Source organism: Populus alba, chromosome 17, assembly GCF_005239225.2.
Source record: "Populus alba chromosome 17, ASM523922v2, whole genome shotgun sequence".
In the NCBI taxonomy this organism is placed as follows: domain Eukaryota; kingdom Viridiplantae; phylum Streptophyta; class Magnoliopsida; order Malpighiales; family Salicaceae; genus Populus; species Populus alba.
This window is the reverse complement of record NC_133300.1, coordinates 11190835-11262923: the sequence shown is the minus strand read 5'-3', so window position 1 is coordinate 11262923 and position 72089 is coordinate 11190835. Positions and strand designations below refer to the sequence as shown.

The window sequence follows — 72089 nt, the reverse complement described above, 5'->3', positions numbered from 1 at the left end:
CCGAGTTATTTATTACTTCGACACTCCTGCACTTGGGAGAAGACATCAAGCTTTTGGTCGTGTCATCATCCTACCTACAAAAAAGAAAGAAGATTTCATAATTAATTCCACCTTTAGATTTGATTCTCCTAGCTTATATAGGACTTTTAAAGGGCAACAAATTTGATCCTATCATATTTAGGATATTAAATTCAAATTTATTTATTTTATTGTTATTTTCTTTTTTTGGGTTTATTTATATTATTTGGGTTTAATTGTAAGTGGGCATCATATAAGTCCACATAAGGGGTCCATTAAGGTTGTATTGGGCTCCTCTTGCACATGGATAAGATATACTAGGGTCTCCTCTTGATACTCCAATGGAACTTTCAATTCTGACTTGGTTGAAACCTTCAAAACTTGGCATTCAATGCCTCTTTCACTGTCTTTGTCTTGGACCGAGTTATTGGACCATTTGGAACATGTAATGGGTCCTTGCTGGTGTTTCTGGGTTGGTGCACATCAAAAAGTGTTATTCTCTACTACTTGTCATCTAAAAATAAATGGTCAAATTAAATTAATGAGACCTTCACTGCATTGTTAAGAACTATCATTAACAAAAAATTAAAAATTAGGAAGATTGTCTAACATCTATTGAATTTGCATATAATTAAAGTATGTATTCTACTACTAATTATTCTAATTTTAAAATTATTTAGGGCTTTAATATTTTAACTCTTTTGGATTTGATTCCTTTATCCATTGATGAAATGGTTACTTAGTCTTGATGGGTTACTTTGTCTTGATGGTAATAGAAAAGCATAGGTTATGAAAGCTCTTCATAAGAGTGTACAAAGGCAAATACAGGAGCAATATACATTCAAATCTAATAAGAGCCAAAAAGAGTTATTTTCGAACCATGCGATTGGATTTGGGTGCATATGCATAAAGAGAGGTTTTCTGAATGTAAGAGATCTAAGTTGATTTCAAGAGGAAATGGTCCATCTAAATCCTTAAAAGAATTAATGACAATGCCTATAAAATAGATCTACTAGGTAAGTATGGTGTTAGTGTTACTTTTAATATTTTTTTATATCTTTGTGTTTGATGTTGATGACAATTTGAGGTCAAATTCTCTTGAGGATAGAGAGGATGATATGATCTAAACTATTTCTTAGAATTTCAAGTTAAGCCAATTACAAAAAAGCTACAACTTCAACAAGTAATGATCAGGCCTCAATCAACTTAATCTATATACAAGAGGGGTTTGATCCATCTACTTCATGAGCTAATTAATTTCAACATCATGAGTTATTCATAGGGGAGCATTTGACAATTATACGGTTATGCATTTTGTGTTTTTTATAGATTCCGCACTTTAGAAGGATTCCTTATTATGTGTGGAATCATAGAAGGTTATGGAAGAATTAATGGTAAGAGTTTTTCTTATATGTTTTGGACTTCAAGGGGTGGTACAACACATTTTTTGGACAAAGGTCCTTTTCAAGTAAAGATTTCATAAACAAATGTTTCTTCCACTCTATCATATGCAACACATTAGTTTATATGCAACACATTAGTTTTAGTTTTTATAATTTTTATTTTTATTTTTTATTATCTCTCTTATTTTGGGTCTTATTTTAATTTGGGTTGATGTTATCCCATTAGGTCAACTAGGGTTTAGTTTTTCTGAGTATAAATACTATTGTAAGACATTTTTTAAAGAAGTTGAAATGCATTATTGTTGTATATTGTGTTTGTACTGTGAGGGAATTCTCTTATTTTGGTTATTAATTGAAGTACTTTGGCTTATCAAAGAATCAACCAAACTTTATGGCATCTTCAATACTTCCCGTTCATGTATCTTAATAGGTGTTGGATAGGGGTTTGATTAGTTATAATCTTGTTACTTCGATACTGGTTTATCATTGTATCAAGCTCAATTACAAGCATGAATTTAACTTATTGGGAAGGGTCAATTTGATTGTGGGTTTTAGATCTTTATATCCATGGGATTTGCATCTTCACCTAGTAATTATAGGAAACTAGGAATCCAAAAGATTAGCATTGATTTTAGAGATTTAGAAAAAGGTTAGTTCAGCTTAAGGAAAAAATAAAATCACTCATAACGCATCATTTCTTAAGAAATGTTACCTAAACTATATATTTTCTGATGCGAACCTCGTGATCACGTGGTCACGCAACCCACAATCAAGATTGGGATTTGATTCCAGAAAGCCGAAAGAGTTCTGATAAGAGTGTGACACCATGGAAACCTGCCCCAAGGCACCAACACTATTGGAATGAGTAGAATGATGCCACGAAGCCAGTTAATCTTTGATAAGTCAGATTCAGTTCGTTTAAGAACTGAAGAATACAAGAATCACTCTCACACGTTAAAATTGAAAAATTCAGAATAATATTCATCAAAGCTGCTGAAATTTTGGCTTACATGAGTTTAAATAGTTCTTGAAAAATTAACCCTAATGGACCCCTTATGTGGACTTATATGAGGTCCACTCAAAACTGGCCCAAAACCCTAAACTGAAAAGCCCATAACCTGATCCAAACAAGCCTTGGACCCTAACTCAAAACAAAGTTTTAATTAAGCCAAGACATGAAAGAAAATAATAAAAATAACTAATCTGTCATTAAATACCACCAGCCCTTCTTTCCTTGTGTAGCTAGGATGAATAAGGAATCCTTATAAGAAAAGGATTCCGAAACATTAATGAATCACTGCCACACTTGTAGATTATATTGCAACTCATTAAAGATCCTTGTGGAACTAGAAAATTCCCAAAACGAGCTGCCACATCCTTGTAGGAAAAGAATCCTAACCAAATAGGAAGTCCACAACTCAAATGGAAGTAAATAACAAAATCCATACAGCCTCCGTTGACCAGTATTGGTAAAACTTTTGGTAAAAATTTTAACACCAGCCCTTAAAAATGAAGGCTTATCATTTAGGCCATATGCTAAAAAACTGACATTAGACTTGTCATTTTGGCAATACACAAAAAATGTGACATCATTCTCTTAAAAGAGAAAACTTGTTGATTTGGTCTTTCGTGAGAATTTTAACATCGGTCTCTTAAAACAAACTTGTCTTTCATAAAACTTTTGACACCAAACCATTAAAAAAAGAAAACTACTCTAAACATCCTATAGTTTGGTATATTGTTCACTTTTCAATCAATTTTTTTTTTAATATTACACTTTACATCCTAAACTTTGAAGTCAGTAACACTTCACATCCTCTAGAATTGGTGCCAAAAAAAGTCAACAAAAAATATATATTTATTTACAAGACTAACATTATATTATATATATAGGCAACACCTACCATAGTACATGTTAAGTAGCTCTATCTCTTACTTGGATCACATTGATCAAGGCTTAATCCTCCTTTGAACTTAGCTCTATGCTTAACACCACCTTAGAAGTAATTCTCGAAGCTTGTATAGCCCAAACATCTTGGATCAACCTATTGAATGCATTTTGATCTTCTTGACTCTTTCCCTTGTAATTGGTCCACTCGACATATGAAATGAATTATGTGGTGTTGCTTGTTGATTCTCATCACGATCGACCTAAATTGAAATTAAAATCAAAATTTTTAATCGATTCTCCCTTCTTGTGACATGTGTGTTTATAATACCAACAAACTAACCAAAATCAAAATTCAAGAAACCCATATCATTAATTGATCTAGTTTTGACCTTCCTTTTATTGATGGTCGTGTTTTGGTCCTGTGGTGGTGGAAAGAAATGGATGTTATTGCTTCAGTTTGGTGTTAAGGTGGTGAAGAGAAATAGATGCTCGTGGTTATTAGTCTAATGCCAATTTATCATTGTTTTCTTGCCAATTTTTAACTATCTATTCTAGGTAGGAGTTTCTTTGAGTTGGATGGTTTATATTACCTAGTTTTCAAAATAAATAATGGGTAAAAGTAGGTTTGATACCACAAAAAGCCTTTTGCATAGAAACAATAAAGGTGGTTTCTAGCTTCAAATGCTTAGTTAACAACTCTAATATGAAAGGAGCCAAAATCCTTTCTTGTATTAGTAGGATCTAAAATAGTTTGGCATTGACGTGAGAGAACATGAAAGAATTGCAAGTGTGAAATAGGAAATGTGTGAACTACTTGCAGTTTATCAAAAACTAAATATTTTGTAGATAAAAGCTATATACTCTCTGCCTTGAATGCCTTGTAGCTAATCGATTAGTTACATGTAGTATTGATTTTATTTGTGTAAAACATAATTATTATTAAAAAAAGTCTTTATTTATTTCTAATATTCAATTATATTTTATTAATGAATCTAATGTTTGATTAAATAATCTAGAGTAAAGATAAAGTCCATGGAACAAAAATGTTTTGCATAGAAAATTATAAAGTTGTTGTAGTTACAAGATTCCTAATGCATTAAAGCATTATTCCTGAATGATCCTGGTCAATGTTCTATTAAGACTGGATATGAATTAAAGTTGTTAAGATCGGTGCATATCATGTTTCTTCCTTTATAAAAGGAAACAAATGCTCACATAAACTAAGATATGAGAGATACTTGGAACTAATATGCAGATGTTTGTCAGATGATATGTACAATGAATTGACCTATAAGAGAATTTTATATGGAGAGATTACTTATGTCTATAGAAAGACTCACATAATAGTTGTGTAAATGATTCTTAGACTTAAGATCACTAAGTTATCTTATATAGAGAGTGTTATGCTTTGATCTTAACCATGTATTTTGTCTTGATCGATGGTAACAAACAAACAGATATTGGGTATAACATAAACTATATGAAGATATTTGAATAATCAAAAGAGAATTCATCACCCTAGTTGAATTAGAAAAAATATTTTATATGTTCTCAAATAGCATTGATTATGAAATCCTTGGCCTAGGTAGAATGAGTTTTGAAAAGAATTTCAAAATCATATTTAAAGAATCAACTATTATAATGCAGAGAACTAAAATGATTTAACAAAGAAAACATAATTCATGCTAATTTTTAAATCAAAATTTTCATGATGAAGGGATAAAAATTGCATTGAAAAAATAGTCACTGGAAATGTTAAGTTAAACCATATATGCTTTTTCTAATATTTTAGGGATCATGATAGGTTACTAGATATTGTACTGAATCTTCAAATATAAATCAATCCATTGTTGAATTGATAATAAATTAAATAGTTTAATTTATTTAATCTAATTTTATTTAGAATTATAATTTATATTTAGACCAACTTGTTAGGAAACATAGGTCACACATAGAAGAACTATTGGTCGAAATTAAAATAATATGATTAATCAAGTGTTACTTGATTGCATAAATATCTAAATTATCATAAAATAATATATGTGATATTATTTAAGGGATAAATTGATATATTTCATTTATATAATTTTTGGGTTCTTATAAATAGAATATTATACATCATATTTCCTAAGAAAAGGGGTGAGAAGAGGAAACATCTAAAATACAAAAGAAAAGAACTAGCATTCTAAGGTATATCAATCATTCTCTTCTAAAAAGGTTTAGAAGATTTCTTACTGGTGGTTCGTGTGGATTATCGTTAAAAGCTTGACACTTGGACGGTTTGTGGTTTATGACAACCCAGCTTTGAAGTGATTATTCAAAACTGAAAAAAAAAAAAAAAACAAAACATATGATCTTCAGGTAATCTTCGCATAAACCCTAAATAATTCTATATATATCTAATAGGGTTCTTGAGACTCTAAAAAATTTAAATTTATTGTTTTCGTTGTATGTATATATTTCAAAAACCAACATCTGCAACTCAATTATGAAGAGGCAGACTGCATGTTATAGGTGGTAGCAAGGAAATTCACCAAGCACCTAGAGTAGATCACTAGAGTATTGCAATAAAAGATGGACAAGCATTAGAGAAGGAGTGGCTCTCTAAAGTACTTGTTCCCCTTGGAGGGCCACAGGTCTGCTTGCTACCCTAATTTATGTTTGAAATTAGAATCAAGATTCTCTTTTGATGATTAATCTTCAATCATTCATCTCCTACGAAAAATCCCCCTCGGTTCTGATAATGTGGTAATTACCTTTTGTACTATAACTATGAATGTCATTTTGGTGACAAGGTTTTTAACAATAATTCACACGAACTACTAGTAATGATTATCTACTTGCTACTTCTACATTGCAGTCAATGATCATCCTTTTGTCATTGGAGGTCAAGAGGTGACTTCATGCCTAAACTTAGGTCCCTTATTTTCAAAAGTTCTCAAGGGAATGAGGTACACAGATTGATCTTTTTGTTTTGTTTGACAATAATGGATTTGAGCAAACTAATCTCTCTCATTGTCCATGTTACTGTATATGATATAGCTTTTAGATTCCGTAATGTTTCAGGTAGTGTATAGCGATGTTTATATGATAGATGATGAAATGAAGTGGAAAATTTTACCTTCAATGCCAAAACCCAACTCCCATATTGAGTGTGCTTGGGTAATTGTCAACAACTCAATTATCATCACTGGAGGTAAAAGCACCCGGTTACCAAAAGGATGATCTTGGTTGGAGAGGCGTTCTAATTCCATTTGGACTCAGGGGTACTGATCTTCTCCTTTCCCACACTTAAAAAGAAGGATTATGCTTACACACACACACACACACACTTTAGTCAGACATAGCTAATCGTTCTTGCGTAAAACTCAGAATGAGCCAACCTCTAACCACACAAGCATTTCCTACCATGGAAGGTAATGCGAGGACATCTCTATATTAAACCATTGTTGTTAGGTCCTAGCACAAATATTATGAAGGTCCTACCACACTTTTTTACTGAAAATATATTTGTCTTCTTATTAAAACTTTGTCTGCTTAAATAGCTAAAGTCAAGTACAAATAAAACTAAAATACAAAGGGAACAATAAAACCACTAATAACTTGGAATTAATTAGGATGTAACTGATGGCCATAAATGGTGCTATAACTGGTGTAACCCCTCCTTCCATTACTCTTTGATAGCCACGACCCATGTTTAATGGCTTCTTCTGTTATGTACGCATTAACTCACGTTTAGCTTATCCCAAATATTTGGGATTTGGTTTATGACCCCTTTTAGAATGACGTGGACTCTGAGAATCTTCAGATCGTGGCTTAACAATACCTCCCCCACCAAGCAGAACCTTGTCCTCAAAGTTTATGTGTGGAAATTGCTCAAGCAATGACTTAGTTGGTTCTCATGTGGCCTCCTTTACTGGTAGTCGTTGCCACTTAATCAAGCTCTCCTCTTCAAATTTGTTTCCCTGTTTGACCCAACAAGTGTCCAAAATCTGTTGTGGTTCCAGTATAATTAGGCCTTCATCAGTCACTGGTGGTAATTCTGTAGACGACACCACTAGGTCGCCCACATATTTCTTGAGTAGAGAGACGTGGAAGACCGGGTGAATACGACTGCCCTTTGGTAGTTGAAGTTTGTAAGCAACTGTGCTTATTTTTTGAACTACTGGATAAGGGCTATAAAATCGACTTGCAAGCTTTTTTAAACGTGTGCACCAAAAGCTTGCAAGTCGATTTTATGTCCACTGTAAAAGTCACCTCCCTTCTTTTTTTGTCCACTGTCTACTTCATACGATTACTGGATTTCTCAAAATTTGTCTTTAGGTGACGTAGTAACTCATCTCTAGACATGAGATTCTTGTCCACCTCATGCATCGACGCATCACCACCCTGGTAATTGGGAAGGAGAGGAGGCAGTCGACCATACAATGCCTGAAATGGAGTCATTCTAGTAGAGGCATGGAATGTGGTATTATACCAAAGCTCAGCCCAAGGAATATAGGTGTTCCACTTGCACGGCCATTGATGAATAAAGCAGCGAAGATATTGTTCGACACATCGATTTACCACCTCCGTTTGGCCGTCTGTTTGTGGATGATAAGCAGAGCTGAGTTTTAGTTATGTACCTGACATGTGAAATAATTGTTGCCAAAATTGGCTGATAAAGATGGGATCTCGATCGCTAATGATTGATTTAGGAATGCCATGCAGCTTGATAATCCTTTCCACAAATCTTTCAGCTACTCTTTTTGCAATAAATGGAAGGGATAAAGGCAAGAAATGGGTGAATTTACTTAACCTGTCAACCACTACTAAGATTATATCTTTTCCATGGGAGGTTGGCAATCCTTCAACGAAGTCAAGAGTAATATCATCCCAAACTTGGCAAGGAATGAGTAACGGTTGTAGGAGTCCAACAGGGAAAGTGTGTATGTTTTCATTCTTTGGCATACTTCACAGCGCCGAACATATTCTTGGACATCTTGTTGGATCTTAGGGCAGTAAAATTGATGAGCTAGTCGTTTGAATGTATATAAGACTCCAGAGTGCCCACCAATCCTTGGTATTGTGTGCTTTATACAATAACTTGGTGCATAGCAGTTCACATGTAGGAATTATCACTCTATGTTTAAATAGCCACAATCCTTGGTGTTGTGAATATGGTCCATTGGGTTGAGCCTTGGCTACCCGCTCTATTGACTGAATGTACTTATTCCTATTGTATTCTTCTTTAATTTCATCCCACAAGGTTACAGTGGCCAAGTGCAAATGATGAAGTGTAGGCCTGTTTGGCCTGCGGGAAAGTGCATTTGCAGTTGAGTTTTCACAACCTGGATGATAAAGAATTTCATAGTCATAACCTAGTAGTTTGGCTACCCACTTTTGTTGTTCGGGTGTTACTATTCGTTGATCCAGGAGATACTTTAAGCTACGCTGGTCGGTTTCAATGAAGAATTTTCTTCCCAATACATAAGGATGCCATAAACAGATGGCTTCTACAATTGCAAGCATTTCTCTGGCGTATGTTGACCAAAATTTTTTTGTGACTCCTAGTGCACGACTCATGTAGGCGATGGGTTTGCCTTGTTGTTTTAGAACTGCACCAATGCCGTCTCTTGAAGCATCTGTTTCAATTGTGAAAGAATCATTGAAATTATGCATGGCTAAAGTGGGAGTGGTTGTCATGGCTTGCTTGAGAGCCAAGAAGGTTGCCTCTGCCTCATCATGCCATCCAAATTTCCCCTTCTTTAATAAATTGGTAAGGGGTCGAGCGATGATGCTGTAATTTTGGATGAACTTCCTATAGTAACCTTTTAATCCTTAAAAGTCACGCAATTCAGAAATATTAGTAGGTCGAGGTCATGCAAGCATGGCTGTAATTTTTTTGTCATCAACTTTCACTCCTTGCGGTATAATGATATACCCCAGATACTCCAATTCTTGTTGGCCAAGAACACATTTGCTAGCTTTAGCAAAAAACTGATGTCGTCTTAAAATCTGCAAAGTTTGTGCAATGTGTTCCACATGTTTGTCCTATGTAGTACTATAGATGAGGATATCATCGAAGAAAGCTAGAATGAATTTTCGAAGGTGAGGTCAAAAAATAGTGTTCATGATGGTTTGAAATGTGAAGGGTACATTACATAGGCCAAAAGGCATAACGAGGTATTCATAATGGCCATTGTGAGTACGAAAAGCAGTCTTAGAAATATCAGAAGGATTGACCCTTGGTGATATCCAGCTCGTAAATCCAGCTTTGTAAAATATGCAGCTCTATATAGTTCGTCAAGCATATCCTTTAGTGTTGGAATGGGGAATCGGTCTTTGATAGTTGCATTATTTGGTGTGCGATAATCTGTGCAAAATCTCCAACTAGCATCCTTTTTTCATACGAGTAACACTAGTGAAGAAAAAGGACTGGTGCTAGTACGTATATGTCCTGATTTCAGCATCTCCTGCACTTGTTTTTCAATTTCTTCTTTCTGAAAATGAGCATATCTGTAGGGTCGTGCATTAACCGGCCCAATGCCCTCCTTAAGTGTAATGCAATGGGCAACCTCGCGCACAGGTGGTAAGCATAAGGGTTTTTGGAATACATCCTGATACTCCTCTATTACATGTTGTATGTCTTGATTGCCATAGTCTGTATTCTGAATTTTGTCCTCTATGGTTGAAAGGAAACATACTGCAAATAACATCTATTGCTGTCGACAATCTTTTGAGACTTGTTTTAAAGTAGCCTCTTGAATAGATTGCTCGCCCAATCCTTGCAACCTTCGAGCTTGATTATTCCAAATGAAGTCCATAGTTAAGTCTTTCCAATTACAAACCACTTATCCCAACAATTCTAACCATTGGATGCCCAACACTAGATCAAGCCCTAATAATGACAGAGAGAAAAGGGTGAGATAAAATTCAATGCCTTGTAAATTCACAGGTACCTTATCAAATTGTCCTTGGCAATGTAGACGTTGGCCATTAGCAACTCAAACAATGAACGGTTTGGTTGGTTTCACTAGTAGATGTAACGTGTTTGCTAAGCGATCACTGATGAAGTTGTGTGTGGATCCACTATCTATCAACACCATCACCGTGTGAGAGCCCACCTTCGTTGTCACTCATATTGTTCTTGGGGTGGTCCAACCTGTTAATGCATGCAGAGTGATTTCAGGTTCCAATTCTGGTTCATGTACCTCTCCTGTATCTTCCCTTTGCACAAACCCCCTGGTTTGTGGATAAGTAATATCTTCAAATGACATATTACCAACATCTATGTAACCTTCCAAGAGTAATAGCTGAGGTTGTTGACATTTGTGCCCGGTCGTAAACCTTTCATTACAATTGAAACAAAGGCCTTGCACTCTTCTTCTTTGCATGTCCTCCCATGACAAACACTTAAGTGTAGTAAACAAATTAGTAGGAGTTACCCGATTGGGTGGTCGAAGAGCTAGAGGATTTTTTGGAGGTGGTGGTCGTATGAATTGCCTCTGTCTTGTAAGTTGCTCGTCTCTCATTCTTGTTAAATTAATGACCTCCTTGAGGGATTATGTTTTAAACATCTGAATCCCTTCAGAAATCTCTGTCTTCAAACTTTTTTTTTTTTTGGTAAGCACTGTCTTCAAACCCCCCCCATGAATGTTCCCACTAATGCTTTCTATGTCCAACCCTGTACCTTATTTCCAAGCTTCTCGAACTCCCGTTTATAATCCCTCAATGTCCCTGCCTGTTTGATTTTTGAGAGAGATTCATCAAAATCTTCACAACCTAATGGTCCGAAACGAGCCCATAACTCTTCTTGAAATTTTTCCCATGAAATCACTTGCCCTTCTCCCTAGAACATCCTTCGAAGCCTTTGCCACCACTGGTTGGCCTCCCCTTCAAGGTGGTAAGCAGCCATGGCTACCTTTTGGTTTTCAACCATGCCCAAGTATTCAAAGAATAGTTCCACACGGTTCAACCATTCGGTTGGGTCATCCCCTAAAAATCATGGAAAGTCCAATTTTTGCTGTTTTGGAGGAGAAAATCTGCCAACCCCCATTGTTGCCTTCTATGTGATAATTGTCGCGGTTAGGATTCTCTTGATTTGCGCTCAACATATTGGAAAGTCGATTAAGAGTTTCTTCCAAATGTTGGAGTTTATCATTCACTCCCAACTCCATTCTCTGAAGACCATCTTGAACTATCCCAAGTCCAGATTCCAAGTGCTCAATACTGATACGATTCAGCCCTGTGATACGACCCAAGTAAGGTCAGATTCGGATTTTGGCATAAAAAGCACAACAGTCCAGGTTTACAGCAACAGTCATAATTCTCAATCCGACCGTTGGATCGGGCTAATATTTTATGTGGACTCTCCAGACATATCTTACTACCTTGGGTTAAAAATTCAGGTCAATCAGAGTTCAGTAAGGAATCGCAATACTGGTCAACGAAGGCTGTACGGATTTTGTTATTTACTTCCATTTGACTTGTGGACTTCCTATTTGGTTATGATTCTTTTCCTACAAGGATGTGGCAGCTCGTTTTGGGAATTTTCTAGTTCCACAAGGATCTTTAATGAGCTGCAATATAATCTACAAGTGTGGCAGTGATTCATTAATGTTTCAGAATCCTTTTCTTATAAGGATTCCTTATTCATCCTAGTTACATAAAGAAAGAAGGGCTAGTGGTATTTAATGCCATATTAGTTATTTTTATTATTTTCTTTCATGTTTGGGCTTAATTAAAACTTTGTTTTAAGCTAGGATCCAAGGCTTGTTTGGTAATGGTTATGGGCTTTTCAGTTTAGGGTTTTGGGCCACTTTTGATGCGAACCTCGTGATCACGTGGTCACGCAACCCATAATCAAGATTGAGATCTGATCCCGGAAAGCCGAAATAGGTCTGATATGAGTGCGACACAATGGAAATCTGCCCCAAGGCACCAACACTATTGGAATGAGTAGAATGACGCCACGAAGCCAGTTAATCTTCGATAAGTCAGATTCAGTTCGTTCAAGAACTGAAGAATGCAAGAATCACTCTCACACGTTAAAACTGAAAAATTCAGAATAATAATCATCAAAGCTGCCGAAATTTTGGCCTACATGAATTTAAATAGTTCTTGAAAAGTTAACCCTAATGGACCCCTTATGTGGACTTATATGAGGTCCACTCAAAACTGGCCCAAAACCTTAAAATGAAAAGCCCATAACTTAATCCAAACAAGCCTTGGATCCTAGCTTAAAACAAAGTATGAATTAAACTCAAACAAGCCTTGGGCTGTAGCTAACAAAATAAAATAAAGACCTTATCTCATGGCCCAAATAAGGTTGTATTAGACCCCTCTTGCACATGGATAAGATGTACTAGGATCTCCTCTTGATACTCCAATGGACCTTCCAATTCCGACTTGGTAGAAACCTTTAAAACCAATGCATTCAATGCGTCTTTCAATGTCTTTGTCTTGGACCGAGTCATTGGTCCATTTGGAACATGTAATGAGTCATTGCTGGTGTTTCTAGGCTGGTCCGCATCATCCCCTCTTTTCTCGAAAGGATTCGACCTCGAATCAAAATCTGTGTCAAACAAAGTAAGATCAACAACATTAAAGGTAGCACTAACACTATACTCACCTGGAAGGTCAATTTTGTATGCGTTGTCATTGATTCTCTCTAAAACCTGAAAAGGACCATCACCACAAGGCTGTAATTTTGATTTCCTTTGGTTAGGAAATCGTTCCTTATACATGTGCACCCATACCCAATCACCTGGTTGGAAAACAACCAGTTTACGTCCCTTATTTGCTTTAGAAGCGTAAAGTTTGTTCTTTTTCTCTATTTATAGTCGAACTCCCTCATGGAGTTCTCTCACCATCTTTGCCTTCTTTTCACCATCTAAACTTACCCTTTCTTCAAAAGGTAAAGGAATTAAGTCCATAGGAGTTAGTGGATTAAAACAAATAGCACAAGTAGCACGGGTACAACACACATCCTCCATGTTCCATCCTTCTTTGGCACAAGTAGCACGGGTACAACACACGGGCTCATACTCTCATGAATGTAGCTGATGCGGATCAGCCCAACACTAAGTGTAATCATGCCAACGATCCATTGGAGGTGCCAATTGGGCCAATCACAAGAGCTAGGGCAAAGAAGCTTAAAGAAGCATTGAATGGGCTTGTTCAGAACTTATGGAGCAAGATGGACCTAGAAGGGTTTGGGACATTTAAGGAGCATGAAGGACAGCCTTTAATTCATCTAGTTCAGGTCCAAGAAGAGCCCAATTCATGTGGAGCAAGGGGTTGATATGTCCAGCCCAATACCAACCTTGTTAGGTTTGTTTTGTTTCCTAATGCTACAAGGATAAAAAGCCAACAACTTATTATTCTCCTAATTAAGTAAGGAAGTTGGCCATATCTTATTCCTAAAGAGGGGAGGACTATTTAATGCTTTTCCTAACATATGAAGGAAAGTAATTAAATCAGCAACAAAGGAGGAAATTTATCCAAGCTAATCAAGGACATCAAAGGAAAGCGGGCAGCAACACAAATTTAATTCTAGCATATTTAGGATGGTAATTCTCGGATTTTTATTATTTTTATTATTTTCTTCTTAGTTTTTGGGTTATTATTACTTATTTGGGTCAATTGTAAGTGGGCTTCATATAAGTCCACCTAAGGGGTGTCCATTAGGGTTTCTTTAAGTCTAGAGTCAGTATAAATAGAGGCATAAACAAACATGTAAGGTTACGCAAATTTCATATCAATAAACTTCTTTGCTGCACTTGTTGTGTGTTGGTGGGATAATCTCCCTTCCTTGGTTCTCTAAAGAACTGAAAACGACTTATCGAAGAACAACTGGCTTCGTGGCGTCATCCTTATACTTCTCGTTCGCGAATCAATATTCGTTGGGTGGGGGTTTACGTTTCCAATAGTGCTGGTGCCTAGGTACAAGTTATCTTTGTGTCACACTCCTATCAAACCTGATTTACTTGGCTTTCCAGGAATTGGTGTCTTTGAATGTGGGTTGCGTGACCACGTGATCACGAGGTTCGCATCATTTGGTATCAGAGCTTGGCTCCATTAATCAGGTTATATCCTTCTGAAATTTTCATTTCATATTGTTTCCGCAGAAGAAAAAAAATTCCTTATTGTCCAATTTCTTCTTCTCTTGATTTGGTATCATATAAAAAAAAAAAAGGGTTATTTCATTTGGTTCCTGACCAAAATATATCAGTGGCATAAAAAAAAATAAAAAAAAATAAAAAAAAACTAAACAAAGGAAAATTTGACCAAATCAAGTCAGAATGAGCTCAAATTTTATTTTGTTATTACTGAGACCCTAATTGCACCACATATTGATTTTGGGGTCAATTGGATATTGTTTACTTTGGGTTTCAAATTCTGGTCTAATTAGGTCTGATTCATAACGTTTTTGCGTCAGTTTATCAAACCTTATCGTAAGTTGCTCAAATTTCATATTCTGTCTATTTGGGTTGGTAGATCACTATATCTGAAATTTTAGCTCAATTGGACATCATTGACTTTAGGTTCCAGATTAGGACTTAACTCGTCGTAAACAAGTCTGTTTTGCATTAACTTTTGAAATTCGATTTCTTTCTGTTGTTTTCATTTCTTGCCATTTATTTTCATCATATCCAACGTATTTGGGTGTTGTTTCATCATTTTTCATTTTTTGTTTCTGTTTTTTTTATTCGAGTCTTCAGTTTCGTTCATATTTCGGATAGACTCGCTTGCTACTTGTGAGACTATCATCGCAGTTTTGTTTTGCTTGTTTTCTGGTTTTTATTGCTTCTTGAGTCATATATATAGATATATTTGGATTGTGCTGCCAAGTTGGTTTTATTTGGTGTTGGTTTCAATTTCGCAAGAACCGTAAGAAGGTGAGACGAGAGGTGTGAGCGTGTGTGGACATTAAGAGTGTTTGAGCGAAACACGAGTGACGTGAGGATAATTTTTTTTACCACTAACCAATTTTTGCAGGTATTATCATGTCAGATCAAAACAACACGCCACCCCATCCCGAGGGAGAACTTACGTTCCAAATGCAAGTCATGACACAGATGATTGAGAGGATGAATTTTGTGATGGGAAACGTGTGTGACAGACTTGATAGGGTGGGGAAACGTGGTAATGAGGCTAGTACAAGCACCCAAAATATGAGGAAGCTTGGGGCTGAACTGAAAGCAAACAGTGGCAGTAGGGCTGAAAGGGCAAGGTGGGCTGATTATGAGGATTTTGAGGAGGCTATTGATGATATTGGTGATGGTGGTTTTGAGGATGAGGCCATACGCCATCGGGAAGGTTTTCGGCAGCCTAGAAACCGAAGGGATTTTGGGAATAGAACTAGGGGCCAATTCGGCCAAAGGGAAAATTTCCGTAGTGTTGGGGGACATGCTGATTTAGATGGTGATTTGGATTCTATCAAACTGAAAATACCTGCTTTTCAAGGTAAAAACGATCCTGAGGCATATTTGGAGTGGGAGAAAAAGGTGGATTGGATTTTTGATTGCCATAACTATTCGGAGGCAAAGAAAGTGAAATTGGTTGTCATCGAATTCACGGATTATGCACTGATTTGGTGGGATCAGAATGTTATTAGTAGAAGGAGGAGTGGAGAGAGGCCCGTAGTGTCGTGGGAGGAGATGAAAGTGTTGATGAGAAGGCGATTTGTGCCTAACCACTATTATAGAGATTTGTATCTGAAATTGCAGGGTTTAAATCAGGGTTCTAGGTTCGTGGATGAGTATTTCAAGGAGATGGAGATCGCCATGATTCAGGCCAATGTGATTGAGGATCGGGAAGCTACTATGGCTAGATTTCTAAATGGGCTGAATAGAGACATTGCGAATGTTGTAGAATTACAACATTGTGTGGAATTGGAGGACATGGTCCATATGGCAATGAAGGTGGAGAGGCAAATAAAGAGAAGGGGCAGTACACCTTTTTAGACCAATTTGGCATCATCTTCCTCAATATGGAGGCTGAATTTTAAGACAGAGGGGGCTGCCCAACCAAAGCCTTATGCAAGGGCCGAACCACCTAAGGCCAAAAAGGATACTCATACGGATGGGAAAGGTAAATCTGAATATCAACCTGCTCGTGATAGAGATATTAATGCTTTAAGTGTTTAGGGAAGGGGCACATTGCATCTCAGTGTCCAAACCGAAGAGTTATGCTTACAAGAGACAATGGGGAGGTTGAATCTGAAAGTGAAGAGATGCCACCTTTGGTGGATTGTAGTGATGAGGAGATTGCATATCCTGTTGAGGGAGAGGCCTTGGTTATAAGGCGTGCGCTGAACATGCAAATCAAAGAAAATGATGTAGACCAGCAACGGGAAAATATATTTCACACTCGATGTCATATCCAAAACAAGGTATGTAGCATGATAATTGATGGAGGTAGTTGTGCTAATGTTGCTAGTGATACCCTTGTGAAGAAATTGAATCTGAGTTGTATTAAGCATACAAGGCCTTATAGATTGCAATGGTTGAATGAATGTGGTGAAGTGAGGGTTACTAAGCAGGTTTTGATTGCGTTTGCTATTGGGAAGTATTCTGATGAGATTTTGTGTGATGCAGTCCCAATGCATGCTAGTCATTTACTTTTGGGGCGTCCATGACAGTTTGATCGGAAAGCAATTCATGATGGGTTTAGAAATAGGTTCACTATTGTAAAGGATGGTAAAACCATCACTCTTGTACCTCTTTCTCCAAAACAAGTGTATGATGATCAAATCAAATTAAAAAAAAGAATGTGAGGATGGGAAGAGTGAAAATTCACGTGAGGACAATGGTGAGAGAAAACCATCAGATTCGGCTAAACCTAAATCATTAATAAAACCAGTTGAGAGTGGAGGTAAAAACCGAGGAGTGAAGAAAGTAAGCTTGTGTGATGATAGTAGTGTGGAAAAATTAAAGAAACAACCTAATTTTTATGCAAAAGGATCTCAAATCAGATCTGTATTTTTCACTAATAAGCCAATGATCTTACTTGTATGTAAGGAGGCTTATTTTAACACTAACGATCTTGATTCTGCTATTCCTAGTGTGGCTATTTCTTTGATGCAGGAGTTTGATGATGTATTTCCTGAAGACATCCCTAATGGATTACCACCATTAAGGGGGATTGAACATCAAATTGACCTTATGCCTGGAGCTTCGATTCCAAACCATCCAGCCTATAAAAGCAACCCCGAGGAGACAAAGGAGCTTCAAAGGCAAGTAGATGAGTTGGTGATGAAGGGTTACATTCGTGAGAGTATGAGTCCTTGTGCTATGCCAGTGCTACTTGTGCCTAAAAGGGATGGAACATGGAGGATGTGTGTTGATTGTCGTGTCGTCAATAACATAACGGTAAAGTATCGACATCCTATTCCTAGGCTTGATGACATGCTAGATGAGTTACATGGATCATGTATTTTCTCTAAGATTGATCTAAAAAGTGGGTACCATCAGATTAGGATGAAAGAGGGTGATGAGTGGAAAACTGCATTTAAGACTAAGCATGGTTTGTATGAATGGTTAGTCATGCCATTTGGACTTACGAACGCGCCTAGCACGTTTATGCGTTTAATGAATCATGTATTGCGTGCGTTTATAGGTAAGTTTGTTGTTGTGTATTTTGATGACATTTTGATCTATAGCAAGAACTTAAATGAGCATCTTGATCATTTGCGTAATGTACTTAGTGTGTTGCGTAGTGAGCAATTATATGTTAATCTTAAGAAGTGTACCTTTTGTATGGAAAAATTTGTGTTTCTTGGCTATGTCATAACTGCACAGGGTATCGAGATGGACAAGAAGAAAGTTAAGGCCATCCAGGATTGGCCTACACCAAAATCAGTAAGTGAGGTAAGGAGTTTTCATGGACTTGCTAGTTTTTATAGAAGGTTTGTGAAGGATTTTAGTACTATTGCTGCACCTTTAACTAAAATTGTTAAAAAGTCTGTTGGATTCAAATGGAATGATGAACAAATAAGGCTTTTAATTTGTTGAAAGATGAACTTTGTTCGACACCTGTTTTAGCTTTGCCTGACTTTACGAGAGCTTTTGAAGTTGAATGTGATGCGTCAGGTATTGGTATAGGAGCCGTGTTAATGCAAGATAAAAGGCTCATTGCGTATTTCAGCGAAAAACTTAATGGGGCAGCTTTGAATTACCCTACATATGACAAGGAGCTCTATGCCTTGGTAAGATCTCTAGAGATGTGGCAGCATTACCTGTGGCCCAAGGAGTTTGTGTTACATTCTGATCATGAATCATTGAAGCACTTGAAAGGGCAAGGTAAGTTGAGTAGGAGACATGCTAAATGGGTGGAATTTATTGAAACCTTTCCGTATGTGATCAAGTATAAGCAAGGAAAGGAAAATATTGTAGCTGATGCACTTTCGCGCAGGTATGTTCTTTTATCAACTTTGGATGCTAGATTTCTAGGATTTGAACACACAAAAGAATTGTACAAGGATGATAGTGATTTTGCTAATGTTTACAATGCTTGCGAAACTTCGACTTTTGGGAAGTTTTATAGACTTGATGGATATTTGTTTAAAGAGAGTCGATTATGTGTTCCATTAAGTTATATGCGTGAATTGCTTGTACGTGAAGCACATGGGGGCGGGTTGATGGGGCATTTTGGTGTTGTTAAGACTTTGGATGTGTTGCATGAGCATTTTTTTTGGCCTAAAATGAAAAAAGATGTGCAACGCATATGTGATAAATGCATAACTTGTAGGAAAGCAAAGTCTAGGACTCAACCACATGGCTTGTATACCACTTTGCCTGTACCTAAGGAACCATGGGTAGACATTTCGATGGATTTCGTCTTAGGTTTACCTAGGTCAAAACGGGGTAGGGATTCAATCTTTGTAGTTGTTGATAGGTTTTCAAAGATGGCACACTTTATTCCATGTCATAAAACCGATGATGCCACTAACATTGTTGATTTGTTCTTTAGGGAGATAGTACGACTTCACGGGGTCCCTAAGAGCATTGTTTCTAATAGAGATGTTAAGTTCCTTGGCTATTTTTGGAAGGTGTTATGGGGAAAATTGGGTACTAAACTGTTGTTTTCAATTACTTGTCACCCCCAAACAGATGGACAAACCGAAGTAGTTAATAGGACCTTAACACAACTTCTGCGTGCTGTCGTTCAAAAGAACTTAAAGAATTGGGAAGATTGTTTGTCATTTATAGAGTTTGCATATAATCGTAGTGATGTGCCGTGAATGATTTGAAAATCGGCAACAATGATTCTAACGAAAATGGATGAAGGATGGGTCTGGTTGTGTTGTCTTTCTTTTGGTATTTAGGCTGGATTGTAGTGATTTGAAAAGTAAATAAAATGGAGGATAGACTAGAATGATACTTTGATAAGTCGATCTGGACGCCACAAAGATCAATCTAGGATTTCGACGCCACACTCTTTGTGATTGAAGAGTGATAAGTCAGGTAGGGTTCTTCACAAAACGAATTTGGAAGAACAGCTCTTAATTCTCTGAATTAAGTTTTTTCAAATCTTGGCTAAAAGTGTTTATTTCATATTCTGATACATATTTATCTTTGGAACATCCCTCCAAAGTTAGGTGAATTCAACATGACAGAAGTCAAGCCTAAAAACTAGACTTTTTAATAAAGCAAGTAGACATTTAACTAACACACGTTTTTTTGTTGACATTTCTAAAACATATGCAGACGAAATTTAAAACAGCCATAACTTTTGACACAAAAGTCCAATGCACTCATGGTTGGACAATATAGAAAGATCACGTTCTGAACTTGAATTTTTACCTACATAAATCTTGTTTTCACATGCATTGGATGACTTCAAATTCGGGTTCAAATCCATCTACTGTTCTGACCGTAAAACAGCATCAATTCCTTCACTTGCATTATCAATCCAAATACAAGTAGCCCAGCATGAAAAGAACCATTAAGGGCTTTTCCCATCTCCAAGTTCCAATTGTAGGCAAATAAGCACCCTTGAACCAATTTCAAACTGATTGCTAATTTTTAACTCCGACGCAGCTTCAATCATTGCAATTTGATTCGTCAAGGCCCGTTGTAGTTGTTTCGCTCTCGCTCTTGTCATTGGACCATCTGAATCCTCTTGCATATTAGATTCAGCTTTACGAGATGGATTATAATTCCCATGATGCACATCATCAGCCCCGGGTTGAAAATGATTTGTCCTCAAATCAGAATCGTCATCATCATCCAAGTACGGAGATAAGTCTTTCACATTAAAAGTAGCTGATACGTTGTAATCACCAGGAAGATCTACCTTATACGCATTGTCATTCACCTTCTCTATAATACGAAATGGACCGTCAGCTCTTGGCATCAACTTGGACTTACGTTTGCTTGGAAATCTGCCCTTGCTAATATGAATCCAAACAAGATCTCCAGGTTCAAACCTGACCATCTTTCGCCCCTTGTTAGCTTGTTTAGCATACTTTGTTGTTTTCTCCTCAATATGTAGTCGAACCTGCTCATGTAGTTTCTTCATCAATTCTGCCTTTCTAATTCCATCCATAGATGTCCTCTCATCAATTGGAATATGAACAAGATCAATAGGAACACAAGGATTAAAGCCATACACAACCTCAAATGGTGAAAATTTTGTAGCCCCATGCACACTACGATTATATGCAAACTCCACAATCGGCAAACAAGTATCCCAACTCTTCAAATTCTTATGTATAACAGCTCGTAACAAAGAAGATAAAGTTCGGTTTACTACCTCAGTTTGTCCATCAGTTTGTGGATGACATGCCGTACTGAAAAGTAACTTTGTTCAAGTTTCCTCCAAAGAGTCTTCCAAAAGTGGCTTAAGAACTTTGTATCACGATCAGAGACAATGCTTTTAGGAATTCCATGCAAACGAACAATCTCTTGAAAAAACAAATCAGCAACATGTACTGCATCGTCAGTTTTCGTACAAGGAATGAAATGGGACATTTTGGAGAATCGATCAACCACCACCATTATTGAATCCTTCCCACGTTGTGTTCTCGGTAGTCCAAGTACAAAGTCCATGCTAATGTCCATCCATGGTTGCTCTGGAATAGGCAGTGGCATATAGAGTCCATACGCATTCTCTTTACCTTTAGCTCTCTTGCAAATAGCACATCTTTCAATCACCTTGTGTACATCCCGTAACATGCTGGGCCAAAAAAAAATGTTCTTTCAGCAGCTCATAAGTCTTCTTCTCCCCAAAATGACCACTAAGACCACCACTATGAGCCTCTCGCACAAAGCAACTCCCGTAACGAACCTGAAGGAATACACATTCTGCCCATTTTGAACAAGTAACCTTCATGCATAAAGAAACCATCACAAGCTCCCTTTGCACATTCGGCAACCACATTAGCAAAGTAGGAATCATTGGCATACTGATCCTTCACCTGTTCAAAACCCATCAGCCTTGCATTCAACATAGAGATCAGTGCGTACCTCCTAGAAAGAGCATCAGCAACCACATTAAACTTGCCCTTTCTTGTACTTTATGACATAAGGAAATGACTCCATGAACTCCACCCATTTAGCATGTCTTCGATTCAACTTGTTTTGCCCCTTAAGATACTTCAAGGCTTCATGATCAGTATGTATAACAAATTCTTTAGGCAACAAGTAGTGCTGCCATACCTCCAGAGCCCGAATCAAAGCATAGAACTCCTTGTCGTAAATAGAGTAGTTCAAACGCGCTCCATTTAACTTTTCACTGAAGAATGCAATCGGTCTCTTTTTTCTTGCATCAAAACAGCACCAATTCCAACCCCGGAAGCATCGCACTCTATTTTCGAATGTTTTAGCAAAGTCTGGAAGTGCTAAAACTGGAGCTGTACACAACTTTTTCTTAATTAGCTCGAAAGCTTTTCTGCGCATCTTCACTCCATCTAAACTCCTTCCCTTTTTTCAAGCATTCTGTCATAGGAGCAACAATAGAGCTGAAGTCTTTTCACAAATCGCCTGTAGAAAGAAGCTAAACCATGGAAACTCCTCACATCAGTGATACTAGCAGGTTTTGGCCAGTCTCGAATTGCCTCAATTTTCTCCTCATCAACTCTAACTCCCCTGCTAGAGATAATATATCCAAGAAACACGACACTTTCTTTACAGAAGTAACACTTTGTGAGTTTCCCATACAACTTAGAATCTTGCAAAGTCTCAAACACAACTCTAAGATGCTTCACATGATCATCAAAAGGTCTTGCTATACACCAGGATGTCGTCAAAATATACTACAACAAACAGCCCAATATACTTCCTCAAAACATGATTCATAAGCCTCATAAATGTACTAGGCGCATTAGATAACCCAAACGGCATAACCATCCATTCATATAACCCCTGTTTAGTTTTAAATGTTGTTTTCCATTCATCTCCCTCTTTCATTCTAATTTGGTGATAGCCACTCATCAAATCGACTTTAGAAAACAATGCAGCACCATGCAACTCATCAAGCAAATCATCAAGTCTGGGTATAGGAAATCGATACTTAACTGTTTATTTTGTTGATAGCGCGGGCTATCCATGCACATCCTCATGGTACCATCTTTCTTTGGTACAAGCAAAGTAGGTACGGAACATGGACTAAGTGATTCTCGCACATAGCCCTTCTCTAAGAGCTCACCGACCTGCCTTTGAATCTCTTTCGCTTCCTCTGGATTACATCTGTATGCTGGTCTATTAGGAAGTGAAGCTCCCGGCACCAAATCAATTTGATGCTCAATACCACGAATAGGTGGTAATCCTTTAGGTAATTCATCTGGAAACACATCTTTAAATTCTTCAAGTAATTCCTTAATCTGTCTTGGTAAGTCAATCCTTCTACTTGTAGTAGTTTGCTTTGCCCAGACCATGAAAACAATCCCTGTTGTGGCTAATGCTTGTTTGATGTCTCCTTTTTTGGCTAACAACAGCCCCTTTCGTGATGTCACCTCCTTTTGTTGGCTTCGTAACTGATCCTCTCTAACTTGTTGAGAACTCAGTGGTAACAAGTTCACCTTCTTTCCATTCAGCATAAAAGAATAAGTGTTCTTTCGTCCATTGTAGGTTCACATCCTTATCAAACTGCCATGGACGCCCAGCAACAAATGGCTAGCTGACATTGGTGCAACATCACATAAAACCTCGTCATGATAGGTTTTAATGGAAAAAGGTACACGAACTTGCTTTGTCACCCGAATCTCCCCATTCTCATTCAGCCATCGCAAACTATAGGGTCTGGGATGTGGAAGGGTATTTAAACCCAATTTCTCCACCAAGGTAGTTGACGCAACATTAGTGCAACTTCCATTATCAATGATCATCCCGCACACCTTATCTCGAATCTGACATCGAGTATGAAAGATGTCTCTCGCGTTGCTCATCACTAACGTCAATTTGTGCATTCAGAACCCGTTGAACAACCAACAAATCTCCCTTCACTGGTTCGAAATCCTCTTCTTGTTCAGCCACTTGTACCTGATCTTCGCTTCAGTTTTCAACCTCATCTCCACTGATCAAGCTCTCCATGATCCCCATGCAAAATCATCACCCTTTTATTTGGACATTCCGAAAGCAATATGCCCATGTCCCAAGCACTTGAAGCACTTGATGTCCCGAGACCTCCTAGGGTGTTGAGGTTCTGTCACCTTCTCCTTTCCCTTCAAAGAATCAAAACTGGTATTCCCTTGCTAAACTCCACCTTCTTCATCTCGTTTAGGCGTGCTCCATGTTCGTGTAGGCGTAGAACAGCCCTTGTCGCGCTTGACGTAGTTACACTAGTTCGGACACCTCCTCAGTCTCTGCTGCCTCTCTACTCGGGTTGCAAGCTTTATAACTTCCTCAAGGAAGATGTACGGTTGTAACTCAACAACATTAGCTATATCCTTCCTCAACCCTCCAAGAAATCTAGCTATTGTTTGCTCTTGAGGTTCCATCAATTCACATCGAATCTGCAGCAATTCAAACTCTTTCACATACTCTTCCACAGTCAAAGATCCCTGTCGCCAAAGTCTGAAGTCTGATGTATAGCTCCTGTTTATAGTAATCAGGAACAAATCTCTTCTTCATCACTCTTTTCATAGTTGCCCATTGTTGTAATCTCCTCCTCTCCATCCCTTTCTCCTCTGAATCTTTACGTTTTCCCACCATAAAAGAGCATAATCTGTAAACTCAAGTGCTGCCACCTTGCACTTCCTTTCTTCAGAATATTCATACCATTCAACACCCTTTTCAACCTTCTGAATCCACTCCAAGTATTCCTCAGGTGAACTAACTTCCTCTAAACGGTGGAATCTTAAGTTTGAGACCATTAGGAGGATTATAATTCTGCCTTCTTGGTCTGACCCTATCATCAGCCTCATCATCCCCATTTGGATCTTCGTCATCTTCTATAATATCATTTCGTGGCACCCTAAGTGCTTGCCTTGGTTGGGGTTGCAAATTATTTCTTTGCATCCTTTGCATAAGGGTATTCAACTGTTCACGAATTCCAGTCATCTCATCCCGAATCTCAGCATGAGATCGTTGTAAGCCCATGACCTGTGCCTGTTCCAAAACTTAACCCTCTTGGCAAATCTTCTTTATCTCCAGCCATAGTTAAGTCTGTCAACCTCAATTCCAGCAAACCTTTCTTCTTGTTGTTGTTGTTGTTTTTGGCTCCTGTCTTAGATCACAACTGATGCTCTGATACCAGATGATGTGCCGTGAATGATTTGAAAATCGGCAACAATGATTCTAACGAAAATGGATGAAGGATGGGTCTGGTTGTGTTGTCTTTCTTTTGGTATTTAGGCTGGATTGTAGTGATTTGAAAAGTAAATAAAATGGAGGATAGACTAGAATGATACTTTGATAAGTCGATCTGGACGCCACAAAGATCAATCTAGGATTTCGACGCCACACTCTTTGTGATTGAAGAGTGATAAGTCAGGTAGGGTTCTTCACAAAACGAATTTGGAAGAACAGCTCTTAATTCTCTGAATTAAGTTTTTTCAAATCTTGGCTAAAAGTGTTTATTTTCATATTCTGATACATATTTATCTTTGGAACATCCCTCCAAAGTTAGGTGAATTCAACATGACAGAAGTCAAGCCTAAAAACTAGACTTTTAATAAAGCAAGTAGACATTTAACTAACACACGTTTTTTGTTGACATTTCTAAAAACATATGCAGACGAAATTTAAAAACAGCCATAACTTTTGACACAAAAGTCCAATGCACTCATGGTTGGACAATATAGAAAGATCACGTTCTGAACTTGAATTTTACCTACATAAATCTTGTTTTCACATGCATTGGATGACTTCAAATTCGGGTTCAAATCCATCTACTGTTCTGACCGTAAACAGCATCAATTCCTTCACTTGCATTATCAATCCAAATACAAGTAGCCCAGCATGAAAAGAACCATTAAGGGCTTTTCCCATCTCCAAGTTCCAATTGTAGGCAAATAAGCACCCTTGAACCAATTTCAAACTGATTGCTAATTTTTAACTCCGACGCAGCTTCAATCATTGCAATTTGATTCGTCAAGGCCCGTTGTAGTTGTTTCGCTCTCGCTCTTGTCATTGGACCATCTGAATCCTCTTGCATATTAGATTCAGCTTTACGAGATGGATTATAATTCCCATGATGCACATCACGTAGTGTGCACTTTACTACTGAATTTTCACCATTTGAAATTGTGTATGGATTTAACCCTTTAACTCCAATGGATTTGATTCCTTTGCCTGTTGATGAAAGGGTTAGTTTGGATGGTAATCGTAAAGCACAGGTGGTGAAAACACTCCATGAGAGTGTGCGGCAATAGATTGAAAAGAGGAATCGTGTGTATGCGACCAAAGCCAATAAGGGGCGCAAACATGTTGTCTTTCAGCCCGGCGATTGGGTTTGGGTGCATATGCGCAAGGAGAGATTTTCAGCCCATAGGAAATCAAAGCTACAACCCAAGGAGATGGGCCATTTCAAATCCTTGAGAGGATCAATGACAATGCCTATAAAGTTGATTTGCCAGGTAAGTATGGTGTTAGTGCTACCTTTAATGTTTCTGATCTTACTTTGTTTGATGTAGGCAATGATTCGAGGTCGAATCCTTTTGAAGCGAGAGGGGATGATGCGGATCAGCCCAACACTAAGCGTAATCATGCCAACGATCCATTGGAGGTGCCAATTGGGCCAATCACAAGAGCTAGGGCAAAGAAGCTTAAAGAAGCATTGAATGGGCTTGTTCAGAACTTATGGAGCAAGATGGACCGAGAAGGGTTTGGGACATTTAAGGAGCATGAAGGACAACCTTTAATTCATCTAGTTCAGGTCCAAGAAGAGCCCAATTCATGTGGAACAAGGGGTTGCTATGTCCAGCCCAATACCAACCTTGTTAGGTTTGTTTTGTTTCCTAATGCTACAAAGATAAAAAGCCAACAACTTATTATTCTCCTAATTAAGTAAGGAAGTTGGCCATATCTTATTCCTAAGGAGGGGAGGTGATACGGTTCAGCCCTGTGATACGACCCAAGTAAGGTCAGATTCGGATTTTGGCGTAAAAAGCGCAACAGTCCAGGTTTACGGCAACAGTCATAATTCTCAATCCGACAGTTGGATCGGGCTAATATTTTATGTGGACTCTCCAGACATATCTTACTACCTTGGGTTAAAATTGCAGGTCAATCGGAGTTCGGGAAGGCACCCCAATACTGGTCAACAGAGGCTATACGGATTTTGTTATTTACTTCCATTTGACTTGTGGACTTCCTATTTGATTAGGATTCTTTTCCTCCAAGGATGTGGGAGCTGGTTTTGGGAATTTCCTAGTTCCACAAGGATATTTAATGAGTTGCAATATAATCTCCTAGTGTGGCAAGGATTCATTAATGTTTCAGAATCCTTTTCTTATAAGGATTCCTTATTCATCCTAGCCACACAAGGAAAGAAGGGCTGGTGGTATTTAATGACAAGCTACTTATTTTTATTATTTTCTTTCATGTTTGGGCTTAATTAATAGTTTGTTTTCAGCTAGGATCCAAGGCTTGTTTGGATCAGGTTATGGACTTTTTAGTTTAAGGTTTTGGGCCAGTTTTGAGTGGACCTCATATAAGTCCACATAAGAGGTCCATTAGGGTTAATTTTTCAAGAACTATTTAAACTCATGTAAGCCACAATTTCGACAGCTTTGATGATTATTATTCTGAATTTTTCAGTTTTAACGTGTGAGAGTGATTCTTGCATTCTTCAGTTCTTGAACGAACTGAATCTGACTTATCGAAGATTAACTGGCTTCGTGGCGTCATTCTACTCATTCCAATAGTGTTGGTGCCTTGGGGCAGGTTTCCATTGTGTCGCACTCATATCAGACCTATTTCGGCTTTCCGGGATCAGATCTCAATCTAGATTGTGGGTTGCGTGACCACGTGATCATGAGGTTCGCATCAGTTGGTAATGATACGGTTCAGCCCTGTGATACGACCCAAGTAAGGTCAGATTCGGATTTTGGCGTAAAAAGCGCAACAGTCCAGGTTTACGGCAACAATCATAATTCTCAATCCGACAGTTGGATCGGGCTAATATTTTATGTGGACTCTCCAGACATATCTTACTACCTTGGGTTAAAATTGCGGGTCAATCGGAGTTCGGGAAGGCACCCCAATACTGGTCAACAGAGGCTATACGGATTTTGTTATTTACTTCCATTTGACTTGTGGACTTCCTATTTGATTAGGATTCTTTTCCTCCAAGGATGTGGGAGCTGGTTTTGGGAATTTCCTAGTTCCACAAGGATATTTAATGAGTTGCAATATAATCTCCTAGTGTGGCAAGGATTCATTAATGTTTCAGAATCCTTTTCTTATAAGGATTCCTTATTCATCCTAGCCACACAAGGAAAGAAGGGCTGGTGGTATTTAATGACAAGCTACTTATTTTTATTATTTTCTTTCATGTTTGGGCTTAATTAATAGTTTGTTTTCAGCTAGGATCCAAGGCTTGTTTGGATCAGGTTATGGGCTTTTTAGTTTAGGGTTTTGGGCCAGTTTTGAGTGGACCTCATATAAGTCCACATAAGAGGTCCATTAGGGTTAATTTTTCAAGAACTATTTAAACTCATGTAAGCCACAATTTCGGCAGCTTTGATGATTATTATTCTGAATTTTTCAGTTTTAACGTGTGAGAGTGATTCTTGCATTCTTCAGTTCTTGAACGAACTGAATCTGACTTATCGAAGATTAACTGGCTTCGTGGCGTCATTCTACTCATTCCAATAGTGTTGGTGCCTTGGGGCAGGTTTCCATTGTGTCGCACTCATATCAGACCTATTTCGGCTTTCCGGGATCAGATCTCAATCTTGATTGTGGGTTGCGTGACCACGTGATCACGAGGTTCGCATCAGTTGGTATCAGAGCTAGGCTCCGAAACAAGGTCATATCATTCTGTTATTTTCGTTTTTTTTTTTTTAGTGTCCCTTAAGTTTTTCAGTGTTTGCATCCATCTTCATGTTCTTCGTGTCTGTGTCATCTAAGCAAAAAAAAAAAAAAAAAGTTTATATTTCATCTTTTTACTATCTCTAATCATATCAGTTTGTTAAGAAGAAAAAAAAATCAGAAAGAAATAGAGAAAAGAGTGATTAGTTGAAATTTGAAGAATGATTCAATTTTTGCCGCAGAAACACAAATCTTGGTGAACCATAAGCAAACCACCTCAGAATCAATTTAAACTTCATATTCAGTCTATTGGGGGTGGGATCGCATGATATATCAAAGTTGGGCTTATTCTAATATTATTTGCTTGAGGTTTTAATTCGAGTTTCAATTCTGCCGCAAAACACTACTCTTAGTGAACCCTAGGTAAAACACCTTGGAATCTATTGAAACCTCATATTCTGAGTATTGGTTATGCGATTGCACCATATATAAAATTTGGGCTTATTCTAATATTATTTGCTTGAGGTTTGAATTCGAGGTTCGATTCTGCCGCAGAAGAACTACTATTAGTGAATCATAAGCAAACCACCTTAGAATCAATTGAACCTTAATATTATGTGTATTGGGGATGAGATAGCACTATATATTAAATTTGGGCTTATTTTGATATCGGCTTCTGGAGGTTTTAATTGGAGGATCAATTCTGCCGCAAACTGATCATACAAGGAGTTTGGGTACCTAGAAATAAGAGAACGACCTATAAATTGATTTTTTGGTGATTTCATAGTATTGTAATAATTCAAATTAAATTCGAGGTCATTTGGATATCGGTTTCTTTTGGTTTCCCGAATTAGGTCTTGTTTTGTCATAACGGGTCTGTTTGGTGTTATCTTTCAAAACTTGTTTTGTTTCTGTTGATTTCGTTCCTGCCATTATACTATCATCATATTTTGATATTCGGCTGTTGTTTGAGTCATTTTCATCTCCCTCGCATTAGTTTGTTTTTCGATAAGTTCTGGTCCAAACAAAAGTCAGATTTGTATTCTCGAGTCTAAATCAATGTTCTTCATGCTATAAAATCTATTCTTGTCATCGTCTTCTTGTTTTTTCCCCCTATTTGTGTCATGTATTCACTAAGGGAGAGGGAACAGAGGAGGATTGTAGATCAACGATGCGAAATACTAAGCCATGGTTTGGGGGTTCTAGAACGAGAAGTTAATAAGTGTAGAAGATTATTCTATGATCTTGAAGCTTCATGGGAAAAAGAGGTACAACGCCAAAAGGATGAAAGACGAAGGAGAGTCGCTGTGGTTATCATTCAAAAGTATGTACGCAAGTTGTTAGTACGGCGTGCTTATTTGAAATTCTTGTCAGTCACTACTTCTATACAGTGTTGTTGGAGAAAGGTGTTAGCAATAAGGGGATTCCGAAGGCTTAAACAAAAGGCTACTGAAGTCACCATTAATGCTATTCAAGATTCGAGGGCGAATCTTCTTGAAGAGGGAGGGAATGATACGGTTCAGCCCTGTGATACGACCCAAGTAAGGTCAGATTCGGATTTTGGCGTAAAAAGCGCAACAGTCCAGGTTTACGGCAACAGTCATAATTCTCAATCCGACAGTTGGATCGGGCTAATATTTTATGTGGACTCTCCAGACATATCTTACTACCTTGGGTTAAAATTGCAGGTCAATCGGAGTTCAGGAAGGCACCCCAATACTGGTCAACAGAGGCTATACAGATTTTGTTATTTACTTCCATTTGACTTGTGGACTTCCTATTTGATTAGGATTCTTTTCCTCCAAGATGTGGGGAGCTGGTTTTGGGAATTTCCTAGTTCCACAAGGATATTTAATGAGTTGCAATATAATCTCCTAGTGTGGCAAGGATTCATTAATGTTTCAGAATCCTTTTCTTATAAGGATTCCTTATTCATCCTAGCCACACAAGGAAAGAAGGGCTGGTGGTATTTAATGACAAGCTACTTATTTTTATTATTTTCTTTCATGTTTGGGCTTAATTAATAGTTTGTTTTCAGCTAGGATCCAAGGCTTGTTTGGATCAGGTTATGGACTTTTTAGTTTAAGGTTTTGGGCCAGTTTTGAGTGGACCTCATATAAGTCCACATAAGAGGTCCATTAGGGTTAATTTTTCAAGAACTATTTAAACTCATGTAAGCCACAATTTCGACAGCTTTGATGATTATTATTCTGAATTTTTCAGTTTTAACGTGTGAGAGTGATTCTTGCATTCTTCAGTTCTTGAACGAACTGAATCTGACTTATCGAAGATTAACTGGCTTCGTGGCGTCATTCTACTCATTCCAATAGTGTTGGTGCCTTGGGGCAGGTTTCCATTGTGTCGCACTCATATCAGACCTATTTCGGCTTTCCGGGATCAGATCTCAATCTTGATTGTGGGTTGCGTGACCACGTGATCACGAGGTTCGCATCAGGAGGACTATTTAATGCTTTTCCTAACATATAAAGGAAAGTAATTAAATCAGCAACAAAGGAGGAAAATTTATCCAAGCTAATCAAAGGACATCAAAGGAAAGGGGGGCAGCAACACAAATTAAATTCTAGCATATTTAGGATGGTAATTCTCGGATTTTTATTATTTTTTATTATTTTCTTCTTAGTTTTTGGGTTTATTATTACTTATTTGGGTCAATTGTAAGTGGGCTTCATATAAGTCCACCTAAGGGGTATCTATTAGGGTTTCTTTAAGTCTAGAGTCAGTATAAATAGAGGCATAAACAAACATGTAAGGTTACACAAATTTCATATCAATAAACTTCTTTGCTGCACTTGTTGTGTGTTGGTGGGATAATCTCCCTTCCTTGGTTCTCTAAAGAACTGAAAACGACTTATCGAAGAACAACTGGCTTCGTAGCGTCATCCTTATACTTCTCGTTCGCGAATCAATATTCGTTGGGTGGGGGTTTACGTTTCCAATAGTGCTGGTGCCTAGGTACAAGTTATCTTTGTGTCACACTCCTATCAAACCTGATTTACTTGGCTTTCCGGGAATTGGTGTCTTTGCGTGTGGGTTGCGTGACCACGTGATCACGAGGTTCGCATCAATAGCCCTTTTCCATCAGCTCATCAACTTGCCTTTGAAGCTCCTTCGTCTCCTCGGGATTGCTTCTATAAGCTGGTCGGTTAGGAATTGAAGCTCCGGGTACGAAATCAATCTGATGCTCTATCCCCCTCAATGGTGGTAATCCGCTAGGAGTATCGTCGGGGAACACGTCATCAAATCCCTGCAACAAAGAAATAGCAACACTAGGCACAATATGATCAAGATCATTAGTATTAAAGTAAGCCTCTTTGTACACAAGTAAGATCATTGGCTTGTTAGTGAAAAATATAGATCTGACCTCACCCTCTCTAGCATAAAAATTGGGTTGTTTCTTTAGTTTTTCCACACAATTCTCATCACACTTGCTGACTTTCTTCACTCCTCTTATCTTACCTCCACTCTCGGCCAGATTTGGGTGTTTTTGAGTTGTGGTCGAATGGTTTGATTTGTTTGGTGTGTTGGCCGAATATTTGCTTGTGTTTGGATGGGTGGCCGAATGGGTTGTAGTGGTTTGGGTTCTAGCCGAATCTGATGGTCTTCGCTCCCCTTGTTCCTCACCTTGATTTTCTCTCCCCATCGCCTCATGCTCACTTTTTAGCTTTATTTGATCATATACCTGTTTGGGTGTAAGAGGTACAAGAGTGATGGTTTTACCATCTTTTACAATGGTATACCTATTTTTAACCCCATCATGAATTGCCTTCCTATCATATTGCCATGGTCTCCCCAACAAGATGTGACTTGCTTGCATTAGTACCACATCGCACAGAACTTCATCAACATATTTCCCAATCGAAAATGGAACCACAACCTGTTTAGTCACTTTCACTTCACCACTATCATTCAGCCATTGCAATCTATATGGTTTAGCATGCTTAGCAGTACACAAATTCAATTTACTAACAAGGGTGGCACTGCAAACATTAACACAGCTTCCACTATCTATAATTAAACCACACACCTTTCTTTGTACGTAACAACGCGTATGGAAGATGTTCTCCCTTTGTTCATTAGTATCATCTTCTTTGACCTGAACCTGAAGTGTTCGCCTTATAACCAAGGACTCCTCAACCGGTAATGCTAACTCATCCCCATCACTATCCTCCAATGGTGGCATGCCTTCACAATCAGAACTGTCACTTTCAGATTCCACATCACCATTATCTCTAATCATCATGATTCTCTTGTTTGGACACTCTGAAGCATAATGTCCATGTCCCTGACACCTGAAACATTTAACATCACGAGTACGTTTAGGTTGAGTTTCAGATTTACCTTTGGCATCAGTAGGGACATCAACTTTAGCCTTTGGTGGTTCAGTTCTAGAAGGACCAAAGGATCTTGGGCGGACAGTGCCCTCTCTCTTTAGATTTGGCTTCCAAGATGATGACGAACCCGAATTAAACGCTGGCCGAGCATGCCCCCTCCTAAGTTGTCTCTCCACCTTCGTCGTCATGTGAACCATGTCCTCTAGCTCCACATAGTGCTGTAGCTCAACCACATTAGCAATGTCCCGATTCAACCCATTAAGAAATCTAGCCATGGTGGCTTCTCTATCCTCAACAACATTAGCCCGAATCATTGTTATCTCCATCTCTTTGTGATATTCATCTACTGTCTTATAACCTTGATTCAGAACTTAGAGCTTCAGATATAAGTCTCTATAATAGTGGTTTGGCACAAATCGTCTCCTCATTAAGACTTTCATCTCCCCTCAAGTCTGAACGGGTTGCTCGCCATTCCTCCTCCTACTGATCACAATCTGATCCCACCAAATCAATGCATACTCCGTAAACTCAATTATCACCAATTTCACCTTTTTTTGTTCAGAATAGCTATGGTAATCAAAAATCCAATCCACCTTTTTCTCCCACTCCAAATAAGCCTCTGGATCGTTTTTACCTTGAAAGCTAGGAATTTTCAGTTTAATGGTGTCCAAGTCCCCATCCATATCTTCATAAGTGCTCATGCCACAGAAATTCACATTCCTTCTAGCCCTGTTCGGTCCAGACCTGATTCCTTGGTCAGCTGATGCAAAATCATAGTCATCTTCACCCCCATCTACGTTTTCATCAACAAACTCTTCAAAATCAGATCTGACATTTCGTGCCGCCATACGAACCGTATTTCCCCGGCGATCAACCCCACTATTCTGTTGCTTTATCAAATTCACCTCATCTTTCATATCCTTGTATGTCCTAGACAACAGCTCAAGTTGTTGGCCTATGGATCGCAATTGGAAAGCTACGTCAACGTTTTGTGTCGTTGATTCGTTGTTTTCAGACATTCTTTGAATCTAAAAAATTTGGTCAGTAGCACAAATATATCCTTACACCTCTCGTGTATCACACAAAATAAAATCAAGGCTTTTCACTCTATTAAGCTCTCTACGCCTTTTATCTCACAACTTGCTTTCTTTTGGTTCTTTAGGAACTGAAATCAAAGTCAGTAACTTTCGCGGCGCACTCTAATTATAATTTTCAGACTCAAGAAGCAAAACAATATACTGAAAACAAACCAAAATGAAACTACGATTATGATTTTGCGGGTAGCAATGCAAATTCGTGCGAATTGTGGACGAAACGAAGACACGAAATAAAACAAAAATGAATATTAGCGAAAAAAATTACTTGACTCCTAGATAACCCAAATATAATAGAAATAAAAAGATTAAGACAAACCTAAACAGTATAGATCATGTTCTCAAACTTGACGCAAATCTATCCTATTACACAATTTTTACGTAACAGAATTGAAACCCAGACCAAACGATCTCGAAATGACCTCAAATTCAATATTTGGTAATACAAGACTATGAAAACACTAATACTCAATTTATAGGTCGTTCTCTTATGTCTAGGTACCCAAACCCCTTGTATGATCAGTTTGCGGCAGAATTGAACCTTCAATTAAAACCTCCAGAAACCGATATCAAAATAATCTCAAATTTAATATGTGGTGCAATCGCATACCCAATACTCATAATATGAAGTTTCAATAGATTCCAAGGTGTTTTACCTAGGGTTCACTAAGAGTAGTGTTTTGCGGCAGAATTGAAACTCGAATTAAAACCTCAAGCAAATAATATCAGAATAAGCCCAACTTTGATATATCATGCGATCCCACCCCCAATAGACTGAATATGAAGTTTAAATTGATTTCGAGGTGGTTTGCTTATGGTTCACCAAGATTTGTGTTTCTGCGACAAAAATTGAATGATCTTTCAAATTTCAACTAATCACTCTTTTCTCTATTTCTTTCTGATTTTTTTTTCTTTTTAACAAACTGATATGATTAGAGATAGTAACAAGATGAAATATAAACTTTTTTTTTTTTTTGCTTAGATGACACTGACACAAAGAACAAGAAGATGGATGCAAACACTGAAAAACTTAAGGGACACTAAAAAAAACGAAAATAACAGAATGATATGACCTTGTTTTGGAGCCTAGCTCTGATACCAACTGATGCGAACTTCGTGATCATGTGGTCACGCAACCCACAATCAAGATTGAGATCTGATCCCGGAAAGCCGAAATAGGTCTGATATGAGTGTGACACAATGGAAACCTACCCCAAGGCACCAACACTATTGGAATGAGTAGAATGACACCACGAAGCCAGTTAATCTTTGATAAGTCAGATTCAGTTCGTTCAAGAACTGAAGAATGCAAGAATCACTCTCACACGTTAAAACTGAAAAATTCATAATAATAATCATCAAAGCTGCCGAAATTTTGGCCTACATGAATTTAAATAGTTCTTGAAAAGTTAACCCTAATGGACCCCTTATGTGGACTTATATGAGGTCCACTCAAAACTGGCCCAAAACCCTAAAATGAAAAGCCCATAACTTAATCCAAACAAGCCTTGGATCCTAGCTTAAAACAAAGTATGAATTAAGCCCAAACAAGCCTTAGGCTGTAGCTAACAAAATAAAATAAAGCCCTTATCTCATGGCCCAAATAAGGTTGTATTGGACCCCTCTTGCACATGGATAAGATGTACTAGGATCTCCTCTTGATACTCCAATGGACCTTCCAATTCTGTCTTGGTGGAAACCTTCAAAACCAATGCATTCAATGCGTCTTTCAATGTCTTTGTCTTGGACCGAGTCATTGGTCCATTTGGAACATGTAATGGGTCCTTGCTGGTGTTTCTGGGCTGGTCCGCATCAAATTTTGAGTGGACCTCATTAAGTCCACATAAGGGGTCCATTAGGGTTAACTTTTCAAGAACTATTTAAACTCATGTAAGCCATAATTTCAGCAGCTTTGATGAATATTATTCTGAATTTTTCAGTTTTAACGTGTGAGAGTGATTCTAGCATTATTCGGTTCTTGAACGAACTGAATCTGACTTATCGAAGATTAACTGGCTTCGTAGCGTCATTCTACTCATTCCAATAGTGTTGGTGCCTTGGGGCAGGTTTCCATTGTGTCGCACTTATATCAGACCTATTTTGGCTTTCCGGGATCAGATCTCAATCTTGATTGTGGGTTGCGTGACTACGTGATCACGAGGTTCGCATCAAATACGCTCCTTGTTGGTTCTCATAACCTGCTCTGATACCAATGTTAGGTCTCAGCACAAATATATGAAGGTTCTTTTCGGGTGAGAACTGTACCACACTTTTTTACTGAAAATATGTCTTCTTATTAAAACTTTGGCTACTTAAATAGCCAAAGTCAAGTACAAATAAAACTGAAATACAAAGGGAACAATAAAACCACTAATAACTTGGAATTAATTAGGATGTAACTGATGGCCATAAATGATGATATAACTGGTGTAACCCCTTCTTCCATTATTCTTTAATAGCCACGACCCATGTTTAATGGCTTTTTTTATTATGCATGCATCAACTCACGTTCAACTCATCCCAAATATTTAGGATTTGGTTTATGGCCCCACTTAGAATGACGTGGAATTTAAAAATCTTTATATCGTGGCTTAACAATTGCACATTTCTTATGCTGCTTAACTAAAGTGCAGCCCTTCTTTAGCTTCTTCGTTAATGTGGCACCTAGGGCTTGAATCAAACTCAGTCCTTGCCGTATTGACTCGTTTAGGAGCCTATTCAACACTCATCTTCATTCGTCATATTTTGCTACCTCCGTGTCCTCCATAATCTAAACAAGAAAAGTGATTAGTACTTAAAAGTGCAAGTTTATCAAGGTTTTATATCATCATTTTGCACTTGAAGTATCAATAACTCCTTAACTAAAGCATGTTTTATAATAACAAGTTTGATACTATAAGATACCTTAATTTATGGTAAATGCTCATGTTAAATACAGGCCTATCACATAAATAAAAGGATTGATTGATGAGTTTAAGTATTGAAAGTGAAAGGACAAAGAGATGGCCAAACTTAGAAAAGAGATGCTGGTGCAGTCCAAACCGGAACATTGCTCGGTAATTGGATCATATCTGGAGTTCTAGATCTTGGATTTAGGTCCATTTTATATGGATGGAAAGGTAAGACATAGGCCTACAACTTTCATGGAAACTCAAGATTTAAAAAGGTCGTTTTGAAGTCCAAATTGTAGGAACAACGAAGAAGCCCGAAGCTGTCCTGCAACCTAGACACTGTTTAGTGTTCAGCCCATATCTTGAGTTCTAGAAGTCCAAATGACCTCATCTTTTTTTTTTGTTGGAAAGCTGAGATAATTCCCTACAACATTCCTAAGGATTCTGGGCAAATTATGATGTTAGCAATGACATCTTGTTTAGACAAGAAGATAAGGATTGTCGCCAAGTCAAGATGTAGCCACCCACTCATCAATTAGTCAACAAATCAATAGTTCCAAATTTTGGCCTATAAAAGGAGGCATTTACCATGTATTGAGGCATCTTGATTTTCAGATCAAGATCATGCTCTTGCTTTCTCTCTTTGTATTGCTTATGTTTTGCTTTCATTGATATCAAGTTTATGCACTTCATTTCCTTTCCTTTACTTAGTTAACTTCTTTCTCATTTATGTTCTTATCTTGTTCATTTATGTTTCTTTCTTTCATTATGTTTAGCTAAGTTTATTATGTCAAGGTGAAAAGGTTACATTAATGGTGTAAGAATAAGTATAGTGTAAACTCAACATGAACCTTAATGTTTAATATTAACATGTCTTATCTTTTTATCTTACTAATTATTAATACCTTGCTTGTTAAATGGTTAGTCTAGATTTGTGTTGTATAACACTTGGTACAACAAATGCTTGGCACTCTCATAGCCCAACCGTATGGTATTACCTGCACCTGAGTTATGAAAGGAACTTGATTTGTTGTTAACATCAATTAACATCATGAATTCCTGACAATATTTAAAAGTTTGATGTTATGTAAATAAGATAATTAATATGATCATGTTAATAATTTATAATGAGCTATTAATGACAAATCATCCGATTGGAACCTCCTCCGTGTGTGGTTTCCAAATTAAGTAATAAGAGTTTATACTATACTTGTTTGAAATACCATTGGTGGATCCTCTAACCTTGACATTTGTTTTTATCATTGTTTAATCTTTACATTAATCTTCCATCTCAAAGTTCTCATTAATTTCTTCCTCCTCTTCTTTTTACTACTACTACTACTACTACTACTACTACTACTATTATTATTACTTTATTATTATTATTATTATTATTTATATTCTGTTTATATTATATAATATATCTCTTTGATCTTTTCATAAACTCAGTGTATAGGCTGAAAACCTGTGACCCGATATTTTAGATCATTCTCAAGTATAACAACGTCACGTACTGAGTATTATTATTATTATTGTTGTTGTTGTTGTTGTTATTGTTGTTGTTGTTGTTGTTGTTGTTGTTGTCGTCGTCGTCGTCTTGTTATTTATAATTTATACAATTAACCTCTCTGTGGTTCGATCCCGGTTTTGCCGGATTATTTATTACTTCGACACTACTGTATTTGGGAGAAGATATCAATCTTTTGATTGTGTCAAAAAGTAAGCAGCTATTTATCGGAGGCGTTCTGTTGGCCTTTTATATATATAAATAAGCAATGTGTGATTTGTCATCATCAATCGCATAAAATGAGCAATGCCTAATAACCCCGCTTGCAAACAAGGCTACTCCGCGAATTTAAGCTAATCTTACTTTGTGTAATGACCTTCAGCTCAGTACAATCTAGACTTTAGGTATGAGGTATTGGTGGCATATTGATTCTCTTTTGAACAAGTACAAGAGAAGTCAATAATTATTAAGAAAAATTATGTTGTTTTTTTTAATATAAAAAAATATTCGGTATTATTAATGTTTTTCTAATTAAAAAAAATTAATTGCATGAAAATTAATTGGATATAATTTACGAATCTAATAATAACTTTGATAACTAATAAAAATAAAAATATAGTTTAAATGATAATAAATATTAAAAATAAAATTCTTTTAATAAGTGTTAAAACGATAGTATATATTAGAATGATTCAGTAATTCCACTGAATTGCAGACATGGTCAGTGAATGGAAAACTTCCTTTCCGCGTGAATATTATCCTTGCTGGTTTTTGGGATGGCTGGTTGTACTTTACGTCAGAGAAGCGGACAGAGGTCCAGATAATACACAGCCAAGGAAGGTCATTGGAGATTGTGGAGAACCAAATTGCACCAGTGATTAAGAACATGTTATTTACCTTTTTGAATGTTTTTTTATTTTAAAATAATATTTATTTTATTTTTTAAATTTATTTTTAATATTAATTTATCAAAACAATTTAAAGATAGTAAGATTTTAATTTTAAACAAAAAAATAATAAAAAATTTAAACTTTTAAAAAATATTTTTAAAACAAACAAATCATTTTATTCTTTCAACAGTATCACAGCTCATACAATTTTTTTTTCAGAGGATCAACTTTATCCTATTTGTGCGTTTCCCTTTCTATGTTTTGAGTTCGTATAGAGAAGCGGTCCAAGCAATCCAACCAGCATTTCTAATATATTTTTAAATTTATTTTAATAAAATTATTATCAAAAATAATTTTTTTTTTAAATATATATATCATAATATATTTTTAAATAAAAAAGTATTTTTAAACCACAATTGTTACTACAATTCCAATTGCACTTTCTGTCTAAATCCCATTTTGCGATTATGAAAATAATTACTATTTATTTTTATTTAGTTCATATTGCACTTTTGTTCACTCCGCTGGTAATTTGGATTTTCTACTGCCTAATTCTTGGACATCCTTCATCTTCCTGCAACATTGTACAAACTTCAAACTTTCAACGTGTTCTCTCGTATACATAATCTATAGTAGCCCGAACGAAACCAGACAATTGAAATGGATCCAAGACCACAGTGATAATAGAGGTTCTCAACTCAGAATATATAAAGCACGTTTCATAAAAAGAAAACGAATATACAAACACAAATCACCGAAACAAGGCTCAGTTAACTTTGTTCATCCAGCCCTGCATTTACAATTTACTCAATATGCCATGAATGGCCAAGTTATCTATAGACATACACGAAAATGCTGGGTTTTTTTTTTTTTTATTAGCTCTCCCCCCTTTACAAGTGCTAGTGCACTATAACTGGTCTGGAGACAAGGGAAAAAAACCAGGTGAAAAAATGTCCAAGTCAAAGTAGAAAGATGCAGTGGTTGATCTAGGCTTATGAACAAATTATTAAATGGACCCAATAGCTTCCAATCAGTTGAATAGAATAAACGTGACTACTTCTAAAAGGCATATGCTAGAGGCTGTAAAACAAGTTGTACTCATTGGTTACCTTGAGCAGTATCCAAAATGCGTCTACCTGTAAAACAGAAAAAACTGAAATAATTGAGGACACAAGGTCAAGCGATTAATAAGCCAGTTCTGACTTGCATGGGGAAATATATATATATATATATATATATATATATATATATATATATATATCAGCAAATGATGCAAAACATTCAAAATTCCCCTTTCACCCCATTTATCACTCCAGAAACTATAAATATAGGTTTTGCAATAACTTGTCCAAGATTCTTAAATTAAATTTTCATCCCTATAAGATATGTGATTTTCCATATTCAATAATTCTTTTGATTCTTTCCAAAATCATTTTTTTCGGTTAACATGCCATCACAAATTCAATAATTGCACAAGAAACCAAACAATTGAAATTGGCTTTTTGAGCTTTACCCTTAAAGACAAACAACAACTTATCACATACTTCACTAATAATAACTGTAACAGTTCAACCACTGTTTATGTTATCAGAATAATGATCCTCTGCAGAAAGACATGATATCCCTTAGTTTTAACAGTCACAGCATTATTCATGAAAGCATTCATCAAAAGCAATGTGTGGAGGCTCCATTCCACTAACCTGGTCTATATTCCTCATTTGGAATCCATGAGCCCGAGGACAGCAAAGTAACTTCTTATTCCACACAATCCATGCACAAATAATGTTATCTGCACCAAGTTGATCCAAGTTAAGATGGATACAATAAGCAAACATGTAAGAACTAAACATACAGCAGGGAGAGAGAGAGAAAGATGTACCTTTTTCATTTCAATAAAGGGGCATAAGGAGCTGGGCATGGAGGCATGGTGTGATCAGGTAACTGGTTTATCAAATCAACTGCAGCCTGCAAGCATGCATTCAGCATTTTCTTTTCCAATCTAACAAGCTGAGTAGCCACTCGCTTCTTGGGGTTCAAGTTAGGGTCTGCCAACTAGTGCAGCAAAATTATTACGGATTAAACCTCTATCACCAGCATATTAGACTATCAATGGGGTCGGTAAAGTCTTACCATCAACTCATCTTCACTTATGCTGGTACAATAGCCAGCAAGGCGTGTTCTAAAATAAACAGTAAGCTGATCTAACACTGCTTGTTCCATACAAGGGCTTACCTGTAACAGCTAAGCAATTTCAGAGTGAATCTTGGAAGATGGGAACCATGTTTCATTTAACTAGAGAAAGTCCATACGAATTTCATTAAAATATAGATCTCCAGAGTCATAGGCATGGGTAAAATCCATCACAATTTACCAGACCTTGCTCCATAATGCTCATATTGCAAGAATAAAAAGAAAGAAAAAAACTAAAAGACAGCTCTCCTCATGACATGGCAGCTGAGGTTAGCTCACGAAGCTTTGCCATACCCATACAATTCCAACCATAAATCCTAAAAATGAGATAATTGCATTATTAGGACACTAACTTTACACCTTTTCACAATTTAATACATGAACTTTGATTTATTTTTATTTTTAGGGTATACCAACTTTTTCAAAAATTTCAATCAAATACTTCGGATCTCTGTCAATTCTTCAATTATTTGATGATATGTAATTTGTCCTTAAATCGTTGTTGGTACTCCAACTTTTGTTTTACATCAATCAAGTATAACTTTAATATTTTTCATTTTGACACACCAACATTTTTTATTGTTCCAATAAAGTACTTCAGTCAATTTTTCATTTTCTAATGTGAGTTTTATTTAGTAAAAGAACCCTCTAAAATAAGATCATTTTAATAAATTAAATATTTTAAATTAAAATAAATGCTTGTAAAAAACTAAAATAAACTCTTTGGTAAATCATTTAAATAAAGAATAAAAACTATTTTATAATTAACTAGCATTAAAAAATAAATTATTGATTTAATTAAAATATTTATAATTTTAACCAAATAAATGAATAGCATATGATTGCAACATAAATGGAAAGTGGATGGAATCATGACAAAGAGAACACGTTAAAAAAAATTACCCAAGTAAAGGAACCTAGTCAATTAAAAAATGTACTTGATTGGAACAATAAAAATGTTGGTGTATCAAAATGAAAAGGATTAAAGTTGTTGTACATGATTGACATAAAATGAAAGTTGGAGTACCAATAACAATTTAAGAGAAAATGGCATGTCATCAAAATAACAGAAGAATTGATGGAAGGTGGACCGAATTACTTCACAGAAATTTTTTAAAAAGTCAGTACACTCAAACAAAAAAATCAAAGTTCATGTGCTTAATTGAAAAAAAGTGTGAAGTTGGTATATTAATAAGAGCAATTATCCCTCCTAAAAATCATTGATCTCTGCATAAAGCATGATTAACATGGTTTCCAAATTTTAGTAAAAATCAATTGACCAGAGCTTGAGAGTGATAAGAACAATATCGATGAATCCTGATTTCTTACCATAAAAAATGAATAAACAAAAGAAAGAAAATAGGGATGCATTCACCACACTAAACAACATCCAAAAATAAATAATATCACATATGATTTGAAAAAAAATGAACTTACTGGACAAACTGGACCTTGAGAAGAAATTACAGATTGCATTTCAGAAGGATCTGATACATATCCCAATCGCAAATAAGGAAGAATATCTGACACAGCCTCTTTTTCCTTTCCCGCGTATACCTGCAGCAAGGACAGATTAAAAGATCTGAAAGAAGGGACCTATGCAATAACCTACGCACGAAAATTTGTTTCATACTTGAAAAACTTGTACTGACAATTTCCCATTTCTTTGAGCAACCATTCTCTTGTCCTGATACTGAGGGTCCTCAGTGTTCAGTGCTGCCTGGATCATACAGTACATAATACATATCAATACAGATAACATCCAAACATATGAATATTTCAATACAGAAGGGGGAAAATTAAGATCACCTCAACTGCTATTCGGTCATAAGGATTATCTTCATCAACAAAGCCATAGTTTAAAAGCAATTTTGAATTCGGCTGTGGCCCACACCTGAAAATGCAAATTTCAAATTTCTTAATGAAAAAAAACGAGTCCTGCAGAACAAAATGAAATTAAGGCCATCAAAGCAATTTACATACCATACAACAATGGGCTCCCCGGCCTTGTATGGTCGATCAACCACCAATTCAACAGCACCATCAACAGCAGTTAACATTGCCTTGCAGTTGCTACTGTATGCTAGCAAAGGTGGTCCAAGAGGAACCAAAGCAAATCTTCGAGCCAAACTTACTTTCTGAACATTTAAGAGCACAGTAGATCAATCAGAATGACTTATTCAAAAATAGCTATATCTAAAAACCACCACAATAGACATCCTAAGCTTTCATAGCAAAGAAATGCAGCAAATTAGCAGAACTCAGAAGAGCAACAAAATCAGAATTAAAAACAACTTAAATGGCATACGCAGATTGCTTAACATTTACAATGAATACACTCCATGAAAAAACAACTGCGCTCATGATTTTGAGGCAGCCACAGTCCACATGGCATCCATCAAATTCTGTATGAATCAAGCATAATGTATGGCACAGAGCTAAGATGAAATGGCCCGAGAAAGAGCAAGGTAGTAACAACAGAGAAGAAGATGCACAAAGGCTAATGCTCAAGCCTTAGGAAGCAGCAATTGTAAGCTCAAAAGGAGTCCAAGATCACCCCATGATAATAGCCAAACTGACAGAAAAGAAGATGTAGAAGGATAGATAGAAAGAATTAGTACTTGTGAAAAGGAAAATATTACTTACTGTGAAGAAAAAGATATGGAAAAACATGACAATAGAATAACCACTCACAAAAAGAACAAATTTATGTACCAATTGTATCGTATTACCTATGCTACTAATCATATGTTGTTGTAGGATGTTTTAAAAGTAAAACACATATTATGTGCCTTCATAATTGGTGTATACTTTACTGTCAACCAATTCAAGCTGAACTAAGTCCTCCAGCATGATAATACAGGGGGGGGGGGGGCATGTGTTATCGCTCTGCTAGCAGGGCAAATATACCTGTAAATGCACCACACAGGATTGAATGGCTACAAAAGCTTGTTTGAAAATCTCAAAGGGAAAGGCTTCAGTAGGTATATCATATGGATATTGCTGCAATACGGACATCGATATCAAAAGAATGTCAGAAGATGACAATATTAAATCTCTTTGAAGAAAGTAGCAAGGACATATTGTAGAGCGCTTTCAAATTGGAAACAACAAAGGTATAACCTGAAATAGAGAACCAGCCATGAACCAAACAGTGTCTAGCTCCTCATATTCTCTTTTAATTCCATCTGCCCTGTCAAGAACTTCAGCCTACTTCACCAACATAAATCTAGTCTTAACCATGGAGCATAGCATCAATTTTATTTATAAAGGCGATCAATAAAATAATGTGCCAGAATTCAAATGATCACAAAGTATATAATACCTTAGTTGGGCTACCAGTCAGGTAAGCCAATTCAGCCTCAGACCATAAAAGTGGAGATTCCACAGCCAGCTGACCCCTACCTCGCTGACGATCAAGCTCCCTTATATATGGATACCAGAATGACTTCTTTCCTTGCTTCTTCTCATACATCAGGTATAAGGCCAAGCATGCCAATTCCGATAATTTGTTTGTGGTTAAGAGTTCCGCTATATGAAAGATCAAGCAGACAGAAAAAAATATCTTACAATTGGTTCAAGGTAAGTTTTTCATGGAAGCTGAACACCTAAATTAGTCACACTTACATTTATCATGGTTTCACTTATAGTATGCTGAGGGGTTTCACTATCTAGTCAAGCAAAGAAACAGATCACACAAACGCATACATTCCCTACCTGTTTGCTAATACTCTCGAAACTGAATAAGATGGCATAGAAGAGGCAAATCCCTCCCCACCAACACTCCCATAAAGTTGACAGTGCAGATTCAAAGCATTACGAGAAACCGACTGCATGAACAAACATGATTCCAAACACAATATCTTTGTTGTTTTATGGAGTTTCTCCTATGATTGAGAATTGAAAGCTTAAAACAGCTTGCACAAAAAGACTTGCACCATTTTTTAATAACGAATGTGGATAACTTCCGCATGCACCATGCATCAGAAAACTGTACGGATAAATGGTAACAAGCGCAAGAGCAGAATAGCAAGATTATAATCTATCTAGTATGAATGAAATTTACTATCTCAACCCATTTTAACCTTTCTAAGTTCACAACACACTATTTGACTACATGAAATCAACAATGAACATTCACCACTGCTAAATCCCCAGCACAATACACAATCCAAAACGAGCTTAAAACACTACACCTTACCAAGAGTCTCATTTCCCAAAACCCTCTCGAGTGTAACAACAAGCGAATTGGGCACTGAAACCGCCACATCACTGGCCTGCAAAAAGCTCAAACGCACACAACAATAAATAAAGAAAAAAAAACAAATTGATTTTCAAAAAAAAAAATTCACAAATTATAAAACCCTAAAAAGACCTGAAGATCCTCGCTAGCAGCAACATAATGAATAGGTCGAAGTTTCTTGTCATGAGAAGGTCTTTCTTTAAGCACAACTTTGCAAGGAGGCAATCCATTTTTATGCATCCACGACTTCAAATCCCCAAATTCGTCTTCTTCTTCTCCTCCTCTTTTGCTCACAACTTCACTAGTACGTTTCCCATCGACTAATGTTGCAAAGCACAAATTTCTCCGCCGCCGGTGAAATGAAACGGCGCGTTTAGGAAGATTGGAAAATGAAATTGAAACCCTAGAGAGAACAGTTAGAGAAGGTGAAATGCATTTGTTGTGTAAACAAGTGAATTCCATTTTCTTTTCTTTTAGGGTTTAGGATTGATTGCTGAGAGAAGCGAAAGATTGTGTGTTTGGAGATTTTCTTTCTTTTTTTCTGCTGTTTTTTTTTTTTTTTTGTGCTGTGGGGATAAGAGGATTACAAGAACTTGTTTTCTTTTGTCGATTTCAAGAATTGGATTGGAGGGAAACAAAAGTATACCTTTTGTTTTTTGGGTGGGGTTGCGGTTGATGGAGCTTCACCACCACTACACCCTGGATAATGTATATTTTAGTACCTAATTTGTATCAACTTTTACAGTTAAGTATTCATTTTGAATTGAGACGGTAATATTCCGATGTCTAAACTTTGATTTGTTGCTATAGTTGAGTGCTTGCTTTTAATATTTATGAGATTGATCATAGATGTGATAATTTTGAGTGCTCCCATTTAGTATATTGTTGGATGTTTGAATTCTTATGGAAGAACCTTTGCATTCACTATATATTTGATATTGTGGTGTAGAGTGTTTATTAAAAATAATTTTTATGTAAAAATATATTAAAATAATTTTTTTTATTTTTAATATCAACACTTCAAAATTATTGAAAAACATAAAAAAAAAATTACTTTGATACTTTTTTAAGCTAAACAGATTTTAAAAATACACTTAAACATAGTTTGAAATATAAAAAACAACAAGTGACACATGTTAATTTTTAATAATATGAGGAATTATGACAGATCTAGTAATATTGATGGATACAAGTAGACAAATTCTCAATATGATTTTGGAAATAAAGTTTACATCATCAACAATTTTATGACATGAACATGTGGCACATGTCAATTTTTAATAATGTTAGGAATATTAACTTACATAAAGGTGTAATGATAATAAAAATATAATGGTAGGGTTAATACTAAGAAAGAAAAAAGTAAAAGGATTTTTTAAACATAAACATAGAGTAAAGAAATGTATGGAAGAATGAATCCAATTTAAAATGGTTTCATTCACCCCTATTATCTTGAATTTGTATTTTAAATGAATTTGTATTTTAAGGTCTTTTTATTAATTTCATCCCCATCCCCATATTTTTGTTTTCTTTACTTGGTCATGTCTTTTTGTTTAATATACTTAGGTGATGTTTGATAATGTGACTGCGTATAAGGTTTAAAGTGAGCCATGAAAATATGTGTTTGGTTAGATTAAAATCGAGTTTTATTTTGGTGGTACCCACCAAGAATTGAGGTTACACCCAAGGTCAAACAAGAACAAGATACTTGAGCTTTGCAAACAGCAGCTCACCTTATTTTTTAAGAGCCATCGACAAAACACATCCTAAAGAGAAAAAAAAAAGCCATTGGAATATCAAACTTCCCAAAACCTCAACAATTCATCTAATAAATCAAGAGCAAAAATACCTTGCAATCTTTTCTTGATTGGTTAGATTCTTCATCTCTCTCACAAAAAAATTAAGAACTTTTTGTCTCTTTCGACCATCTTCTCTCCTTTACTGTCAAAAATGATTTCCCTTTCTTTTTTCTACTCAATACGCTTTTGCAACGTAAATGATCTTGTAATTTTTTTTCATTTTTTTTGTTGCTTCCACCGTGAACAGTTTTTTCTATCTTTTGTACTTGTCTTCCTCAAAATTAATACATGATCTGGCATCTTCTTGTTTTTTTTATTGTTTCTCACAATTTTATATTTATTGTTGATGAATCTATTTGTAGATTTGTTAGTTTGGGAGGCACAAGAACGAGGAGATCTTGAAAACTTGTCTAGGAACAAAAAGGGAAGGTGTTATAAAATTGATTATGTGTTTCTTTTTTTTTTACAAATATTTAACTAATTTCTTGTTTTAATAATACATTAATTAAAGTTTGGGTATTATATATTGTTCTTGTTTACAATATTGTGAACATATGGTGCTGTGAGGTAGGTTAATTAACCATTTGCATTACATGGTTTGCATGCCGATATGAAGAAAAACACTTTGGGTGTTGTGAAGTAGGTTAATTAACCATCTACATTTCTAGGTCATTTGCATTTCTAGGTCTACAATACTACAAACTTTGTTGACTGTTTTTATTTACAAGATGCTATGTTAGACCTTTTTTTTTTATTTATTTCATCATGTATTCTATTTTTGAAGATTTCAAGTAAGTCTTTTGCTAACATCAGAAAAACTTAGAGGGATTATACAATGAGAGAGAGAGAGATGATTTTTCAAGATCTGTAAATGTTGGACAACAGACCTGTTATGTAAGTTATGTTTAAGAGTATGGTTGCGGTTGCTTTTCATTTTGAAATGCATCAAAATGATATTTTTTAGTCATGTTTAAGAGTGTGGTTGCGGTTGCTTTTCATTTTGAAATGCATCAAAATGATATTTTTTTCATTTTAAAAATTATTTTTGAGATTAGTATATCAAAACGATCCAAAACATATAAAAAATAATTTTTTGGAAAAGTAGGTTAGCCCGTGTTTCCAAACGATCTCGTAATTAGAAAAGCAAAGAAATAATTATTTGAGTTAAAATTTTACTTAGACAAATACATACTCAATTATGGTTTTGTGCATGTGAATTGGCATAAATTAATATACAATTAGAAATTAATTTTCTAAGTTTGTATACTAACCAAATTAATATACAGAAATGTATGACACAAGGTTCTCTTCTTTAGCTAATCATTGTATGTTGACCAAATTGTTTGTCTCTAATGACCTATTATATTGCAATTGTACATTTGTTTTTCTAAGTTTTCACCCTCACATTCTCCATGCAACCGTGGCTTCTTCTAACCATTGACTTTTGATAGGATGTTAATTAATTTTAGTTGATGTCATTATATATTACATGTTTAATCTAACTACCATATATATATTTGATGGTCTAAGTTTATTTTTAGGACTAGAAGTCCTTTTTTTTTCTTTTCAATTTTGCCTACTTCTATAAAAGATTAGTCAAATTCTAAGCATGTTATAATTCATTATGTTTGCTTTCAAATATGTTATCCAACTAGAAATGGAAGGTCCTGAAATTATGGATAAAATTGCTTGAACTAAAGAAATGTTGTATACCTTTTATGACCTTTACATCAAGGCTATTCATATGAGAATATCGACTGAGACCAAATACTTATTTCAACAAAGCTAGTTGGAAATATTTATTGACGACATCCTTTAAAGAACAAATTAGTCATGCATTCACCAAGGCACAAATGAAGAACAAATGGGATGGCTTCAAAAAGAATTGGAGGATATGGACGAAGATCATTTCTAAAACTGGTGTGGGTTGAAGTAATGAATTAGGAACAATTTCTGCTAGTGATGAGTGGTAGAAAGCAAAAAATTCAGATTATTTATCATGATCCTTAATATTTAATTTGTTTAAATCTTAGTTCAGTAATTAATAAATTATTTAAAGTTGCATGAAATAATTTTATTTGTTTTGTGTAGGGAATAAAAAGAGCAAAAAAGTTTAGGCAAGCTGGTATCAAATTGTCTTTACATATGAAGTTTGACAGAATGTTTTCAAACATTGTTGCTACTGGAGAGTATGCATGGGCACCATTGTCTAGAGTCTTGTGTGATGATAATATTGGTGTTAATGGCAATCAAAATGCTAAGATCAACCTGATTTGGAAGAAGAAAGCGGTGATTTAAAAGATGATGAAATTTCAAATTTTATCAATGATATTTGTAACATGGTTAGTAGGGTTAATATGTCTAGCAATAGCAACACAAGCAGTAATGGCAAGAGAAAAGAAAGAGAAAGTTCTGAGGTTCAAACTGGGAAAAAAAAAAAAAAGGAATTTTGGAATTAGGTTATAACTATTGTCACATTAGTATCAATTAGTTGACAATATGTCAAACAATATTGATTCAACATCTATTTGCAAAGACAGGAAAGGGTATAGTATTCCCGAGGTTATGAGTGAGCTTCACTCAATTAAAGGATTTAATATCGGAGATGATTTTCATGGGTTTGTGACACAACCAAAAGATTGATGTCTTCTCCCAAGTGTAGGAGTATCGAAGTAATAAATACTCCGGCAAGATCGGGGTCGAACCACAAGAAGGTTAACTATATAAATTATAAATAACAACAACAACAACAACAACAACAATAACAATAACAATAATAACACCAATAATAATAATAGTAGTACTAATAATAATAATAATAATAATAATAATAATAATAATAATAATAAGAGTAATAATAATAATAGTAATAATAAAGAGGACTTTGAGATGTAAAATTAATGTGAGGATTAAACAATGATAAAAACAAATATCAAGGTTATATAATCCACTAATAGTACTTCAAACAAGTATAGTATAAACTCTTATTACTCAACTAGAAACCACACTCAAAGGAGGTTTCAATCAGATTATAAATTGTTAACATGATTACATTAATTATCTTATTCGAGTAATGCCAATACTTGTAAATATTATCAGGTATTCATGGTGATAACTTATGTTAACTAACATGACCAAAAGATTGATGTCTTCTCCCAAGTGTAAGAGTGTCAAAGTAATACATAACTCGGCAAGATCGGGTTCGAACCACTAGGAGGTTAATTGTATAAATTATAAACAACAACAACAACAATAATAACACTACTAACTACTAGTAGTAGTAGTAGTAGTAGTAGTAGTAGTAGTAGTAGTAGTAAAGAAGAAGAAGAAGAAGTTGATGAGAATTTTGAGATGGAAGATCAATGTGAGAATTAAACAATGATAAAAACAAGTGTCAAGGTTAGAGGATCCACTAATGATATTTCAAACAAGTATAGTATAAACTCTTATTACTCAACTGGAAACCACACATAAAGGAGATTTTAATCAGATTTTAAATTGTTAACATGATTACATTAGTTATCTTATTCGAATAATGCTAATACTTGTAAATATTGTTAGGTATTCATGATTATAACTTATGTTAACAACAAAATCAAGTTCCTTTTATAGCACAAGTGTAGGTTTTACCATACGGTTGGGCTATAAAAGTGTCAAGCATTTGTTGTACCAAGTGTTATACAACACAAATCTAGATTAACCATTTAACAAGCAAAGTATTAAGAGTGAACAAGATAACAAATACAAAACATGTTAGTATCAAACATTAAAGTCCATGTTGAGTTTACACTATATTTATAGGCATTTTGACTTCTAGAACTCAAGATATGGGCTGAACATTAAACAGTGTCTGGACTGCAGGATAGATTCGGACTTCTCTGTTGTTGCTATAATTTGGACTTGAAAATGGCCTTTTTAAATCTTGGACTCCACATGAAAGTTTTAGGCATATGTCTTATCTTTCCATCCATATAAAGCAGACCTAAATTTGAGATCTAAAACTTCAGATATGACCCAATTACCAAACAGTGTTCTAGTTTGGACTGAACCAACATCTCTTTTTTAAGTTTGGCCCTCTATTTGTCCTTTCAATTTCAGTACTTAAACTCGTCAATCAATCCTTTCATTTATGTGATAGACTTGAATTTAAGATGAATATTTACCATAAATTAAAGGTATCTTATATTATTAGATATGTTATTATAAAACATGCTTTAGTTAATGAGTTATTGATACTTTAAGTGCAAAATGATAATATAAAACCTTGATAAAAATGCACTTTTAAGTACTAATCACACCCTCCAACTAGCTTATTACCAATCCTTAGTAATCAAAGCGTTAAAATAGAAAAACAATTTGCAAATTCCACAAAGCAAGGCATTTATCATTTAACTTCCATTAATCTATCCAGATAAACAAACTCTTATTAAATTCATATATCTGCTCAAGTACCTATTAAACAAGATATTAATAAAACTTTTTTTTGTGCTCAAAATATGAACATATAGTTATGGGGCTTTACTTGGAAGAAAACAAAATTTTTGTTCTAATGTTTAAGGTTAACTTCCTTGGGTTGAAATTATTATCTTTTTTTTTTTAATATATATACATATAACTTAAAACATAATGCATCTTTAACCCATGTAACGAGCTTTCAGCTAATGACTCCCAGACCAGTTGGTCGTAGGGCATTAGGTGTTTAGACACCCCTACGAGCTTAGTAACTTGGGTTGCAGATACTGATACTTAGATAGTGCAATGTTTGATTCCCTTAAGCTTTTCTCCTTAACTCATGTAACAAGCGTTGGGCCAATAGCTCCCAAGTCAGTTGACTTTAGGGTATTAAGTGTTAAAACACCCATTCAGGCTTAATTACTTAGGTTAGGAAGGCTAAGAAACCAAACTTATCTACATTTTTATTATCATCATTTTTTTTTGTTTTTTTGCAAATTATATACTATCCCTTTTCCCATAGTTGTTACTTTTAACAAAAGAACATGAATAATGTAATAATCCAATGTGCAACCCACAATCATATGTTAAAGTATGAGTGTGAAAATGAAGGTTTAAGAATACTTGTTAAATAAGTATATAAGCAGAATTAAGTGATAACAATGTGAGAGTTTTTAAACCTGAATATTTCAAAGGAAGTATGTGATAGACCTTGTTATGATTATTGCAAATAACCATTGAAAAATATTTACTAAGATGCGTCTCAAGAGTCAATGAAATTCTCCCTTACTCTAGCATCCTAGTAATAATAGTTTTGTCAAATGGTTTTAATAATAGCAAAAATAGTTAGTAAGTTTTTTTTTTTAATGTCAACTACTACCCTCTCCCCCCAACCTAGGTTTATGGTGAATGTGCAGTTGGGCCCAAAGAGAAAATATGAAAGATCTCTTCAAATATGCCCATACCACTTGGTAAGGCCATGAAGGCATCAACATGGTTAAACATTATATTCATTCGATCAGACATTGTTGAGACTTGTAGTTCCTCTCCAATTGTTTTTCCAATGATGTCCCCTTTTGCTAAAATTTTTGGAATGATACCCAAAACTTGACTGCCTCTTAAGAATGCAGTTGTTGACACACTCCCCATTAACCCAAGGTTGCCTCCCTTATACACTAAATGAATCTTTCTCTTAGCTAGTACCTAACCAAGATGATTTACTGATTCTAAAAACTCTTTTTCTTTCCCAGGACTGGATCCACCAAAAACACAAATATTTTTGATGTGATGACTTGAGGAACCTGCCATTTCTACACACTTTTATATTTTTTGAATGTATGGGTTGAGTAGAAATGAAGGGAAAAAAGGTAAGATTTTATAGATGAGAAATTGAATATGCAATCATACCACCTATATGTAGGCCAGCTGGAGTCTCACTCTCTCTCTCTCTCTCTCTTTATTTATTTATTTATTTTTAAAAAAGCATGTGTATGTAAAGGTAGTTGTGATTGTGGCTCACATCTTCCCTTGGTTTTACGTCCAAGAACAGCTTAAACGCCCTCTATAGATCGGGGATAGGCTTCCTATTTAGTTTTCTTAAAAATTGGCAAACATGGTCTTTTTTAGTCAAATTCCCAAGACTATGATGAACATGTTTTTTATGAAAATAGGGCCATAAATCATGAATTGCACGATGCATATCTCCACTATGATGAGACTTAAAAGTCAATAGAAGATTATCCAAAGACTCCATGTTTTGAAAGAAATCCCACCTTTTGACAATTTTCACAAGTTTTGCAGAATGTATATGAGTCCTTGAACATGGTGGCCCAGTAAAATCCACTTTGTAAGATTTTTGCAATCATCGTTTTTGATGAAAAATGATCCTCACATGCTTCCGAGTGATAAAATTTAATAACACTACTTAGCATTTTGAAATATTTGATCAGGACAATATTTGAACAAGTAAGGGTGATGTGGACCAGCCCAGAAACACCAGCAAGGACCCATTACATGTTCCAAATGGACCAATGACGGTTCAAGACAAAGACATTGAAAGACACATTGAATGCCTTGGTTTTGAAGGTTTCCATCAAATCAGAATTGAAAGGTTCATTGGAGTATCAAGAGGAGATCCTAGTACATCTTATCCATGTGCAAGAGGGGTCTAATACAACCTTATTTGGGCCGTGAGATGAGGACAACAAAGGAAACAAAAGAATCTTACTACAACTTGGAAACAACATGGTGGCTACCTTTTCCATTTGTTTCTAGGATTAAGGGCTACATGGAAGGCTATAAATAAGCCTTCAATCAATTCTGTACTATTTTAGTTCATTCTCTTCTTCTCATGGCAGAACATGGATTTAATATTAGGGGCTTTATTTTATTTTGTTAGCTACAACCCAAGGCTTGTTTGGGCTTAATTCATACTTTGTTTTAAGCTAGGATCCAATGATTGTTTGGATTAAGTTATGGGCTTTTCAATTTAGGGTTTTGGGCCACTTTTGAATGTACCTCATATAAGTCCACATAAGGGATCCATTCGGGTTAACTTTTCAAGAATTATTTAAAATCATGTAGGCCAAAATTTCAGCAACTTTGATGAATATTATTCTGAATTTTTTAGTTTTAACGTGTGATAGTGATTCTTGCATTCTTCAATTCTTGAACGAACTGAATCTGACATATCAAAGATTAACTGGCTTCATGGCGTCATTCTACCCATTCCAATAGTGTTGGTGCCTTGGGGTAGGTTTCCATTGTATCACACTCTTATCAGACCTCTTTCGGCTTTCCGGGATCAGATCTCAATCTTGATTGTGGGTTGTGTGACCATGTGATCACAAGGTTCGCATCAAAGGGTCATCCCAATAAAAGTTTTGCACTTTGCTCAAAAACTTTCTTTTGTCTTGATTATCCAAATTAGCTGGCAAAAATACTGAAGCAAGAAAATTGATATTTTTACCAAACCAAGGCATTGAACTAAGAGAAAGTAAAGTTTCATTAGGAAAGTAATCATCGATTGGTGTGATGTCGGATGTCGAATCTATTGTCAATTTGACAAATGATCCGCAACAACATTTTTGGTGCCTTTTTCACCTTCGATTGCTTCCTATTTGGTCATGGCATGAGGAAATGAAACTGCTGGCGAGGAATCAATCTTTTCTTTGCAATGTTCGGATTCAACCCCTTCCTTACCCTTAGAGATTGACTTATCATCTTTCTCACAAGGTTCAAGAGTTGGTTTTTCAATAACCTTACCATTGCGAAGAGTGATGACTGATTTGACTTGATCCATGAGTTGGCTTCCGGAATTACTTGCATTTGCATTGTATTGCCCCTTTGGATTTTACTATGGTTGAGATGGAAACTTACCTTTCTCTTGAAAACTGAGAGCAGATGTGAATTTTGCAAAAGCATCTTTAAAATCTATCATGCTTTGAGCAAATTGAGTGTTGATTGTCTCTTGCTTTTTAATGAATACATGCAATGTTTCCTCAATATTTCTTCTAGGAGATGGAGCATAAGGAGGTGCATATCTATGAGAATTTTGGAAATTTTGGTGTGCTTGAAATGGTGGCTGTGAAGTTTGTGCATTATTGTTATCACTCTTCTAACTGAAATTTAGGTGATTTCTCCAACTAGGGTTGTATGTTTGCAAGTATGGGTTATGATTGGGCCTTTGAAAACTGTTTAAAGCATGGGCATGTTCATGGAGGCATTCCTTAAAAGAAGGCAAAGTTGGACACTCATTGGTTGCATGTTCATTTGTTTCACAGATTTGACACATAATGTCTTGAACAAATTTTAATTGACCATTCTTTTTTAATTCAAGTTCCTTGATTTTTTTAGCTAAAGATGCAAATGTGGCTTGGAGGTCATGATCTTTCCTAAGGTTGTACATACCTCCACTAGATGTATGAGGTTGAGTTTTACCCGGTGCCTCATAAATGCCTATAATGTCCCAATTTTGCGTATTTTCAGCTAGTAAGTCTAAGTACTCCATTACTTTATTAGGGTCTTTATCTTCAAAAGTTTCATTGCACATCAATTCAACCATTTGCTTATTTTTAAGTGTTAACCCTTTATAAAATTATGAAACCAATCTCCATGTTTCAAAACCATGATAAGGGCAAGTATTAAGCAAGTCTCGATACCTATCCCACATTGTTAAAATGTTTCTCCTGGTTTTTGAGTGAAAGTGGTGATTTGTCTTTTGAAAGAGTTTGTTTTATGAGAGGGAAAAAACTTCTTTAAAAAGCTTTAATTTGATGGTGTTCATGCTGTCATCATAAGTGTTACAAACTTCTTCAAATTCTCTCAAATGCAAGTATGGATTTTCTAGGTCTAAGCTATGAAAAGGAGGTAAAAGTTGAATAATGCATGGCTTAAAATTAGAATGAGATGCATTAGGAGGAAAAAATATACATGATTGTGCAATTGTTCTTATTGGATTCGTGTAGTCTCTAAGTGTTCTAACTCGATTATTCTCAATATTCTCATTATAAAGCGATTGATTATCCTCTTCAGCCATGTTTTCTAAAGAAGATAAGGATACCCTACAAAGTCTATCATTTAATGTACGTGACCAAACTCTCATACACGTGTAGGAAGAGAGTAAAAAGAAGAAAAGGAAAAGAAAGAGGAAAAAAAAAGGAGACAAAACACAAGAAACAAAAGTTAGATAAAAGAAAAATGAAAGGAGAAAAAATATAACAAAATTTATAATTTGTACAGAAATTTACCTCCCCAGCAACAACGCCAAAAACTTGACATGACCAAAAGATTGATGTCTTCTCCCAAGCATGATCTTGATTTGAAAACCAAGATGTCCAAATGCATGGAAAATGCCTCATTTTATAGGCTAAATTTTAGAACTATTAATTTGATGGATAATTGTTGAGTGGGTGGCCACATCTTGACTTGGCGACAATCCTTAACTTATTGTTTGAACAAAATGTGATACGATTTAGGAAAGGTCAAATTCGGATTTTGACGTAAAATGTGCAACTATCCAGTTTTACGGCAATAGTCATAATTCTCAATGCTACCATTGGATCGGGCTGACATTTTATGTGGAGGCTCCTGACATGTTTGCCTACCTTGGGTTAAAATATCATGCCAATCGGAGTTGGGCAAGGCATCCAAACATGGGTCAACAGAGGCTATACGCGTTTTGTTATTTACTTTCTTTCCTTATTCATCCTAGCTACAAAAAGGAAAGAAGATTTCAGAACTAATTCTACCTTTAGATTTGATTCTCCTAGCTTATATGGGACTTCTAAAGGGCAACAAATCTTATCCTATCATATTTAGGATATTAAATTCGGATTTATTTATTTTATTGTTATTTTCTTCTTAGTTTAGGGTTTATTTATATTATTTGGGTTTAATTGTAAGTGGGCATCATATAAGTCCACATAAGGGGTCCATTAGGGTTTATTTAAGTCTAGAGTTAGTATAAATAAAGGCATAACCAAACATGTAAGCTAGACAATTCAGATTAATAAAACTTCTTGTTTGCCGCACTTTATGTGTATGTGTGTGTGTTGGTGAGATAATCTCCCTTCCATGGTTCTCTAAAGAACTGAAAAATGACTTATCGAATAGCAAGTGTCTTCATGGCGTCATCCTTATACTTCTCGTTCATGAATCAATATTCATTGGGTGGGGGTCTCTGTTTTCAATAGTGCTGGTGCCTAGGTACAGGTTATCTTTGGGTCACACTCCTATCAAACCTGATTTAGTTGGCTTTCCGGGAATTGCTGTCTTTGCATGTAGGTTGAGTGATAATGTGATCATGAGGTTCGCATCAAAATGCATTGCTAACGTCAGAATTTAAACCAACTTTATGCATGAAAGTTCTAGGAAATTGTCTCAGCTTTCTAGGAAAAAAAATTAAGGTCATTTGGACTTTTAAAACTCTAGATATGGGCTAAACACTGAACAATGTCTAGGTTGCTGGACAAATTCCAACTTCTCCGTTGTTGCTATAATTTGGACTTAAATCTTGAACTCCACATGAAAATGCTAGGCCTAGGTCTTAGCTTTATATCCATATAAACCAGACCTAAATTCAATTTCTATAGCTCTAGTTATGATCCAATAACCGAATAATGTTTCAATTTGAACTCAACCAACATCACTTTTCTAAGCTTCACCTTCTCTTTATCTTCACAATTTCAGTAATTGAATTCATTAATCAATCCTTTGATTTATGTGATAGGCTTGCATTTAAGATGAACATTTACCATATATTAAGGTATCTTATAGTATCAAATTTGTTATTATAAAACATGTTTTAGTTAAGGAGTTATTGATGCTTCAAGTGCAAAATGATGATATAAAAATGCATTTTTAAGTACTAATCAGTTTGCTATTGAGCTTTTTGGTTTGAGAAGAAATTGAGAAATATGGTCAACTATGGGTAATCTTGAAAACAAGATAAAATGGTTGTAGAGAATGTATATGCGACATAAAGCACCTTAGACCGAGAGGTACATATTGATTTCAAATGCATGGTTTCATTTATTCTTTAGTAATATTGTTAAGAATATTATTTAACATGTTTTAAAAAATTTTGTCATTTAAATAAATTTGCAGATTAATGTTCTAGCAGCTTTCTCAAGATGAAATGGAGGAATGATTCCTTTGTATTGGTTCAAGAGTGTAAATAAATTTAACACTTGAATTTGTCAATTGTTTGTGGCTACAATTAGTTAGGTTATAAAGCATTAATATTTATTATGTTTATGTTATGGAATGTAGATTAATTTAGTTAAAGACTTAGGTGTTGTTTGACATTTGTTAAGTATGATGAGTTGCGATCTTGTGTTAGTAATTCTTGGAAAATTACTATTCAATTTTCATGAGATTGGTTAATGATGTGGACAATGTTTATAGTTTTATTTGACAAAACAAATTTGGCTTATGAATTCCACTGGTTGATGATGTCAACCAAGGTTGTCAAAAACGTTTTTTTGACATAACACGAAAAATATAATATAAACTCGGATTGTAAAATCATAAGTAATTTTTTTAAACTAATTATATATTGATAATTCTAGTCAAGAAATTAAATTACATTAAAATCTAATAAAATGAGTCAACAATATTATAATCTATGAGTGATCTAAATAAAATGTGAGAGATAGATAGCATGAATCAATAAATTAATGACATGGAGAAATAAAAAGTTTCAGAATAAAATTTCTCAATATAGAGAAATCACTGAAAGGTAGGAAGCATACATAAACCCAATGACAACCTGGTTGTTCCCATCACAATAAGTCTTGATAGATCCCTTTTAGGTTGCAAGTTAATGAGTTTAAATTAGTAATTAACTAACATAAATTTAATAATGAAATAAACCCCTAAATAATGTCTAATGTGCTAGAAAAATTCAAATTAAAAATAATTATTTAAAATTAAATAAATAAATAAAATAGAATAATAAAAAAAATCCTCATATTAAAATTCCACCATGTAGCCTGAATATTTAATTTTTGCATATTCTTCACAGATTTGAGTCCTAATTCCAAACATGTTCTCTCTTGATTTCAAACATGTCGTGATGCGAAGCAGCCCAGAAACACCAGCAATGACCCATTACATGTTCCAAATGGACCAATGACTCGGTCCAAGACAAATACATTGAAAGACGCATTGAATGCATTGGTTTTGAAGGTTTCCACCAAGTCAGAATTGGAAGGTCCATTGGAGTATTAAGAGGAGATCCTAGTACATCTTATCCATGTGCAAGAGGGGTCCAATACAACCTTATTTGGGTCATGAGATGAGGAAAGCAAAGGAAACAAAAGAATCCTACTACAACTTGGAAACAACATGGTGGCTACCTTTTCCTTTTGTTTATAGGGTTAAGGGGCTACATGGAAGGCTATAAATAAGCCTACAATCAGTTCTGTACTATTTTAGTTCATTCTCTTCTTCTCATGGCAGAACATAGATTTAATATTAGGGGCTTTATTTTATTTTGTTAGCTACAGCCCAAGGCTTGTTTGAGCTTAATTAATACTTTATTTTAAGCTAGGATCCAAGGCTTGTTTGGATTAAGTTATGGGCTTTTCAGTTTAGGGTTTCGGGCCAGTTTTGCGTGGACCTCATATAAGTCCACATAAGGGGTCCATTAGGGTTAACTTTCTTAGAACTATTTAAACTCATGTAGGCCAAAATTTCGGCAACTTTGATGAATATTATTCTGAATTTTTCAGTCTTAACGTGTAAGAGTGATTCTTGCATTCTTCAGTTCTTGAACGAACTGAATCTGACTTATCGAAGATTAACTGGCTTCGTGGCGACATTCTACTCATTCCAATAGTGTTGGTGCCTTGGGGCAGGTTTCCATTGTGTCACACTCTTATCAGACCTCTTTCAGCTTTCCGGGATCAGATCTCAATCTTGATTGTGGGTTGCGTGACCATGTGATCACGAGGTTCACTTCAGTTGGTATAAGAGCTAGGCTCTGAAACAAGGTCATATCATTCTGTTATTTTCGTTTTTTTTTTCTTTAGTTTTCCCTTAAGTTTTTTAGTGTTTGCGTCCAACTTCTTGTTCTTCGAGACTGCGTCATCTAAGCAAAAAAAAAAATTTATATTTCTTTTGGTTACTGTCTCTGATCATATCAGTTTATTAAAAAGAAAAAAGAAAGAAAGAAAGAAATAGAGAAAAGAGTGATTAGTTGAAATTTGAAGGATCATTCAATTTTTGCCGCAGAAACACAAATCTTGGTGAACCATAAGCAAACCACCTCAGAATCAATTTAAACTTCATATTTAGTGTATTGGGGGTGGAATTGCATCATATATCAAAGTTGGCTTATTCTGATATTATTTGCTTGAGGTTTGAATTCGAGTTTCAATTATGCCGTAGAAACACTACTCTTAGTGAACCCTAGGTAAAACACCTTTGAATCTATTGAAACTTCATATTCCGAGTACTGGGTATGCGATCGCACTACATATTAAATTTAGGATTATTTTGATATCCATTTCTAGAGGTTTAAATTGGAGGTTCAATTCTGCCGCAAACTGATCATACAAGGGGTTTGGGTACCTAGACATAAGAGAACGACCTATAAATTGATTTTTGGTGTTTTCATAGTATTCTTTTACTAAATATTGAATTTGAGGTCATTTGGAGATCGTTTGGTCTGGGTTTCAATTCTGTTACTTAAAAATTGCGTAATAGGATAGATTTACGTCAAATTTAAATACAAGTAATCCTCTATGAACCCTTTGGTTAGAACATGCATCGTTACAACATCTTGATGCAAAAAATTTTTATTTTTACACTTCCTGGATGGACACCTAATACCGCCATCAGTAAAATTCTTCGGGATAGATGTTGTGAAATTAATAAAACCTTGAACCCTGTTACAATAATCCATCCTCCGCAATCCTTAGGGTGAGTCCTGATACATCCATAAACGATCATCCATGACTTCTATCAAAAAATTATGATGACAACATATATTAATTAACTATGTTACATAAATAAACATAACAAAAATATTAGTTTGCCCCAACATTATCCAACAAACTAAAAAAACACTTAATTTAAATATTCATTATCAATTATCAATTATCAATTATCAACGTCCATACAAATTTATACATATTTCAATTTACAAAAATCACAACTTCGCAATAGAATTGATAAAAATTAAAACAGACTCGTTATTAAGTTATGGGTTTCAGTTTAGGGTTTTGGGCTAGTTTTGAGTGGACCTCATATAAGTCCACATAAGGGGTCCATTAGGGTTAACTTTTCTAGAACTATTTAAACTCATGTAGGCCATAATTTCAGCAGCTTTGATGATTATTATTCTGAATTTTTCAGTTTTAACATGTGAGAGTGATTCTTGCATTCTTCAATTCTTGAACGAACTGAATCTAACTTATCGAAGATTAAGTGGCTTCGTGGCGTCATTCTACTCATTCCAATAGTGTTGGTGCCTTGGGGTAGGTTTCCATTGTGTGACACTCATATCAGACCTATTTCAGCTTTCTAGGATCAGATCTCAATCTTGATTGTGGGTTGCGTGACCACGTGATCACGAGGTTCGCATCAGTTGGTATCAGAGCTAGGCTCCGAAACAAGGTCATATCATTCTGTTATTTTCGTTTTTTTTTTTCTTTAGTATTCCCTGAAGTTTTTCAGTGTTTGCGTACATCTTCTTATTCTTCGATTCTGCGTCATCTAAGCAAAAAAAAAAATTATATTTCATTTGGTTACTATCTCTAATCATATCAGTTTATTAAAAAGAAGAAGAAAAAAAACAGAAAGAAATAGAGAAAAGAGTTATTAGTTGAAATTTGAAGGATCATTCAATTTTTACCGTATAAACACAAATCTTGGTGAACCATAAGCAAACCACCTCAAAATCAATTTAAACTTCATATTCAGTCTATTGGGGGTGGGATCGCATGATATATCAAAGTTGGGCTTATTCTGATATTATTTGCTTGAGGTTTGAATTTGAGTTTCAATTCTGCAGCAGAAACACTACTCTGTGTGAACCCTAGTAAAAACACCTTGGAATCTATTGAAACTTCATATTCTGAGTACTGGGTATGCGATCGCACCACATATTAAATTTGGGATTATTTTGATATCCGTTTTTGGAGGTTTTAATTGGAGGTTTAATTTTGCCGCAAACTGATCATACAAGGGGTTTGGGTACCTAGACATAAACGAATGACCTATAAATTGATTTTTGGTGTTTTCATAGTATTCTATTACTAAATATTGAATTTGAGGTCATTTGGAGATCGTTTTTGGTCTGGGTTTCAATTCTGTTACATAAAAATTGCATAATAGGATAGATTTGCGTCAAGTTTGAGAACATGATCTATACTGTTTAGATTTGTTTGAATCTTTTAATTTCTCTTATATTTGGGTTATCTAGGAGTCAAGTAATTTTTTTCGCTAATATTCGCCTTTTGTTTTATTTCATGTCTTCATTTCGTCCACAATTCGCACGAATTTGCATTGCTACTCGCAAAATCGTAATCGTAGTTTCGTTTTACTTTGTTTTCAGTATATTTTTTTGATTCTTGAGTCTGAAAATTATAATTAGAGTGCGCCGCGAAAGCTACTGACTTTGATTTGTTGATTTCAGTTCCTAAAGAACCAAAAGAAAGCAAGTTGTCAGGTAAAAGGCGTAAAGAGCTTAATAAAGTGAAAAGCCTTGATTTTTGTTTTGTGTGATACACGAGAGGTGTGAGGATATATTTGTGCTACTGACTAAATTTTGCAGATTCAAAGAATGTCTGAAAACAACGAATCAGTGACACAAAATGTTGACGTAGCTTTCCAATTGCGATCCATAGGCCAACAACTTGAGGTGTTGTCTAGGACGTACAAGGATCTGAAAGATGAGGTGAATTCGATAAAGCAACATAATAGTGGGGCTGATCACCGGGGAAATACGGTCTGTATGGCGGCACGGAATGTCAGATCTGATTTTGAAGAGTTTGTTGATGAAAACGCAGATGGGGGTGAAGATGACTATGATTTTGCATCAGCTAGCCAAGGAATCAGGTCTGGACCGAACAGGGCTAGGAGGAATGTGAATTTTCGTGGCATGAGCACTTATAAAGATATGGATGGGGACTTGGACACCATTAAACTGAAAATTCCTACCTTTCAAGGTAAAAATGATCCCGAGGCTTATTTGGAGTGGGAGAAAAAGGTAGATTGGATTTTTGATTGCCATAGCTATTCTGAACAGAAAAAGATGAAATTGGTGATAATTGAGTTTACGGAGTATGCGTTGATTTGGTGGGATCAGATTGTGATCAGTAGGAGGAGGAATGAGGAGCGACCCGTTCAGACTTGGGGGGAGATGAAAGTCTTAATGAGGAGATGATTTGTGCCAAACCACTATTACAGAGACTTATATCTGAAGCTCCAAGGTCTGAATCCAGGTTCTAAGATAGTAGATGAATATCACAAAGAGATGGAGATAACAATGATTCGGGCTAATGTTGTTAAGTATAGAGAAGCCACCATGGCTAGATTTCTTAACGGGTTGAATCGGGACATTGCTAATGTGGTTGAGCTACAACACTATGTGGAGCTAGAGGACATGGTTCACATGGTGACGAAGGTGGAGAGACAACTTAGGAAGGGGCATGCTCGGCCAGCGTTTAATTCGGGTTTGTCATCATCTTGGAAGCCGAATCTAAAGAGAGAGGGTAATGTCCGGCCAAGATCCTTTGGTCCTTCTAGAACTAAACCACCAAAGGCTAAAGTTGATGTCCCTACTGATGCCAAAGGTAAATCTGAAACTCAACCTAAATGTACTCGTGATGTTAAATGTTTCAGGTGTCAAGGACATAGACATTATGCTTCAGAGTGTCCAAACAAGAGAATCATGATGATTAGAGAAAATGGTGATGTGGAATCTAAAAGTGACAGTTCTGATTATGAAGGCATGCCACCATTGGAGGATAGTGATGGGGATGAGTTAGTATTACCGGTTGAGGAGTCCTTGGTTATAAGGCGAACACTTCAGGTTTAAGTCAAGGAAGATGATACTAATGAACAAAGGGAGAACATCTTCCATACGCGTTGTTATGTACAAAGCAAGGTGTGTGGTTTAATTATAGATAGTGGAAGTTGTGTTAATGTTTGTAGTGCCACCCTTGTTAGTAAACTAAATTTGTGTACTGCTAAGCATGCTAAACCATATAGATTGCAATGGCTGAATGATAGCGGTGAAGTGAAAGTGACTAAATAGGTTGTGGTTCCATTTTCGATTGGGAAATATGTTGATGAAGTTCTGTGCGACGTGGTACCAATGCAAGCAAGTCACATCTTATTGGGGAGACCATGGCAATATGATAGGAAAGCAATTCATAATGGGGTTAAAAATAGGTATACCATTGTAAAAGATGGTAAAACCATCACTCTTGTACCTCTTACATCCAAACAGGTGTATGATGATCAAATAAAGCTAAAAAGGAGAGCATGAGGTGATGGTGAGAGAAAATCAAGGTGAGGAACAAGGGGAGAGAAGAACTTCAGATTCGGCTAGAACCCAAACCACCACAACCCATTCGGCCACCCATCCAAACACAAGCAAATATTCGCCCAACACTCCAAACAAATCAAACCATTCGACCACACCTCAAAAACACCCAAATCTGGCCGAGAGTGGAGGTAAGACAAGAGGAGTGAAGAAAGTCAGTAAGTGTGATGAGGATTGTGTCGAAAAACTAAAGAAACAACCCAATTTTTATGCTAGAGAGGGTGAGGTCAGATCTGCATTTTTCACAAACAAGCCAATGATTTTACTTATGTACAAAGAGGCTTACTTTAATACTAATGATCTTGATCATATTGTGCCTAGTGTTGTTATTTCTTTGTTGCAGGAGTTTGATGATGTGTTTTCTAACGATACTCCTAGCGGATTACCACCATTGAGGGGGATAGAGCATCAGATTGATTTCATACCCGGAGCTTCAATTCCTAACCGACCAGCTTATAGAAGCAATCCCGAGGAGACGAAGGAGCTTCAAAGGCAAGTTGATGAGCTGATGGAAAATGGCTACATTCTTGAGAGCAAGAGCCTGTGTGCTATACCCGTGCTACTTGTGCCAAAAAAGGATGAAACATGGAGGATGTGTGTTGATTGCCGAGCCATTAACAACATAACGGTAAAGTATAGACATCCCATTCCTAGGCTTGATGAGATGTTAGATGAGTTACATGGATCCTGTATTTTCTTTAAAATTGACTTGAAAAGCGAGTACCATCAAATTAGGATGAAAGAAGGTGATGAGTGGAAAACAACATTTAAGACTAAGCATGGTTTGTATGAATGGTTAGTAATGCCGTTTGGACTTATAAATGCACCTAGTACGTTTATGCGTTTAATGAATCATGTGTTGCGTGCATTCATAGGTAAGTTTGTGGTTGTGTATTTTGATGACATTTTGATATATAGCAAGAACTTAACTGAGCATCTTGATCATTTGCGTAATGTACTTAGTGTGTTGTGTAGTGAGAAATTGTTTGCTAATCTTAAAAAGTGTGCCTTTTGCATGGAGAAAATTGTGTTTCTTGGCTATGTTGTAACTGCACAGGGTATTGAGATGGATGAGGAGAAAGTTAAGGCCATCCGGGATTGGCCTACACCCAAATCGGTAAGTGAGGTAAGGAGTTTTCATGGGTTTGCTAGTTTTTACAGGCGTTTTGTGAAAGATTTCAGCACAATAGCTGCACCCTTGAATGAAGTTGTTAAAAAGTCAGTTGGGTTTAGATAGGGGGAGGAACAAGAGTTGGCTTTTGTTTTTTTAAAAGACAAATGATGTTCTGCACCTGTTTTGGCTTTACCTGACTTTACGAAAGCATTTAAAATAGAATGTGATGCGTTTGGAATAGGAATAGTGTTGTTTTAATGCAGGATCAGAGACCTATTGCGTATTTTAGTGAGAAGTTAAGTGGAGCGACCTTGAACTATCCCACTTACGACAAAGAACTCTATGTTTTGGTAAGAGCACTTGAGACATGGCAGCATTACTTGTGGCCAAAAGAGTTCATAGTCCATTCGGATCATGAGTCCTTGAAACATCTGAAAGGACAAGGTAAGTTGAATAGGAGGCATGCAAAATGGGTTGAATTCATTGAAACTTTTCCTTACGTAATCAAGTATAAGCAAGGGAAAGAGAACATCGTAGCTGATGCACTCTCGCGCAGGTATGTTCTTTTACACACCATGAATACTAGATTGTTAGGTTTTGAATATGTGAAGGAATTGTACGATAATGATTCTGACTTTGCTGAGATTCGGCTTTTGGTAAGTTTTATTTGATGGATGGTTATTTGTTCAAAGAGAATAGATTGTGTGTTCCTGCTAGTTCTTTGCATGAATTGCTTGTTCGTGAAGCATATGAGGGTGGTTTAATGGGTCACTTTGGGGTTGCAAAAACCTTGGATGTATTGCATGAGCATTTCTATTGGCCAAAGATGAAAAGAGATGTGTAACGAATTTGTGAACAGTGCATTGCTTGTAGAAAGGAAAAATCTAGAGTACAACCGAATGGACTATATACACCATTACCTGTGCCTACTGAACCTTGGGTAGATATCTCTATAGAATTTGTTTTAGGTTTACCTAGGTCAAAGAAAGGTAGAGACTCTATTTTTGTTGTGGTTGATAGGTTTTCTAAAATGACGCATTTCATTGCATGCCATAAAACAGATGATGCATCTCATATCGTAGACTTGTTCTTTAGGGAGATTGTACGTTTGCATGGCATTCCTAAGAGTATAGTGTCAGATCGTGATGTTAAGTTTCTTAGTTACTTTTGGAAGACCTTATGGGAAAAGTTGGTAACTAAACTCTTATTTTCGAGAATATGCCATCCTCAAACAGATGGACAAACTGAGGTAGTGAATAAAACATTATCCCAACTTTTACGTGTTGTAATTCAAAAGAATTTGAAAAGTTGGGGAAGAATGTTTGCCTTTTGTTGAGTTTGCTTATAATAGAACTGTGCATTCGAGTACTACTTTTTCTCCTTTTGAAATTGTTTATGGTTTTAATCCACTAACTCCAATGAACTTAATTCCTTTATATTTTGAAGAAAGGGTAAGTTTAGATGGTGAAAAGAAGGCAAAGATGGTGAGAGAACTCCATGAGGGAGTTCGACTACAAATAGAGAAAAAGAACAGACTTTATGCTTTTAAAGCAAATAAGGGATGTAAACTGGTTGTTTTCCAACCCGGTGATTAGGTTTGGGTGCACATGCGTAAGGAACGATTTCCTAACCAAAGGAAATCAAAATTACAGCCTCGTGGTGATGGTCCATTTCAGGTTTTAGAGAGAATCATTGACAAGGCATACAAAATTGACCTTCCAGGTGAGTATAGTGTTAGTGCTACCTTTAATGTTGCTGATCTTACGTTGTTTGACACAGATTTTGATTCGAGGTCGAATCCTTTTGAGGAGAGAGGGGATGATGCGGACCAGCCCAGAAACACCAGCAATGACCCATTACATGTTCCAAATGGACCAATGACTCGGTCCAAGACAAAGACATTGAAAGACGTATTGAATGTATTGGTTTTGAAGGTTTCCACCAAGTCAGAATTGGAAGGTCCATTGGAGTATCAAGAGGAGATCCTAGTACATCTTATCCATGTGCAAGAGGGGTCCAATACAACCTTATTTGGGTCATGAGATGAGGACAACAAAGGAAACAAAAGAATCCTACTACAACTTGGAAACAACATGGTGGCTACCTTTTCCTTTTGTTTCTAGGATTAAGGGGCTACATGGAAGGCTATAAATAAGCCTTCAATAAGTTCTATACTATTTTAGTTCATTCTCTTCTTTTCATGGCAGAACATGGATTTAATATTAGGGGCTTTATTTTATTTTGTTAGCTATAGCCCAAGGCTTGTTTGGGCTTAATTAATACTTTATTTTAAGCTAGGATCCAAGGCTTGTTTGGATTAAGTTATGGGCTTTTCAGTTTAGGGTTTTGGGCTAGTTTTGAGTGGACCTCATATAAGTCCACATAAGGGGTCCATTAGGGTTAACTTTTCTAGAACTATTTAAACTCATGTAGGACAAAATTTCAGCAGCTTTGATGATTATTATTCTGAATTTTTCATTTTTAACATGTGATAGTGATTCTTGCATTCTTCAGTTCTTGAACAAACTGAATCTGACTTATCGAAGATTAACTGGCTTCGTGGCGTTATTCTACTCATTCCAATAGTGTTGGTGCCTTGGGGCAGGTTTCCATTGGTAGGGTCAATGTGAAAATAGAAGTAAATATAGGGGGCAAGATGCAAATAAGGAAAGAATATAATTATAAATAACTAGAAATCTCTAGAAATTCCTAGAATAATGGCCGGCCAAAGAGAGGAAGAAAGCGGAAAAAAGAAAAATTAAGACGAAATCTTGTAAATTCATTATTTAAATCCAAAGAAAAGTGAGAGTAAGTAAATTAAGAGTGCTTCAAGTAAGATATAGGGAAAAAACTTTGAGAAAACTTTGAGAATTTATTAGTGGGAAGGGAAGGGTTAGAAGAAGGAAGGAAGAAGAAGAGGAAAAGGGGTTGTTCTCAATCTCTTGACTTATTGTTTTGTAATAAAAGGTTTAGCTCTCTTATTAAGTCACTTGAATTTGTTTGTGTTTTTCTTGAATAATTGAGATTTTAGAATACCTTAGTATAAGTTTAAGAAATTTGTTAAATAATAATAGGTAGTGGCATTTTATGTTTATAGTGGCTGGAAATGATGGAAAAATGCATGGGAAACAAATTTATACTTGTTGAACTTAGAAATCAAAACTGGACAGGTTGTCTTTTAATTTCTCTACTAAGATTTGGACCCTAAGATGACAAAAATTGAGATACTTTTTTTCATGAAAGTTGTATATATGGATGTTACCTTTCAAATGAAATTGACCTTGCTTAAATTCGAGTGACAAAACACTAAATATGAAAGAAACACTAAAGGTAGGTCAAAAACCAGGAATCAACAAGACATATTTTTGGGTTTCTGAAATTTGGAATTTAGGCATGTAGATGGAAAACCTATGTATATTCATTTTCATGAAAGTTGTAGACATTGATGCTAACTTTCAAATGAAATTAACCTTGCTTAAATTGGAGATACAAAACACTAAATATGAAAGAAAAACCGAAGATAGGTAAAAAATCGAGAATCAACAGGACAAATTTTTAGGTTTCTGAAATTTATGCATTTAGGCATGTAGATGGAGAAACTGGGTATATTCATCTTCATGAAAGTTGTATATCCATGTTGTAACATTCTAAAGAAATAAACCACACATAAAACTGAGCTCTATAGCTCCGGTTATACTCAAAATACTAAACAGTGTTTGGAATTTGTTATGTTGAGCCACCTAAAACTTGTAAATTGGTAACTTTTGTGTGGAATTGTTTTTTTATTACAAAATGTTGAATTATGAAGGAGTATGTATATGTTTATATGTGTTGTCAAGACTTGAAATTTAAATTAGTGTAATTATTGGTATAGGTGAAATTGTGGGAAATAGACGAGAGTAGGGGACGAGTAGCACATCACAGATTTTTGGTAGGTTTCTGACACTTAGATCTCTAATTTAAAGTCTTGTTTAATTCTTTAACTTAGTCCCTACTAAGATGTAGTTCAACTTTTGTATTTATATGTAGTTTGGGATTAACGCTTGGTGAATGGGCTAATGATTGGATCAATGTCCTAGTTTGGAACTAGTGCCCCGCGAATGGGCTGATGGTTGGACTAGTGTCCTGGTTTGGAACTGGTGCCCTGCGAATGGGCTGATGGTTGGACCACAATCCTGGTTTCGAATTGGTGCCCTGCGAATGGAAGATCAATAGAATTAGTTATTATTAGACAAGATTGGTGTGCTGATAGTGGGAAACTATAGAAATTAATGATAAATGAATTAAAAAGAAAATTGTTAGTGTAATGAAAAATATACTAGATCTTTTTAATTAATTTAATTAGGTTTATGCAAATTACTATGCAGGTTCATCTCAGCAGCATAACCCTTAGTTGATGCATGGGTGTTCCCTCTGTATAGTCACTTAAATTAATATGAAGATTGAAGAATTTTGTTTTAGGTTATATATAACAATACTTCTAATTTGTATGAATAAAGTTATGTAGTATTATTTTGTTAAAACTTTAAGTAGTAATTTGAAATTTAGAATCTTCATTATGCTAATGTATAAAGGCAATTAAGATGGTTAATTAATGGTTATCTCTTAAATTCTAGCATATTTCTCATTTTTATAACTTGATAATTGTGTGAATTTTTATCTTAAAAGTTTGGGGTGTTATAGTTTGGGACTTGGAATGATTGGATTATGTATGAACAATGAATACAAGATGTGTACAAATTATTTGTTGATAACTTGGGACCTCCCGGTATAGGGGAAACTCTGGCAATATTTCGGTAGAAATTTCAATAAACTTTGTATGAGTTCAACAAAGAAAAATAAAGTCAAAAAAAAAAATTACCATGTTTTTTTTTTTTGGTTGATGCGTTGGTTTCGATAATGGGGATGTTACATTTGGTATTAAAGCCTATATCAGGTTTAGGATATTGAAATGAAAACCTTATGACTGTTGGATTATTTCAGGATGGTGCAAACAAGAAAAGGTGTGGCTTTTAATCCCTCTTTAGTGAGGGGGGGGGAGATTAGGATATTGGATTTGCTTATAGGCTGCGAGAGGATCCTCTAGAGGACATTGCTTCGCATGTATCGCCAGCATCTCATCAGCCAAGTGTTGATGAGTTATCTAGACTCCAAGCTGGGGTTGGTTCTATTCAAGCTGGGATTTACCACCTTAGAGAGTTGGACCACAAGAACAAAGAGCGGCACCAGCGGTGCCGACAGTAGCCCCTATTCTTGTTACGGACGTTGTCTTAATTGCCTAGATAGTTAGAGTCGTGATCAAGTCTATGCCTAATATAGTAGCTCCAATAGCCCTAAGAGCACCAGTAGTTTCAGTACTACTGACAACTCCAGCGGCCCCTATTGCTATTGATTCTGACAAGTAATTGATCTAATGCAGACTGTAAAAAGTATGAGAGAGTTAAGATGTGAGCCCTTTTTGGGCGAACAAGATACAGAGATTGCAGGTAGATGGATGCGAAAAGTAGAGAACGCTATGACTCAAATGAGAGTACTCGAGGATTGGCGGGTGAATTATGCTACATAGTTGCTAACAGATAAAGCCCAGTCATGGTAGGAGGTGATGCAATCCAGGAGGGATACTGTGACATAGACTTGGAGTGAATTCAAAATGATGCAACCATATTATTCGATAGTTTCACCCATATTTAACTAGTGTTTTGCCTATTTTTTTTATATATAATGCCTTGATATTCTTTATTTTATGTCTTAAAGGTACTTTTGGATGAAAGATACAAAAAGAAGT

At 35.8% G+C, this 72089-nt stretch overlaps 1 protein-coding gene and 1 pseudogene across 3 annotated transcripts; one reads left to right on the top strand and one right to left on the bottom strand.

Moving 5' to 3' along the window:
- Positions 1 to 15365: 15365 nt before the first annotated feature.
- On the top strand, positions 15366 to 39441 carry LOC140954784 (uncharacterized; annotated as a pseudogene).
- Positions 39442 to 40155: 714 nt separating this feature from the next.
- On the bottom strand, positions 40156 to 46512 carry LOC118046110 (uncharacterized). 3 transcript variants are annotated; one of them, XM_035054884.2, is made up of 14 exons: positions 46015 to 46512; positions 45841 to 45916; positions 44965 to 45170; positions 44763 to 44849; positions 44550 to 44642; positions 43623 to 43777; positions 43449 to 43533; positions 43273 to 43359; positions 43077 to 43196; positions 41580 to 41690; positions 41329 to 41501; positions 41150 to 41238; positions 40559 to 40585; positions 40156 to 40367 (listed from the first exon to the last, which is right to left on the bottom strand). In XM_035054884.2, the coding sequence occupies exons 1-11, from the start codon at positions 46342 to 46344 to the stop codon at positions 41334 to 41336; spliced, it is 1518 nt and encodes a 505-aa protein (XP_034910775.1). In that variant the 5' UTR covers positions 46345 to 46512; the 3' UTR covers positions 40156 to 40367; positions 40559 to 40585; positions 41150 to 41238; positions 41329 to 41333. The 3 variants fall into 3 exon arrangements, with proteins under 3 accessions (XP_034910775.1, XP_034910774.1, XP_034910776.1); XM_035054883.2 differs by having other exon boundaries at positions 40156 to 40585; XM_035054885.2 differs by having other exon boundaries at positions 40156 to 40585; positions 41580 to 41681; positions 46015 to 46509.
- Positions 46513 to 72089: the final 25577 nt, after the last annotated feature.

What these genes read in the sequence shown, in the direction of transcription:
- LOC118046110 (XM_035054883.2), bottom strand. Translation starts at nt 46,344, where the DNA reads ATGGAATTCACTTGTTTACACAACAAATGCATTTCACCTTCTCTAACT. An exon ending in TGACTGGTAGCCCAACTAAG is followed by an intron (nt 44,850 to 44,964) that starts GTATTATATACT and finishes TTGGTGAAGTAG; the next exon opens with GCTGAAGTTCTTGACAGGGC. An exon ending in CCTGTGTGGTGCATTTACAG is followed by an intron (nt 43,778 to 44,549) that starts GTATATTTGCCC and finishes TTAAATGTTCAG; the next exon opens with AAAGTAAGTTTGGCTCGAAG.